At 35.8% G+C, this 72,089-nt stretch overlaps 1 protein-coding gene across 1 annotated transcript; it reads right to left on the bottom strand.

The window, feature by feature from the left end:
- Nucleotides 1–29,672: 29,672 nt before the first annotated feature.
- Nucleotides 29,673–34,399, bottom strand: LOC120165372 (RNA demethylase ALKBH10B-like). Its single transcript, XM_039174910.1, has 8 exons — nt 34,300–34,399; nt 33,682–34,209; nt 32,171–32,301; nt 31,903–32,020; nt 31,280–31,396; nt 31,082–31,197; nt 30,822–30,976; nt 29,673–30,443 (listed from the first exon to the last, which is right to left on the bottom strand). The coding sequence occupies exons 2-8, from the start codon at nt 34,205–34,207 to the stop codon at nt 29,951–29,953; spliced, it is 1,656 nt and encodes a 551-aa protein (XP_039030841.1). The 5' UTR covers nt 34,208–34,209; nt 34,300–34,399; the 3' UTR covers nt 29,673–29,950.
- Nucleotides 34,400–72,089: the final 37,690 nt, after the last annotated feature.

Below are 72,089 nucleotides of genomic sequence, written 5' to 3'. Positions count from 1 at the left end.
GGCAAGTGGTAAAATTATATCTTCAATATCCCATCCAATGCCAATTACTCGACCCTTACCAAAACCAAATCTTGACACTACATTTATCTGAGACTCTGAAGAAATGTCTCTACCTGTTTTTGAAACACCAACTCTAGATGTTTACCTTTTCGGGTAGATTTAATTGATGATACTACATTCTACCATATATACGACTTCAAAAGTCACACATTTGTCCTTCCAAACACAAAACCACCATAAACCAAATAACTTCAAAAGAACCAAACTTTCAATTATCCGTGAATCTTCCTGTAAGAGGAGACAAGATGAGGCATTATGGACCAGCTTATCGAACATAATTTCGAGTGATTGGAGCATACTCAGAGAAGAAAAAATGATTGATTGAAATAAATATATCATGCATTAATTACATTTTTCATGTAAGTAAAGTTAATCTTGAATATTCATCCCCCTGGAGATACCTCTTTTTACAAGGACTTCTATGTATGAGATGACTAAACTTCGAGCACAGATCAAGCACACCAGCTCAGTGTCATATCACCCAAAGATGAATGGGGCGTTTGCAAGAGCAAATAAGTACCTTAAGAGGATCATTACAAAGATCACTGAAGCTTACAAGGATTAGCATGAGAAGCTACCTTTTGCCTTATATGCATATCGAAATACTGTTCGAACATCATTGGGGCAACACCTTATTGTTCAGTCTTACCATTTTGAGATACCATCACTTTGTATCTTAAAGGAGCTAAAATTAGAGGAGGCTGAAGGGATCTAAGCTCGGCAGATACATTAAAAATGGATGATGAAAGATCACATCCGAGAGAGTTCCAAGAGGGTGATCTAGTGTTTAAAAAGATCTTGCCTATACATAAAGATTTTCGGGGGAAATGGATGCCTAATTGGGAAGGGTCATAAGTTGTAAAAAAGACCTTTTCCGGATAAACGTTGATCTTGGCAGAAATGGATGGGAAAGTTCTGAGAAACCAAATAAACTTAGATTCTGTCAAGAAATATTATACTTGAAGAAGGAAAAATGACAAAAAGGAAAAAGAGGTATTCAAAACAGTTGAAGTCTTATACTCATCCAGCAAAGAAAGAAAGAAAAAAAAAGAAAAAATATCCAGCAAAGAAAGAAAGAAAGAAAAAGATGAAAAAGGAAAAATGAAAGAAAAAAGAAAAAAAGGGAAAAAGAAGAAGGGGAGAAATTGAATCAAGATGGGTGACTCCAGTGAGCCTCATGTTACAAGATGGATCAAGTACAATTAATTCAGATATTCATATTCAACAAGAAGAGAAAGAAATGATGAAGATATGAAAAAATGGAAATGAATCCAAAATTTGGCAGTCTAGAGAGATCCAGATGATGGAAAAATTCCCAGCAAGGCAGATCCAAGTCAAGCAAAGCAAGATTGAAGGCATCTAAAGAGAATATCTTCAGATTTCATTCCGCCTCTCAAGATTGATTTTTATTTGCAAAAATTGGTTTTTAAAATCTTTAATGCATGATATAAAAATGATAAAAAGGGGGGTTCAAGGTGTAAATATTTAAATAACATCTTGAAACCAAAGGAGGATTCGTGTTGAAAACCTGAAAAGGCGGCTCGAATATTGAATGGTGCAATAACGACATAAGAGACGATTTTAAGCTCTTAAAAGAAGCACCGCACATCCCAAAGACGTTCCTGAGATTTTGGAAACGAGAAGCATCTTTACAAGATGAGCATAACAACCTTTTCTTCAAGTTAGTGGAAGCCAAAGCGACATACTGAACCAACTTGAAAGAACCTACTTTACCAAAATCAACCTACACCTTAAATCAGCCAATAGTTGTGACACTTGCCATAGGACTATGATTTTTGAATGATTTAAAAGTGTAGTTGATTTATTTGATATTCATTAAACTCATTGTTTATGATTTGATTATATTGTGAACCTGAAAGGGGTAATACTTTACAAAATTCTTTCATTCTTCAATAAAGAAATGAGAAAAAACATTTTCAAACAAGACAGTCTCAAATGAAGAAGGTCCTTGAAGCAATTGTTGCTTATTCTACCTCTGTTGTAGAAAAAGAATGAACGAGGCCAGAATAATGAAGCACTTCACATTTTTGAAGGCAAGTGGTCCAAGAAGCCAGAAAGTCTGGAGATTTGAACTTGTGACACTCTCCTATGACATTATTAACGGCTCATCAAGAAAGATTATCGTTTATCTCATGCTGAGGGCGATAAGCATCACCAGACATATTATTTTCCCCAACCATCAATTCATGTTCTCTAGAAGATTACATCATAAAGCCATGAACAAGTCACTACCTGCACTCTGGTTATACCGTGATGTTGGCTCAAGTCTTGATACATTATTGCTACTTCTTTTATGCTGATCAATTTCTTTGTCAAGATGATATTCATTATGTCCTTCAGAAGATTGTTGAATTTGAATTTGAGGACTTATGGCACATAATAAAACATTGGAACAGAATCTACCCTTATAGGCCTTTTATATAGGGTAACATTGGTTACAGGATTCCAAAAGTTGAAGATGACCAGTTTTACTGTCAACTAAACCATTCCATGATTCGAAAAGAGTGGGATATATTGAAGCAGAAGAAGAGACAGCTGTCGTAGCAGTCATTGCAAGAAAATGCACCAATAAAAATCTTCTAGTTAATCATGATGATGTTTATTTCTTCCAGTAAGGTTGTTACACTGGATGCTATCGACAACAAGGTCGAATTCGACAAATCTACTCATCAATTGCTCCAACCGATCATCATTTAGTTCTTGCTCATCTATTTTCAAAAGTAAGTCAAGACAGTAGAAGGCGACCTTTGCATCACTGATCCCAGAAAAAAGACAGGACATTGATACCACCATGGAACTTGTCTCTAGCAGCTCCTCATGTATAGTTTTTAGGGAAACCTAGAAGCATTTCCACCTTATCAGGTTCAAGTGGAGTAAACTTTATTCCTTCCAACCCATACCAGATTCCATTTTCAGCACACATCAAGAACATACTTCTGGACACTCGAAGGTGGCTCATCGTCATAAGCTTCAAGAGCCTTACAGATCCTTTCTGTCAATTTGGCACTTCCTGTACATTTTTGTAAACAGTTCAACTTTGTTCTTGGATCCCAGTAAGGCCATCATTTCTTTGTCAATGGAAAAATATCATGTATAGTGCGTGGAGAAAACAAGATAAGAGAAAATTTGTTCTCAAATGGCAGATTATGAATATAGCCCCTTTTCAGTGTAGCAGTATGAAAATGCTTCGAATCTACAAATTCTGGCTCTACATCGAATAAGTACTGTGATATTTCAGTCCAAACCAATTGGAGCAAGTGCCACGTTCTCTTAGTAGAAATAAGGAGACCCAATAGCATCTTCTGGAAGTGTTCTTTGAGTTATCTGATCTGATTTGGTAGGAACCCCAAAACCAATCATTGGATTTGAAAGATGAATTTGCTCATAGTAGAAATAAGGAGATCCAATAGCATCTTCTGGAAGTGTTCTTTGAGTTATCTGATCTGGTTCGGTAGGAACCCCAGAACCAATCATTGGAATTGAAAGATGAACTGCATGATCGTCTTCATTAAGAAGCTTCTTTTCAAGCTTCCTCTGCTTCTTCCTTTTTAAAAATCATAGCCCAAGTTTTGCCTTTGCTTGTAATTGGGGTCATTGTATAATGAATTCCTACCTTCTACTGGAAGAAGTACGTCAGCAGCCTTAGCCATTTGATCAGCACATATAAAATCTGTCAACTTTGTAATTGATGAATCCGGACCATATCTCTCCATGGCTATTGAAGCCTCAACTTCTGAGTACCCCATTTTTGTCAAGTATAACAGTTTATTCTCCTCATCAGAATCAGAATTCAGGATTTCCTCGGTATCAGAAAGAACTATCAATATCTGTGAAATCATCCTGAAAGATCGCTTCATAATCAGATGAGTTGTTATCAGAATCAACATGTTGCATGGGTGTGGATTTTTCAAGAGCCTGTACCACTGTATATGTAGTCTTGCTATTGCACCAGATTACTGTTCGCATAAATTGGTTTCTCTCCCACAGAAAAGTATATTTCAGAGATGGCTTTCACTGAAAGATGATAAGCCACTGTGTCAGCCTGGAATGGATTACCAAGCTATTTATATTGCTCTGTCTGACTAAATCCTTCCAGATACAGAAAATGGTCACCTCATTCAGAAGACACATATCTCAGACGTTTCTGTCAGAATGATTGAGTACTTCTTAAGTTTGTGACAACATGAAAAGAATTCCTCCAGTTACTTGACAACACTGCTGTTTAGTGACACCATAATGAGAGCATTCAAGATAAATAGATTTGGGGCACAAATAAATCCACATGTACCCATAACAATGCATTGTCAAAATTGGACCTCATAGGGATCATGAGATTCAAGTCAAACAGACGTCGAGAGTAAACCAGAAATAGAAAATTAAGGCATCTTGAAAGCCCATTTCAACCAGAAATAGAATATTGGGGCATTTTGAAGGCTCACGTCAGTATGAATATTTGGGCATTTTTGAAGGCTCATCTCAACAAGAAGTAATGTTGAGCACACTTTTAACATCTGCATCAGCCATTGTTGAGGCATTTTAAAGGTTCCTTCAGACAGATCCATGTGGGTTATTTTGAAGGCTCAGATTAACAAGAAGCAAATGTTGGGGCATGCTGAAAACCCCTTTCAAAATGAGGAATGTTGATGTATTTTGAACATTCGTATCATCAATTGTTGGGGCATGCTGAAGGCCCACATCATCATGTGTCAAGATCATTGACTTGAACAAATATTTCCAATGAGACATAAAGATATGAAGAATGAAAATGGTGAAATAGTAACAGTCGAGCTAACCATACATAATTGCTTCGTTCATCAGGCAGTTGTATTAGGGTCCTGTTGTTGAACAAATATATACTCAGCAAGTATGGTTTCAAATACCTATTCTTTTTAACCATGTGTCACATAACAGTGTGTTGTTTATTAAGCTACACCATGGTTACATGGATAAATTTGGTCCCCATGCATACCGTTCGATCCAGGGTTCAGTTCCTCAAGATCTAGACTTTGAATTTTGCATTCTGTGTGTCGGTGATGATTGGAAATATTTCTTTGAGATTCCTGGCAGTTAGTTTCAACCATAATGTTGAGATTATGAAGTTGTTTTTCACATCAGCTTTTGCTTACTTGATAACATTGAAAAGGGAGACTCGACTCTCACTTATATTACTGTTATTCCCGTTGTTATTGGGATCATCATTGCTAGCCAGGGTGAACTGAGTTTTCATCTATTTTGGTTTTATCATGGGTGTTTCATCCCCAGCGGCAAGAATTCCATGAACCTCTTTCTGTATATGGCCCCTATAGTTGATGTGTTTCTAATTCCTATAATGCTTATTACAGAAGAAAAAGTGATCAATATCACACTTGCCCTTGCCCGAGATAATATCGAGATCAGTTGGTATCTTTTATTCAACTCGACACTAGCATATATCGTGAATTTGACCAACTTTTTTGTCATACCAACATCTCACTTGTATCCCCACTGAGTTTTGTTCTCAAGTGATCTTGTGATATCATACAAAAACTTTGAACACTAGGCAAAGAGCTTCAATAATTGAGAAATCTGAGCAGAAGCCACAGAAAAGGATGAATGTGTTGTCAAATGCTTTACGAACATTTGAGCTGAAACCACATGAGATGAAGAATGTGTTGTCAATATGTTTTACGAACTAGTTATTCTGATGTTGAACCAATGTTGTGATCATATAGTTTCCATTTTTGATCCAAGATAAAGTTTGTCTTCTTCAACTTCAAGATTATAAGTTGAGATATGATGAAGATCTCTTTCCGCAGAAGGAGAGCTGAAATTTTAAAAACAAGAAACTAGTGGAGCCAACTAAGGTTGAACGACAGGTTGTTATTAAGCATCTCGGCATGATATGATCCAAGTTGCCTTGTTCAAGAACCATTTAAATGTGGGGACATGAAAGGAATTGAGATAAATTCTCCTTATGATGTGTTTCAAGAGTCAAATCAGAACAGACTCTACTCTCCTAATTAATCCCTGCTGAGTCAGGCATATCTACATCTACACTCTTCAAAGATGATAGATTCCCTTTTTAAAGATGACAAATTCTCTTTTCAAAGATGAAAGCTTTATCGGATTTCTGCACAACTCCAAGCAAAGAAAGTTGGTTTTATCCAAGACAAAATGGGGCATCAAGGTCATAGTTCTGACTACGACAAGAGTTCCACAAATGAAACAATTCTTCTGAGACTTTCATGAAGCAAAGAAGACATAAAGATACAAGTTGATCAGATGGTTCTTCAGAAATGCAAGCTTGATAGCATAAGTTGCTACACTGATATCCAGAGGTGACCCTACCAATAAATGATGAAGTGGAGAAAAACCGAGTTCACCATTTTGAAGTCAAATGAAGATTGCATCAACATTCATGCATCATATTTAGACATTTGCAAAATAGGAGCATTTTCATTCATTTTATCCATGTTAAATGTTAACAGGAATTTCAAAGATTTTAGAAAAGATTCAAATCCATCACTTGATGGATCAGTTTTTCCAGAAGAAGTTCATAATGAGAAGAACTCATCTGAAGAAGGAAGAAGAAATTCATAATGAGAAGAATTTGTTCAACTTTTGTTTGAATTCATCAATTGATGGATCAGCTTTTCCAGAGATAGTTCATAATGAGAAGAACTCATCTGAAGAAGGAAGAAGAAGTTCATAATGAGAAGAATTTGTTCAACCTTTTGTTTGAATTCATCACTTGATGGATCAGCTTTTCCAGAGATAGTTCATAATGAGAAGAACTCATCTGAAGAAGGAAGAATAAGTTCATAATGAGAAGAATTTGTTCAACCTTTTGTTTGAATTCATCATTTGATGGATCAGCATCCCCAGTGAAATAGTTCATAATAAGAAGAACTCATCTAAAGAAGGAAGAAAAAGTTCATAATGAGAAAAACTTGTTCAACCTTTTGCTCAAATCCATCACTTGATGGATCAGCTTTTCCAGAAAAAGTTCATAATGAAAAGAACTCATCTGAAGAAGGAAGAATAAATTCATAATGAGAAGAATTTGGTCAACTTTTTGTTTGAATTCATCATTTGATGGATCAGCATCCCCAGTGAAAGAGTTCATAATGAGAAGAACTCATCTGAAGAAGGAAGAAGAAGTTCATAATGAGAAGAACTTGTTCAACTTTTCGCTTGAATTCATCATTCGATGGATCAGCATTGCCAGGTCGAGTTCATAATGAGAAGAACTCATCTGAAGAAAGAAGAAGAAGTTCATAATGAGAAGAATTTGTTCAACTTTTTGCTCGAATTCATCACTCGATGGATCAACTTTTCCAGAGAGAGTTCATAATGAGAAGAACTCATCTGAAGAAGAAGTTCATAATGAGAAGAACTTGTTCAATCTTTTGCATGATTCTATCACAGAAGGAGATAGATCAGCATCAACATTTCCAGATTACATCACATAAGGAGATAAATTGTCATCCCCAGTGGAAAAGTTCATAATAAGAAGAACTAATCCCAAAGAAGAATTTGTTCAACATTCCCTTCATAATCAAGTAAAGTCAAATGAAAAAAAAACTTATAATCTTTTCGTCTTTGCTCTATTCTTATTAACACAAGAATAAACAAAGAGGGGCAACTGAAGATACTCATTTTTTTCATTTGAATATTATTTATATTATAATTATTATTATTATTATTATTATATATATATTATTATATATATTATTATTATTAAAAAAATAATTACAAGCCCAAATCCCAGGCCCAACCAGAACCGGCCCAGGCCTAAAAGGAAACCCTAAACCAATTTAGGGTTTTAGTTAGGGTTTCTAAACCCTAGCACTACTGCTGCTGCCGCCGCCTCCAGAAGTCCTCAGCCGCCGCCGTTGATTCCAGAAGGCCACACGTCCGTTGCCGACACTTCAGTACTGCCACGACGCCTCTGACGAACACTCCAGAAGCCTTGCTGCCATGACCCCGACCGTCCACGTCGCCTCTATGGTGAGTCACCAGCATAGCTTTGGTGACTCACCGAGCCTTTCATCCTTTGGACCAGTCCGAGGAGCCTCTCGACGAGGCCTATAAATGGCCATCGAATCCTGCAAAAGAAGAGACAGAGAGGAAGAGAGAAGACAGAAACCAGAAAGGTGGACCAAAAAAAAACAAAAAAAAGCGAGCAAGAACAGAGAAGGAGCAACCAACAGCAAACCCAAAGCAGAGCGAACCCACAACACATCAACCAGAAATAAAAATAAAAGAGAAGAGAGGAAAGAAACTTACCACCTCATCTAAGCCCCACGAGCAGCCGGAGATCCATACATCGAAGGTAAAAAAAACTAGATCTAGGAAAATCTAAGGGTTGTTAGGAGGAACAAAGGTTAGATTTAGGACGAGGGAGAGTCGGGCTTTAATTTGGGGTAGATATAATTTTCCGGCCACCATTGACGGTGGCCGGCGGTGGCGATCGGCGCCGGAAACGGAGGCCGATTTTCTCTTCTGACGAGAGAAAACGAGATCTTCTCTCTCTAAAGAGAGAGAAGCAAAACCAGAGAAATGAAGAGAGTGGCCCAAAAGGGCCGGCCGTTTGGGTATTTAAAACCCTCCCCAAACGACGTCGTTTTGGGGAGGGTACATGTGTAATTTCCCAAATAGATAAACTATACCCGCAATCCTGATATATATTTGTAACATTGCAATTTAGTCATTGGAACTATTTTCTGATCTTTTTAATTTAGTCTCATAATTTTATTTGATATTATTTTAATCCTTATCTGTATATATATATATATATATATTTAGGATAAATAATAGATTTAGTCCTTTAATTTTAATAATTAATATTTTAATCTAAATAACATGTTTTAATTTATTTTAATTTGACATTCGAATTTAATATAATTTTATTTTAGTCCATAAATTAATAAATGAGTAAAATAACATGTTTAATCCCTGTAATTTTAAATAATTATGAATTAGGTATTTAATTCTATTAGGTTATAATGTAGTCACTATTTTCAATTTTTATTTATTTTAAATATATAGTTTTAATTTTATTCATTGTTTAGTTATATGTTAATTTTATATGTTTACTTTTAATTATTATTACTATTATTATTTAGCCATAAATATATATATTTATAATATTTATTTTATTTATTAAAATCTTATTTAATTATTTTTAACTTATTTTAATCGTGTTTTAATATTTATTTATTTTTCAATATTAAGAAATGACAGTCTTAAAACAACTGGATGTTCATTTTCTGATATTTTTAAATAAATAAATATCCTATTTTATAAATTATATATTATTTATTTATTTATTTATTTATTTTTTGATATCGAAGAAAAGAGCTGTCTTAAGGTACCTAGAAGTCCTTTTCTGATATTTCTAAATAAATAAATATTTTATTTATAAATATATATAAATTAATATTTTTTTTCCATAATTATAATTTTGAAATAATAGGATTATAAATTAAATATACTTTTGAATTTTTAAATTTATGATAATAGAGACAATTTATAATTAATAAAGTACCAATTTTGGGCGTTGTAGGAGTGTTAATCCTTCCCTAAACGTAACCGACCACGAATCCCTTTTTATTATTAAAAAACGAATCTTTGGTTAAAACGCAGACCAGTTTATCTTTTAATCGATGTTTTCTTAAAAAACTCTTTTAAAGGATGATTTTTAGGTATTCGACCTACCTGACCCAAAAGGCCGATGGCGACTCCCAAAATATTTTAAAAACCATTTATTCACATCACTTTACCCACCAAGTAAAAAATTTGTGCCTGGACGAAAATCGGTTACGACAACTGGGTTTACTAAGAAATCTTATGTCTTGTCTCTAGAATGGTTCACCTTTTCCGTGAGTATGCTGCTCAACAGGATTTACTAAAGTGTTCCTCGACTATCTCTAGTAAAGATCCTGATAGAGAAAACACTACGATGATACCTCTCAGCGTAAACTGCAACACAATCTTATCGATTAAGTTCTACCCCTTTTAGTCATTAAAACCCTTTCATTATCTCTAAGGTGAGTTAAAGCCTTGCCATCCCAGCTTAGCTCCATTGTTCATGTCGATCTAACCTAGCTCTCTCGATACTAGGCATCAAAACTTAGAAAATGGCTAACTATCGAAAGCTCTTACAAGTCTAAGCTATTAATATTTAAACAATGAACAAAGCAAAAATTGAACATTGAAGCATAAACCATTCATTAAAAACAAAATATAATTATTCAAAGCAAACTCATACCAAATAAGGTTAGTTCATGGTGGGGTACAAATCATCCACAGTAATAACCATTTGTTCAATTACAAAAGCCAAAAATAAATATAAGTGAAAAACAAAAAAGGAGAAGAGAAATACCATGTGTTGAAACAAAAAAGGAGAAGATAACTCCCAAGTGTTGCCATGAGCTTTCTTGAACCACCATGAACCACCTTAGCAAGCTAGCTTCTCTAAAAGGCCTAGCTTGCTATCCCCTTCGAGCTTGGCTATGGAGAACACCAAAAAAAGAGGAAGAAAATAAAGAAGAAAACAATGGAGCTCTTTGTTTTGCCTCTTGTTACCAACCCCTTTCTCTTTCTCTCTTATCTTATTTAAACTTAAAAACAAAAGACTCTCCAACTTCCAAGAACTCTTAAATTCACAATAAAACACTCTAACTCCCAAAAGACTCTTAAATTCACAATAAAACACACTAACTCCCAAGAGACTCATCAATTCCCCCTTAAATATGGGATTTTAATTCCTTTTGTAAGCTAAGGAAATATTTTCTTCATATTCTTGGGCTGGGCAGCTGGCAGAGAAGGTTTGATGTGTGGTCAGCTGGCAGTGATTAAAGATATCTTCATCATTTTTGTCTTTTTATGTGCCCAAAAATGTCGTCTAAAATGGTGTAGCATTTCTTCAATTCTCTTTCAGCCCTGTTTACCTCGTCTCCTTTAGCATCAATTACTTGCACATCATCAGCAAACATGACATTTCCCCTTACACAACACCAGTTTCAACAATAAAATGTTGCAGCAAAATTAAACCACCAAATGCAACTTCATGGACCTAAATGCAACTATATTTAGTTAAATAAGCTTTTTAAACAATCAATAACCTAAGTAAAAGAACATAAAATATGACATTTTTATGAGGTTATCAGTAACCTTATTAATGAGATTGGAGAGTGCATTTTTCCATGTTTTGAAAATTGACTATCACACTGAAAGTGGAAGAAGAGGTAGATTCGGTTGCATGGTTATAAATATTGATCTCAAACGCCTGCTAGTCTTTAAACTAGTTGTTAACGACAATGTTCAAATGGTCGGATATAAATCATTACCACCATCTTCTTCCAATGTGGTCGTTATGATCATGTCAAGGATCTTTGTCCAAAAACTGAATAAGAAACCACCCTGATGAAATAGTGATTGCACCACCTGTTGACCCTGTGCCAAAGGACCCAAAAAAAAGATAATTTGTTTGGTCCTTGGATGGTTGTGGAGCACTGACAACGTAGAAATACAAAGACCAATGTGACTACTAAAATAGTTGAACATGAATCCCAAAACAATGGATTAAGATTTAATATACTAGAAGGTTCAAACGAGGAAGTTCTGCCTTCTGAGGAAAGAACATCAACGAAGATTCCTAACCCCCTGGTATCCCAGATTGCCTCAACACACTCCCCTTTTAAACAAACCACCACCAGACCCTTGGTCGGCAAAAGGAAATGCTGCCCTAGTTATGCAAAAATCTTTCACTGCCTCCAATTCCAATACATACCTATAGAAGTTGCGAGCTTATCTCTCGCCCCTGGCCAAACCAGTAATAGCTCTCGTGCTTCAAAAAGCACGCATCATGTGACCATCCTAGACCGCACCAAGAACTCATCTCTCCGAATTTCTAAGAACATCTCGTTGCCCCCACAAAGACATCAGACATTGTTTTTAACTACTCGCTGCCCCAAAAGCCTGACCTTTGACTACCCCACAGTTGTCGTCGGTGATGTCAAATGATCATGAAAATGCTAATGACCATGATCACGTGATGACCATGCTTGAATAATTTGAGTTGTTCACTTTACCTTCCTTTACATTATTTATGAACTTTAAACTATTATGTTGAAATGTTCAGGGGTGTGGACACCCAAAATTCGTTTAGACTGTTCGGTAATATCTCCATGACCACAAACCAGATGTTGTGGCTTTTCTTGAACCATGAGTCAGTGGTTATAAAGCGGATGTGGTTATCCATTCTATTGATTTTCCGTTCTCACATCGTATTGAGGTTGTAGGCTTTTCTAGAGGTATTTAGGTTTGTTGGTTCAATTCAGTTCACGTTGAAATCATCTCCAACCACTTCTAGTAAGTTCACTGTCAGATTAAATACATCAAGGATCAGAGTTCTATCCTGGCAACTATCGTCTACGCTAGTCTTAAATCCACTAAAAGAAAAAGACTTTGGCCTTATCTTCGCAATCTTACTTCTACAGTTTCTAGTACTTGGATAATTCTTAGGGATTTTAATGCTACTCATAGCCACTAAGACAGGAAAGGTGAGGCTAATAGCTCTCGACCAAGTTTTGATTTTCAGTGTTTTCTTCATGATTTTGGGCTACGTAATATGAGGTTTCAAGGTCCGGAATTCATTTGGTCTCAAGGCTTTGTTTCTGCTATACTTGACAAATTATTTACATCTCTCGTTGAGATGAATCTTTCCCTAATTCAATTGTTTTTCACCTCTTTTATATGAGATCAGATCATCAACCTTGTTATTAAGTGGTAGCAATTCCATTTCTTTGCCTCATAAATCTCAATTTTGTAATTTTTTGGGATGACTCACTCATGAGGATTTTTTTAGATGGTGAAAGATAATTGGAGTTCCTCTACTCCTTTATCCGAATCCATTTCTAAATTCACCAAAGTTGATTTGTGGGACAAGACAATATTTGGCTACCTGGGTACAAAAAAGAAAATTATTATGACTCGTCTTCATGGGGTTCATAAGGCTTTGGATTCTCGACATTCTAGTTTCCTGGTCCACCTTGAATCGGATTTATTGATAGAGCTTGAATAAGTCCTTGATCTTGAAGAACCTTTTTGGAAGTAGCGGTCTCGGGTTGAATGGGTTTTCTTTGGAGATCACAATACTAAATATTTTCACCATATGACAATGCAATGTAAGCGGCATAACAAAATCTAACTCTTAAAACTTCATATGGTAGTTGGTATCATGACAACGAGATTCTTCGTGATGAAACGGTTCATTTCTTCAATAATCTATATAAAGTCAACTACCTCGTCGCGGGATCCTTTCCTTTAACAAGTTACTTCGCCTTTGAAAGCATCTGGCCATGAAGGTCTCTATGTTGAATTTTACCAATCTCAATGGCTGATTGTGGGTACTACAGTTTGTAACATGGTTTAATCAGTGTTTGCGAGTGGTGCGGTTGAGCCTGATATTAATAAAAATTACTTATCCTTATCCCGAAAAAAGATGCCCCAGAATCTTTTATCAACTTCAAACTGATTAGCCTTTGCACTATTGTCTACAAGTTGATCACCAAATTTATTGTTCATAGGTTGAAGCACATTATTCCTCTTATCGTTGTGCCTACCCAAACAAGCTTTATCCCTCGATTTTCTATTACTTAAAATATCATCATTAATTAAGAGATCATCCACTCTATGTGGTTGAACAAGAACAAGAACAAAAATGGTTAGATGGTAGTGAAAGTCGACCTCGAAAAAGCTTTTGAATGACATTGTTGGGATTTTATCAGAGACACGCTTGTTGATGTGGGTTTTCAACTATTTTCACCTAAATGATTATGCACTGCATTACTTTCTCCTCCATGCATGTCAAATGGGATGACTCTTATTCGCAATTTCCCCCACCCCAATGCAGTGTCCACCAAAGAGATTCGCTATCATTGTATCTCTTTATCCTAATGGAGAGACTAGGTCATATCATATCAAAGACGGTTCATGAGGGACTTTGTAAACCTTTTCATTCCCACAGATAAGGCTTGCATGTATCTCATATATTTTTTGTTGACGATCTTGTTCTCTATGCGCAAGCTTATGTTCGTTAAGTCGGAGTTATTGATGATATCCTTTCAGAATTCGGTCACTACTCAGCATAAGATCAGTAAACCTAAAACACTGATCTATGTTTCTCTAAATACTAGGATTTCTTTGCAAAATACAATTGCATCCAAGCTGGGCTATCACTTTGTAGACTCTCTCGGTAAATACCTTGGTATGCCTGTTTTCCATAGGTGTCCATCTTATTCGGATTATCCCTTTATTGTGGACATGATAAACAACAAACTCTCTAGTTAGCTTGTCCAAACCCTTTTTGTGATTGGTCGTATTACTCTCACAAAATATGTCCTAAACGCAATCCTATTTTATGTAGACTATGGTCCTCCCTAAAATGATTTGTAACGACATTGAAAAATGTATTCTTTGTTTCATATGGGTTTCATCAAATGCAGGCAATAAGGTATCTCTCGTTAACTGGGAGGTGATATGTCAACCACGGGATTGAGGAGGCCTTGGCATAATCCGTACTCATGAACATAATATGACGTTCATAATGAAGATTGGCTATGCTTTTCTTACTAAAACCGGCGAGTAATGCATTCATATTTGTTAAGCATTAATATTAGAATATAGAGAGTTTGTTAAGCATTAATATTAACATAATATAGTGAGTTTGTTAAGCATTAATATTAACAGAATATAGAGAGTTGCTAGAACATTGATTTAGAAGGATCTAGAGAGTTTGTATTGTACTATATATTTGTGGTTTACAAATGGGAAAGAAGAGTGTGGCATTATGTATATTTAAAAAAACAATTGTTATTTTCTCAACATGGTAACCAGACCTTTGGAACCTGCAGGGTCTTTTCTCTTTCCTCGTTGTTCTAATAGTTCTTCTTTGTTTCTATTTTTCCATGGGTGATCAGGATGAAAAGTCAGTGGTAGTCTTTCAAAAGACGTTCACCAATAAGCGTCTTAGTGTCGTTTTAGACGAGCGTAATTACTTATTGTGGAAATAGTAGGTTATTTTGGTTGTGAGGAGCCACCACATTGAGAAGCTTATCACTGGTGATGTAACATCCCAAAAAATCGGGCTAGTGACTAAAGTGTAAGATTTTAAAATTTTATGGTCAATTTACATAAATTGAAAAGTTTAGGGATTTATTTGGAATATTTTTGTGAATGATTGTTTAGATAAGATTAAAAAAAGGAAGGGGCATTTTGGTATTTTGGATATTAATGAATTTAAAATTGGTTAGTGGTGTATTATATACCGTGGAAGGAAATGAAGATTTACAGAGAAATCTAGAATCCTTCTTCATCATTTCTTTCTTCTTCCACCGTGAGTTCCTACCTAAGGTGAGTATGTTTACTGTTGATTTTTCCTTTCATTTTTAAGTTGGTTTTGATTCTGGGAGTATTAGTAAAGCTTAAGAAAGGTTAAAGAGAATTAGAAACTAAAAAATTTACATGTTATGAAAGATTAAGTAAAAAAGGCTTTTTGAGTGAATTATTGAGAAAGAGTTAGTAAATGATTTTTAAGTGAAATTTGACTTGTCATAAGTTGAAATAATAAACCTAAAGTGTTATATATGGATTTGAGATATGATGATTATTTGGTATGATTTTAGGTTCCAAGTGTTCAAGTGAGATATTGGATGTTAAGATGTGTTAAAGTGCTATAAGTTTATTGGGATAAGTGTAGTTGAGTTTAAAGGTTTAAAAGGAGAGTAAAGTGAGGAATTTAGCAAAGTTTTGGAAAATTTTCGGGTTGAAATGAGTGAGTTATGTGCAAGGGGTATTGGTATTGGATGAACAGTACTGATACTTCAAAGCAAAAATAGGTGATATCTAGGTTTGGGTATCGATATTGGAAGAACAGTTTGGATATCATATGGTGAAATTGTATGAATCAGTAGTATAGTATCGATACTAAAGGAGCAGCATCGATACCAAAGGTATCGATACTAGTGTAAAGGTATCGGTACCATTTTCAAAGATGAAATTCCAGAATCTAGAAAATGTATCGATACTGAAGTAAAGTATCGATACCACAGTAAGGAAGTATCGGTATTTTACCTAGGGCACCGATACTAATCACAATGAAATTGTGAAATAAGTACTTCATTTAACTTATGTTATTGAGGATTGATTATAGTTATTCAAATTTCGATAAGTATACCAACTATATTATTGTTTAGATATTGAACGAAAGCCAATTCTGGACGAATCGAAGATATAAGATTGATCAAGAGAGAGATAAGAGTTATAGGTGTTGCTTTGACTAAGTAAGGCCAAGGTGAGTGCATACTACTATAATATATGGTGATATGAGAAATAAGACTTGTGATGAGTCTATTTCCAATGTTTTGATTTCATGATTTTATGAATACTAGTATGTTATTGATATGAGTTCAATGTGCACATGAATATAAGCATAGTTTGATCTATGTTTTTATGTGAACATGTATTGTTTATATTCCTTGCTATATGATATTGACCTATGTGATTACATGAGAATATGATATAAGCTATGTGGCATTGACCTAAGTGATTATATGAACATGTGATATAAACTATGTGACAAGGATATATGTGTTACATGTCATCCTACTGTTACATGATTTATGTGATTACATGAAAATGTGATATAAGCTATATGACCATGTTCTATGTGATACAAGCTATGTGAAATGTGTAAATGGTAAAGCCCATAAGTATGTGATATTAGAGTAAAAGGTATAATTGGTATGCCAAGAGTCGAGGGTTCTATGCGGTCCTTCAGGACAATTCCATGTGGTCCTTAGGGATATTTCTACGCGGTCCTTCGGGACAATACTATGTGGTCTTTTGGGATATTTCTACGCGGCACTTCGGTGCAATTTATACAAGTTGTGGTGACAGCATTTGTGCACAACCTTAATGCACTCACGTACCTGAAGTTCTCAAGAGTGTACCATGGGCTATTAAAAGAAAATATATAAATGAACAGTGAATGATAATGATAATGATAATGATGTTGAGGATGATGATATGCATATGTAGGCATATATGCTTTTGTTATATGATATGTTTCATTGTTTCTTCATATGATTTTATGAAATGAAAAGAATATGTTTAAGTGTTTTAAGATTTTATTACGCCCTTTATATGCCTCACTAAGTTAACGACTTAGCGTGTGAGTGTTTCACATGTAGGTTCAGAGAAGTAATAAGAGTAAAGCTAAGTAAGTTAGGATAGCATCTCCTTTCAGAAGATCATATCAGAAACTAATTAAGCCGTAGGTATTTTGTTAAACTGAATATGGTTGGCATGTAATTAAAGGTTTGAATCGTATATGCTCTGATTTGTTTTGTAAACAAACATTATAGTATTTATGTAAATTATGAAGTTATAATTTCAAATTAAGTTTAAACTTCCGTTAGTTACTTTTGAATAAGGATTCCACCATTTTTATATAAATAGAAGTTTAAATTTTCAACTGTCATTTAAAAGTAAACGATTTGAAAAGTCAATGTGACACCTCGAATTCGTATCCGGGTCAGATACGGGTTGGGGTATTACATTTAACGGTATCAGAGCTATTGTTTAGCCGATTCTAGGCTTAAACCAAAGTCAAGTATGTTTTGAAAAATGTATACATGCCAACAAAAAGTGAAAACTTTCTGATATGATAGTGTAAGGAGTGTGTTATCTTGCTAATAGAGTAAATGGTTATGTCTTATTAGATGGCTGACCACGTGATCTCCTGAAGTGAAGCGGGAGATGAAAGACAATAAGGTAGTAGCAATTCACCTGCCCTGGCTAAGCAATGTGAAGATCAGTCACCTCAGGGAGTGCATGTACAAGATTAAGAGGTGTTTTTCAGGACGTTGAACGTTATTCTAACACATTTCCAACATCTTGCTCCCTCAACTCCTAGAATGAATGTAGTGAAAGAGTTAAAAGAGTTAGGAGCACCCGAGTTCAAGGGTGAAGCTGAGGAATGTCTTGTTGCTGCGGACCTTTGGCTAAATGATGTGAAGATAATGTTGGAGGGTCTCTACTGCTCTGAAGTGGAGAAGTTAGATGGAGTAGTTTCGTTACTACGTGGGCAAGCTAGCGTATAGTGGACAAATGTCACCATGAGAATGTCAAGTGATCAATTGACGTGGTTGTTGTTTTTAGAAGAGTTCAAGAATAAGTACATCGGTGATTAGTTTATTAGAAAAATGAAGCAAGAATTCATGAGCTTGAAACAAGGGAATTACACCGTGTATGAGTATGAATTTGAGTTTAATAAGCTTAGAAGATTTTTTGCTGAGCTAATTCAGACTTAAAATGATGTATATGATTGGTTTGTGGAGGGCTTGCGCCCTAGATTAAAAGAGTTGATGTTAGCTTTGAATCTGTCCTCGTTTCAAAAAGTGGTTAATCATGCTAAAGCTCTAGAGATAGCTCAGAATAAGAGGTATAAAGAATAAAAAGCTTAGATGATTAAGAGAACTGGTTCTTCATTGAGTTCAGCGCCATCAAAGAGAGGTAGAGATTCTGGTTTTCAACCTCAGACTAGATCTGAGTCAGTTGCATCCTCTGTTAGAAGATCAAATCCAAGTCAATCAATTCAATGTCAGTATTGTGGAAAGAATCATACCGGAGTATGTTGAATGGTCTCCAGAGCTTACTTTAGATGTGGTGACACCGTACATTTTATTCAAGATTATCCATTGATAACTGATGAGACTGCAAAAACCGAGCGATCTACTATGGTATTTCAGAGAGGTACAGGTAGAGGCAGAGGTCAAGGAAGAAATCAGTCTGAGTCATCTACTCAACATGAGATGCGTTCAACTGCCCGGGTTTACAACATAAAGACTAATGAAGATCGTGACGATCTGAGATCATTGCAGGTACTTTTCAATTATTTTGTAAACTAGTTTTGGTTTTGATAAATCTGGAATCAACATATTTATATATTAGTAGTAAATTGGCGAGAGAATTGAAAATCCAATTAGAAGCAATAAGTAAAGAGGTAATAGTGACTAACCCACTAGGGCATAGTGCTAGGGTGAATAAGTTGTATCAAGTTTGTTCGATGTATGAGAAACTTATTCTGAAAATTAAATAAAGAGCTAGGAATGGGTAATTGATAAGAAGTTAGGTTTTAATATAAATTTTGTGAACTGGATAAGAAGATCCGTTAGAAATTGTGCGAAGTTGAAGAAGTATAATAAATAATAAAGAATAAGGTTCTGTTCAAGTAGTGTTGATTATCAAGGTTATGAAGATGTGATAAAAATTGGTGATCAAATATGAATATAAGTGATATGATGATGCTTCTTATACCTATATGAGAAGAGTAATAGAGCATGAAGAAAAAGAATATTGTTATTAACTTTAAGGTTAGTATAAGTAGAATTTGGAAAAGATTATGTGTATCTTAATTCGGATGAAAATTGTACAAGAGTAAAGGTTTGGTTTATGTTGCAAAGCAATTAGAGAATGATGAAAGAAATCAACTGACTTATGATCTTGAGTTGTCAATGATTAGGGTTATCGTGTTGATAGAACACTATTATATGCATGGTGAATAACATTATATGGATTTCTAAAGGTCAAAAGTATGTATAAAATAGGAGTAAAAAGACAGGTAATTGATTGAATTTCTTGGAGATTGAAGACAAGTTTATTAAATTCAACCACAAAAGATTAAAGTAGAAGAAACAACATAGGAATGTGAGGATGATATGCGTAGATAATTTCTCAATCTTTTTTTGCAGTGAAAATTCAAAGACGAATTTTCTTAAAGGGGACAATTGTAACATCCCAAAAATCGGGTTAGTGACTAAAGTGTAAGAGTTTAAAATTTTGTGACCAATTTAGATAAATTGAAAAGTTCAGGGATTTATTTGGAATATTTTTGTGAATGATTGTTTAGGAAATATTAAAAGAGGAAGGGGCATTTTGGTCTTTTGGAAATTAATGAATTTAAAATTGGTTAGTAGTGTATTATATACACGTGAAAGAAAAGGAAGATTTACAGAGAAATCTAGAATCCTACTTCATCATTTCTTTCTTCTTCTACCTTTGAGTTCCTACCTGAGGTGAGTATGTTTACTGTTGATTTTTCCTTTCATTTTTAAGTTGGTTTTGATTCTAGGAGTATTAGTAAAGCTTGAGAAAGCTTAAAGAGAAGTAGAAACTAAATGATTTACATGTTATGGGAGATTAAGTAAAAAGGGTTTTTTAGTGGATTGTTGAGAAAGAGATAGTAAATGATGATTATTTGAGTTATGATGATTATTTGGTATGATTTTAGGTTCTATGTGTTCTAGTGAGATATTTGATGTTAAGATGTGTTAAAGTGTTATAAGTTGATTGGAATAAATGTAGTTGAGTTTAAATGTTTAAAAGGAGTGTAAAGTGAGGAATTTAGCAAAGTTTTGGAAAATGTTTGGGTTGAAATGAGTGAGTTATGGGCAAGGGGTATTGGTACTGGATGAACAATACCAATACTTCAAAACAAAAATAGGTGATATATGGGTTTGGGTATCGATACTAGAAGAATAGTATCGATATCATATAGTGAAATTGTACGAATTAATAGTATAATATCGATACTAAATGAGTAGCATCGATACCAAAGCTATCAATACTAGTGTAAAGGTATCAGTACCATTTTCAAATATGAAATTCCAGAATCTAGAAAGGGTATCGATACTGAAGTAAAGTATCGGTACTGTACCTGGGGTACCAATACTAATCAGAATGAAATTGTGAAATAAGTGCTTCATTTAACTTATGTTATTGAGGATTGATTATAGTTATTCAAATTCTGATAAGTATACCAACCGTATTATTGTGTAGATATTGAACGAAAGCCAATTCCAGACGAATCGAAGATATAAGATTGATCAAGAGAGAGATAAGAGTTATAGGTGTTGCTTTGACTAAGTGAGGCCAAGGTGAGTGCATACTACTATAATATATGGTGATATAGGAAATAAGACTTGCGATGAGTCTATTTCGAATGTTTTGATTTCATGATTTTATGAATACTAGTATGTTGTTGATATGAGTTCTATGTGTACATGAATATAAGCATAATTTGATCTATGTTATTATGTGAACATGTATTGTTTATATTCTCTGCTATATGATATTGACCTATGTGATTACATGAGAATATGATATGAGCTATGTGGTATTGATCTAAGTGATTATATGAACATGTGATATAAACTATGTGACTAGGATATATGTGTTACATGTCATTCTACTGTTACATGATTTATGTGATTACATGAAAATGTGATACAAGCTATATGACCATGATCAATGTGATACAAGCTATGTTAAATGTGTAAATGGTAAAGCTCATAAGTATGTGATATGAGAGCTAAAGGTATAATTGGCATGCCAAGAGTCGAGGGTTATATGCGGTCCTTCAGGACAATTCTACGTGGTCCTTCGGGACATTTCTACGCGGTCCTTCGGGACAATACTATGTGGTCCTTTGAGATATTTCTACGCGGAACTTCGGTGCAATTTATACAAGTTGTGGTGATAGCATTTGTGCACAACCTTAATGCACTCACGTACCTTAACTTCTCAAGAGTGTACCATGGGCTATTAAAAGAAATGACCATCCAGCTCAGTTGGTAGAGCACAAGGTTCTTAACCTTGAGGTCGTGGGATCGAGTCCCACGGAGGGCATTTCATAATTTGGAGGTCTCTTATGGAAGCTGCTCTCAACCTGGTGTTGGGGGTAGCCTACTATCTTACCTCCCCCTTACCCCATATATATGGGAAAAAGGGACAGCCATTTTTTTTGAATGATAATGATAATGATAATGATGTTGATGATGATGATATGTATATGTATATGTATATGTATATGTAGGCATATATGCTTTTGCTATATGATGTGTTCCATTGTTTCTTAATATAATTTTATGAAATGCTTAGAATATGTTTAAGTGTTTTAAGATTTTATTATGCCCTTTATATGCCTCACTAGCAACGACTTAGATTGTGAGTGTTTCACACGTAGGTTCAGAGAAGTAAGAAGAACAAAGCTAAGCAAGTCAGGACATCATCTCCTTTTAGAAGATCAAATCAAAAATGAATTAAATTGTAGGTATTTTGTTATACTGAATATGGTTGGCATGTAATTAAAGGTTTGAATCATATATGCTCTGATTGGTTTTGTAAACAAACCTTATTGTATTTATGTAAATTATGAAGTTATAATTTCAAATTGAGTTTAAACTTCCGTTATTTACTTTTGAATAACATCGGATTTGTATCCGGTTACTACTAATGAGGTCTGCGAACTCTTTGTGGCACAATATAGTGCTTTGGCTTGGTGGCTTTTATCCACGATAACTCCTTCGATTCTTCCTTATTTAGTTGGGGGTTAATACGACGGTGCAGGTTTGGTCCACAATGACTATGTTTTTTATGAGTAAGTTAATAACGACAATGATAAACCTTTACTTTATCCTAAAGGTCATCCGTAAGGGTTAATTGAGCATGAGAAAGTACATCTCTTAGATTAAGGAAATCTGCGATGCACCCGCTTGTGGTTGTTTGATTTCTGAGTTTGAGGAAGTGACTACTATCTTGAATAGTCTCCCATCTGAATATCGGTCATTCATCATGGTGATAACTACTAGTCGTAAGCTATTTTCTATGGATGGAGTTATTTCGATTCTTTTTTATGACGAAATCTAGCAATGTGGGTTTGAAGAGGTTGATACTCTCTCAATCAGCACTAATGTTTCTCAACTTTCGGTAACTGATCACCCTGTGCATGGCAATCTTCAATCTTCTGATTTGCATCCTGATTCTTCTTTGTTGTATCAGGCAGGTCGTGGTCGTGGCAAACTAAGGATCCAATGCCGATTTTGTGGCAAAATTGGTCACTTGGTCGACAGATTTTAGCACCGATTTGATCAAAATTTTCAACTTGCTTCACCTGGTGGTCATCCTTCTTCCAATACGAATCGTGTTCCCTCTGTTCAATTGTGTTCTTTTATGCCAATTTATTCTTGTGGTTGTGGTCATTCTGGAGTATGGAGTGGAAACTCCTCTATCATGGTTGTTGAATGTTGGGTCACAGTCTTCTATGGGTACTCAAGGTGCATCACAATCAGCTGAAAAATGGTTTGTGGAATCTGAAGCCACACATCACGTAACTTCTGAAGCTTCCAATTTTTTTGGAGCTGAGGAATACACCGGAACGGATAAACTTGTTGTTGGTGATTGTAATGGTTTGCAAAATTCTAAAGTTGGTCAATCTGGTTTAATTACTTATACTCGCACTTTACACTTGAACAATCTTCTTCATATTCCACATATTTCTTGAAATTTGTTCTCAGTTTCTACTTTTGCTAAAGATAATTGTGTTTTTCTTGAATTCCATGCTCATAGATGCGTAATTCGGGATGAGGAAATGAAGGCGGTCTTACTTGAAGGTCATGAGATGGGTGGACTTTATGAGTTTGATTCTCTTTTTTTACATAATAATATACATGCTAAATGTAATGTTGCATGGGGAGTTGTTGATGTTGGCTTATGGCATAGACGTTTAGGACACCCTAGTCGTGATACTATTCTTGTTGTGTATAGAAATTGTATTGGTGATGCCACCTTAACTAATGATATCACGATTTGTTCTGCCTGCCAATGTGGGAAGAGTCATTCTTTTCATTTTTCTTCTTCTCAAACCATTTATGTCGATTCATTTCACTTAATTTTCATTGATTTATGGGGTCATCTGCATGTTCCATCCAATGGGTATTGCTATTATGTATCATTTGTTGATGCTTGCACAAGGTACTATTGGGTTTATTTGTTAAAAGACAAATTCCAAGCTATGTATGCTTTTCAATTGTTTCAGCGGATGATTCAGGTGCAATTTGGAAAGGAAATTAAGGATGTTTAAAGTGATTGGGGTGGTGAATTTCGACCTTTCACCAAGGCACTGCAAGAGAAAGGAATCTGACATCAACTCACTTGCCCTCACACTTCCCAACAAAATGGTGTTGTTGAACGTAAACACTGACATATCGTCGAAATGACACTGACATTATTAGCTCAAGCATCATTATCTTTAAAATTTAATCAATTGGATGCCTACCCGGGTTCTTCATAATTCATCTTCGTTCATGAAGTTATTTGGGAAATATCCATCCTATGAGCATTTACGAGTATTTGGATGTAAATGCTTTCCTTGTCTTCGTCCGTTTGAATCGTACAAGCTCTCGTTCCGATCACAAGCATGCACATTTCTTGGCTATAGTGTGTCGTATGAGGGATACTTGTGTATGGCGTCAAATGGTCGAATTTATATCTCTCGACATTTAAGTTTGATGAATTTGTGTTTCCATTTGCAGGGCAAAATTCAGATTTAACAGGTTCTTCTTCAGGTTGCTCTCCTCCTTGCACCTCCTTTGATGTGGTGCCTAATGTTGCATCTATTTTACGTAATCATGAGTCTTCATTACCTCCTTCGAATAATGGCGCTATCCATTTGGCATATTTTGCTTCATATTCTACTGCTCTGACTGTAATCATGGTGGGTGATATTCCTCTCACTTATTCCCCTACGCAGCCTGCTCCCACTGAGCAACCTGAAGTAACAAATGATGATGATTCACAAGAGCCAAATGATACACCTGCTACCAGTATTGTTTCTTCCTTAGATTCCAATGTTCACTCGAAGCAAAGCTGGAATCTTTAAGCCAAAAGTTTTCACTATTCAACCCTTACTAGATGGTAATGAACCCATCACGGTTCATCAAGCGTTGAACTTTCCTACTTGGAAAGTTGTTGTCTTGGAGGAGTACAATGTCATGGTTCGCAACGACACATGGAAACTTGTTCTGTTACCCTCCAGCAGAACTGCCATCAGTAGTAAGTGGTTGTTTCGTATTAAGAAAAATACAGATGGGTCGATTACTAAGCATAAAGCTTGGTTGGTGGCTTTGCCCAAGTTCTCGGCCAAGACTTTCATGAAACCTTCAGTCCGGTTGTTAAGTTATCTACTGTCAAAGTGGTTTTGTCTCTTGCAATCATGCATGGATGGAAACTATGTCAAGTCGACATCAATAATGATTTTCTTAATAGAGAACTTAGTGAGGAGGTCTTCATGGTTCAACCTCCGGGATTTGAACAACATTTTTTCGACGGTGCCCAATTGGTGTGCAAACTTGATAAAGCGTTATATGGTCTTAAACAAGCACCTCGCAGTTGGTATGCTAAATTACACTCATTTCTTATTCACATTGGATTTCGAGGGACACAAGTTGATACTTCATTATTCATTCAATGCAACGGTGATTTCTTGGTTTTGTCCTTGTATATGCGGATGATATTATTGTCACGGGGCATAATATTGATGATGTGGAACAAGTCATCTCCTTGTTGGGTCGCGAATTGGCTCTAAAAGACAAGGGAGAGTTAAACTTTTTCTTGGGTTTGGAAGTCTCTCATGATGCTAATGCTATTATTTTGCAAAATTGCAAATTTATCCTTGAATTGCTTGATAGGAAGGGCATGCTAGGTGCACATCTTGTTCCTACTCCAATGGTTGTGGATCCGAAGCTTTGCAAGGATGAAGGAAGTCTGTTTTTAAATCCTCAGTTGTATAGGAGTATTGTTGGAGCTCTTTTGTACTTGAATCATACTCTTCCTGATATTGCTTTTAGTGTCAATTAAGCCGCTCAATATATGCATGACCCACGAGAGCATCATTGGGTCACTGTGAAACGTATCTTGCGGTACTTGAGTGGTACACTTGACTTTGGCTTGGTCTTTCGAAAGTCAGCATTGGGATTAAACTTGGAAGCCTTTTGTCATCTTGATTGGGCAAGTAATATTGATGATCAACGTTCAATTTCAAGATTTTGTGTTTTTCTTGGTGGTAATCTTGTTTCATGGGGATCTAAACGCCAACGTTCGGTGTCTCACTCGACCACAGAGGTCAAATATCGTGGCATTGCTAATGTTGTTGTTGATATTACTTGGATTTAGACGTTATTAGAAGACATGGGTATGTCGTGCACCAAAAGTCCCATTGTATGGAGTGATAACACAAGCACAATTGCAATGAGTGTCAATCCGGTGTTTCACTCTCGTTCAAAACATGTTGAATTAGATCTTCATTTTGTTCAAGAAAAGGTTGGAGCTGGTACGGTTTGCATCAACTATGTTCCTGCTTATCATCAACAGGTGGATGGTCTTACCAAACCCCTTTCACGTGCTTATTTTTCCTCATTTCGCCACAAGATGAAGGTCTCAGATGGAGCTCTTGAAGTCCTGGAAAGTAGGGTGAATGTTTAGCACTAATATTAGAATATAGAGAGTTTGTTAAGCATTAATATTAACAGAATATAGAGAGTTACTATAACATTGATTTAGAAGGATGTTTATATTGTCTTATATATACGTGGTTTACAAATGGGACAGAAGAGTGTGGCATTATGTATATTTAAAAAAAACAAGTGTTATTTTCTCAACAAGATTTTACGGCACAAATATAATGTGATTGAAACTTTCCCCACTCAATTTATCATGCGACTTGTTCACCTCTGTGTCGTGGTCTCTCGAATGTGTGGAATTCATTTTGCCATGCCTTATCTGGTCTGTTGGAGACGGTACGAAGATCAGATTCTTGGATGATGTTTGGATCCCCTCCATAGTTGCTTTGCGTCCTCACACAATTAATTCTGGAATTATTGATGATAAGATCCAAGTAGCTTCCTTAACTCATCCGAATGGTTCTTGGAATGAAGAGGTCCTTTCCACATTGGTCACTCCATTTGCACTTAACCATATTCTAAGCATTAAAGCTCCGGATAACGATGACATTGATGATATTCTTGCTTGGCGCTGGTCAAACAACCATAATTTTAATCTCAAAAGTCAAAACTTCATATTCCACTATATGCGACGGGAAATGGATAGAGGTAAATATTGTTTGGAATTTCATCTATTCTCTTGCCATCACTCAACGTTTGAGGCTTTTCCTTTGGTTATGTCTTCATCGGAAGGTAATGACAAATTGTGAACATGTTGGGCACTATCTCTTAAAGGATGCCTCTTACCCATCGTGTCGTGTGGTGCAGCGCAAGAAACCATCATTCATGTGATTGTCCTAGTGTGCGCACTGCGTGGCAAAACACCTTGCCTTCATCGATGCTTCCCAACTTCTTTCAAAATGGCTTCGACTTTTGGGCTCCAACCAACCTAAAGAATACCTCTCTGATGCAAGGTTTTAATTCATCGTGGTCTACGGTCGTCGCCTCTCTTATTTGGAAAGTCTAGAAACATCGTAATGACATGCTCTTCAAAGAAGTGTCTCGGTCTTTAGACATTGTGCTTCAATGTGCTCACAGTTGGCTGAGATATATGTGTGCTCACCCTCAAAAAATTTTCTGGATATGTCACTTTTAGTTGTGATTGTATATCTCTATTATACTGAAATACTAATTCTAATTTGATATAATCCTATTCCCTATTTTCTATAATATTACTAATAGATTTAAATTAATTTATTAGTTTTAAACAAGTTTATAATATTATTAATATGTCTAAATTAATAGCATAATTAATTATTATCGGTCTTAAAATAATGATTGCATCATTTAGTATGTTACATATTTATTTACTAGCATTAGGAGGTAAATCAGTGGATTTGACCTTAAAGAGAGCCGAAGGGGTCAAAAGCAACAAGAAATTAAGAAGCGTTAATGAGAAATTGTAAAGTGTTATACATAAGTTAGTATGTTATATATATAACATTGGTTTCATTTGACGATTATTAAATAATCATTGTTTAGCAATGGATGTCGTACGTGCCTAAAAAACATCAGAGTTCCTGATGATGAAGTAATCTTTGAAGATGTCAACATACAATTCATGGTAAAAATACCCAGATGATGCATTGAAAAAAAAAGTTCTTATGCATTGCAGAAGTTTATGGTGTTCGGGAAAGATAATAGGACGAGATAACATCTTCTCGAAAGATAATACGTCTTTTCATCTCCGGCCATAATCTAGCAAGAGCGTTAACATAGGATTATCAAGAGTTAACTTGAGAACATGTCATCCTTGTTGTGTAGAAGACGTTATATAGTCTAGTCGTATCTACTGAAGACATCATGTAATTCCGGCATCTTTTCCGACGCATTGTAAACACTACTCTGAAAAATAAAATTTAATGATCATTATTTTGATGAATTTTTTTCTACTTCTTTGTCCAGTTGATGTTACCTCCAATTCATAGAAGGTGACATAACGATAGAGGTGATTAAGGAATTCTCTTTCATTAATTTCTCTTATTAGGTTTAATACTCATCGAAAAGAATGCAGAAAACATAGTTAAAGTAAAACTACTTGGGTGAAGAATTACCTACCAGACTCTTTGAATTCATATCTACAATTTCTGAAACCCTCACATTCATTGTACCTAATGAACATTGAGAGCGGTTATTATTTTTGTTAGAGCTTGATCTGAATACGAATAGACTCAAATTGACGAAAATATAAAATTAAGAGAAAATAGAGAATTTAATTGATTAAAAGTAAGAACACTATTATATTTTATGTTAGATTAAAATAAGAAACATAGTTTGAGTATACTTCTTGTTACGCAAGTTTCCTTTGTAATCAAATAATTATAAACTTGCAATCAAGTAATTATCAATATAAATAGATACAATGAATTAATATTAGAGATAAGTTGATTTATGAAAATCATCTTGTATTCTTCAATTTTCGGGAATGAATTAGTGTTACATATCCAGTTGATTTATGGAAATCATCTTGTATTCTTCTATTTTCGATATTAGTAAAAAAAATTGTGTTTTTGGTTTTTCTAAAAGAATTTTCTCGAAAGAGGTTGATGTAGACTAAGGAAAGGAAGAGATAAAATTGTGAAGAAAGGTGGTGAATTCGAAATCTAAAGGTGATTTTTAGTGGCAAAACACAAAAGGGACTAGTGGGGGCCAAGGCCCCTCTAAAATTTTTAAAAATCTTAATTTAAACTCTTAAAATTTTTAAAAATCTTAATTTGGTCGTTTCAATTTTTTTAGAATTTTAGATTAAACTTCAAAATTTTTGAATGTTTATAATTAAACCCCCTCCCATAATTTAAAAAAATTATCATTAAACCTCTCAAAATTTCAAAAATTTTACTTAAGACTCTAATTTTTTAGGGAAAACGTAAACTTAACCCTTCAAAAAATTTAATTTAAACCTCTGAATTTTTAAAAGTTTTAAGTTGCCCCAAGTTCTATCACCAAGTTCCGCAAACTCTATTACCAAATTCCGCAGTCACCAGTGATTTTCCAGTGAATAAGGAACAAGTTGAGACAGAGAAGCAAAAGAATCCTGTTAAGGCACAAGAGAAGGAAAATGCTGATGAAAGATCAAGTGGTAGCGAAGAAGATTCATGGTCGATACCAGCACTGAAAGTAGCTTCTGAAGAGCAAGGTGATCATAAAAAGCCTGATAATGGCAATGGTAAATATGCTTTTAGTGTTGATGCACTTACTAATACCATATGCAGCTAAAAGAGGATTAATATAAATAACTTGATACAAAATCCCGTTGGTAGAGCTATTTCACACTAAAGCTTAAAGCTCAACTACCTATAAAGCCCTACCATGATATTCAACAACTGTTGTGATAATGGGTAGAACCTAAAGTTGCCGAGGGAAGAAAAAAGAAAGAGTGAAACTGGAGGTAAAACAAACATTACGGCACTTGAGCCGCATTTGTACAGTATGTAAATGCTCTTTCAAAGCAAAAGGAGCGCGTCGAACAATGTCTTGGGCTGAAATTATACCAAATTCCTTTCGACATTGATGCCTGGTTCAGAGGTGGACTCTGCTACTTGAGTTTCAACAGGAGAAGGTAATGCAAGCATTCTTCCTTTCTGGGCACGCGGCGGAAGGTGCTTGCTGTGTTTCTTTGATCCTCCCATTGTCCAGGGCAAGAAGACCCCAGTGCCACCACGAGGAAGTTTTCTGGGGCTCATCACCACCGGACGCACAGGTGCCAGCATGACAACTGGAGTACGGAGGACTCCCCATTTTGGGATCGTATCCAGTGCCTCATAGCCATTAAGAGCTCCATTTGACACTGCATATGGACCGGGGACAGCTGGTTGCCATAGAGTCATGGCACCAGACTGGGGGGTAGTTGGTGGTGACTGACCTTGGTTGGTATCAGGCCGGACTCGGAAGAATGTAATGCTGACCCTCTTGTTTGGAGATGGGCACATCACATGTCTTGCCATGTCGGAACTATTTCCCCTCATAACTAAAAGAGACCTGCAGAAAATCAGTAAAAAACAGTATACATTTAGAGATGCAATTCCATTTTCTTTTAAAACAAATTTCCTGCTAAGTTTACAGCATTTACATCACAAATTCCGGCACAACTTGAAGGAGGAAGCAAAAACAAAGTCGGATGGTCGAAAAGTGGAGAAACAAGTGCAAGTGCAAGTGCAGATATCCTAAGAAGTTAAATATGGTTATTATAGATTTTATCGCAACCAAAATGCCATTTCAGTTCCGGAGAATAACATATATAAATGAGTAGCTGCAGCTGTTTAATGTTAGTTTTTCGAAGTACGATGAAAGCCACGATAAACAAACTAAACACAATGCGCCCATCACCCAAAGCATCCCTCTCATGCTATAACATACCCTTCTTTCAATGAAAGTTGGAGTGGCCCTCTATAGTTCCCTTCACTATCACTCATGAGTGTTCGCCCGAAAGCCATTGTTGATTCAGATAGGAGAAGTGTGGTGATAGGTTGCTCCAAATGTGGTGGTTTAAGAAAAGGTTGTGAATATTCACCCTGCATTAAAGAAACACACTACATCACTTCCATCCTATATGCAATATTGTACTCGAACAAATAACCTGGAAAGATGGGAACGGCAGTGCAGCAAAAAAGTATTACCTCATCGAAGAAGTTAATGATGCAGCCATTTGGTTTCTTATATTCGGGTATAAGTTGCCATTGGATCAAGTGCTCTATTACACTTTGGAGCAAAGGTGGAATCGATTCTATATTAACTGTATTTATAAGGGATCAAGAACAAATTAAGAAACTAGAGAAACCTAACATAAACATTTGATTTGTAGTGTTGAGTCTTACTCGTTTGATTGTTACTTGTAGGCTCGTCTTTAACGTGTCCAAAAATCGGAACACCAAACTGAATCAGCTCTCGCTTGTTTCCCTTAATTTGTTTGTTGAATAAAATAAAAGTCTCACCTTAACCATCCAAAAAAGTAAAAGAATCAGCAAGAAGTCCATTAAACAAAGGCTTGGCAAATTTTTTTGCAGAAGTGGGATTAAAAGAACTCATATAAAACATCAAACAAGAAAAAGAAAAGGCAACCAACCAATGCATTTGTATCTAAGAAAGTAAAAGAACTTTGTAAAATCTATATATAAACGCGTATTGTGATACCTACGGTCAATTCATGTGCTCGTAACAAACCTTCTCCTTCAAAAATTGAACTCCCAACTTATCAGCCTATACAGCCAACTAAACTGTCCTCCTTAGGTTCTTAACATAAAGTTGTCTTGGAAGTGAGTATATATCCCTAACTATTTCCCAGTATAAGTTGTGATAATCATTAAATTGATCAAGAAGAAACATGAATCGACTATACCTACCTATTCAAACAAAGCTACAACAGAAGGTATAACTATTTCAAATCTCCATCTTAATTTTCTAAAACAGGCTCAATTTCGGCTTTAAAGTGGGATGGCACCTGACAATTCCCCATTCTGGCCAGCAGATCGAAGTTCACTTGTGAAATCACTAAGCTTGGCCAGCTGCGAATCAGTGAATACATCCTCATACAACTTCAATCCTTTCACAACATTCACCTGCATTACCGTTATCAGTAAATAAGGATGCAATGTCGTTAAGACATCCAGTAAGCAGAATTCAGAACTAAAAACCACCACAACCCATCTTTCCGACCCCTGTCCGTTTGGTGCCACGAAAAGAGGAAGTAAAAGAAAGAAAGAACTCACCATGTGGCCCTTAACATGTTCCTTGGCAGAAAAACCTTTCGTCAACTTGATTTGAGAAGGTCGTGCCTCACATTCTTCATGGTTAGAACAAATATAGATGTTTCCGTCAACATGTTGAACTTCCTGAGATCCTGCATTCCGGAAAACAAAAGTTTTAAGCTGGGACTTAGTTGTTATCTTTTTAATTAAATTAATTACTTAATTAGTACACCAATTTCAAAGCTCAGCAAAAGTTGTCCAAGGTAAAGCTATGTACAATACAAGGACAATAAACTACAGCTTGTCCTACTGTCGGATGACCACAACCGGCTTTCCAAACACTACAAATTAATTTTTTTTCCTTGTCGTAGAATTCAATTCAATCTTCATTGGATCGCTCGCTCAAAAGAGAAACCGGGCTTGACCGGGGAAGGTAACCTCAGTTAAACGAGTCAACTCGGCACGACTCAGAAAGCACACGTGAGATCATCAAACGGCAGCCGTGAAGCCAAGCAATTAGATCAGACGGTTGTGATCAGACTGTAAAACTACAACAACAAACTCTATTTTCATATGCAATAAGATAAAGGAGAGGTAAGGTCTCCCAAGCCGAGAGCAGCTTCCGTGAATACCTCCCTTTAAGACTTGAAATTCTCAAAACTCCTCGCTTAAACCTCGGGAACATGCCTACAGTACTATTACACGACTGAAAAAACCCTTTTTAAAATCAATAAATAAATAAAAGAACACCTTTTTACAGAGAAAAAATGGAAATTTTAATCTCGTGAAAAAGTACCGTCTTTTTTTTTTTACCAGGAAAGCGTGAGTTTGAAGAATCATGTAGAAAAAGAGGGGGGGGGAATTTAATGAAAACCCAGCATCATCATCTAACCCCCCACGTTGAATTCAAAGTCATAGAAAAGTTTGAAAAGGAGTTGGACACGTTTGAGAACTGATCACCCGGAGAAATACATGGTTTTGTTTGGTCTAAAGGAAAATGAAGGAAAATTATTCAATCTTTTATATACAAAAAGGAAAATAAATAAAAGGGTATAGATTTTAATGCGTTTGCTTTGTTTCAAGGTAAGCTTTCACTTTCTCGCTTGACCAAAACACAGGGAAATTATGAGATTCTATGCTTCACGCCTCTCTGCGTTTCACCCTGTCATCTGAACAAACAAAAAGACGAAATTTTTCTTTTGTTTTTTATTATTGATTGACCAAGAAACATAGAAAATTTGATGAATTCAAGTAATGAAACAGAAAAAGTTTGAATACACCAACTGATCGATGGCATTAATGGGCAAAAAACAGAGTCAAGTTCAGAGGTTTGTTTTAGCAGTTAAGACGTTCGTAGGAATCCCAGTAACTGGGCTGATTTTCGTCAAAATTTCACAAGGAAACACCAATAGAAAACGAGAATTTTTTTTCCAAACAGAGGAACAAATCGTAACTGCTTTACATTTGCATATCTGTAAAAGAGAATTAAATTTTATAATCGAATATCACTTTTCTTTTAATTATGAAATTACCTGAATCAGTAATGTCACTGTCAGGGGAATCTTCTTCTTCCTCGCCACTAACTTCATCGTTCGCTTCGTTTTCCTCCTCTTTCTCGGCGATTTTCTCTTTCTCATCATCCAAACAACCTCCGTCCCCTCCGCCGCAACTACCTTTAACTTCTTCCTTGACAGTTTCCTCTCCTCCTCCGGTCTTCTTGGCAGCCACCTTTTTCAGCTCCACCATCACATCGGCAATGGAGTGATACTTCTGCATCTGCAACACCGGGATCCAATTCAGCCTCCTCCTGTGGATCGCCGCGAACACCGCTTCATACTCAGATCCTCCGCCCCCACCTCCTTGGAGCTGCACCAAATGACCGCAAAGAGCATCGATGATGGCATTGGCGGCCGCGAATTCCCCTCGAAACCAAGAAATGATCGTGTCCTTGGCTAAAACATCAGAAACCGCCGGCACAGCTTGCATGACGGGTACCACCGCTGGCCCCATAGCTTGAGCCCGTTCCGTCGGCGATGCTGCCCCCACCGCCATTGGCATCTCTGTATAAATTTACCCTTAAAACTATTCACTAATTTGACCAGAAATCAACAACCCAGAAAATCCCAACTATTGGGTAATCGGAGAATTACCTGTCGGCCGATATTTCAACTGATTTCGTTGAGAGAAAAGTGAAAGAAAAGGTTGAAGCAAATGCTGGAGAGATGGCCTTCGTATTCTTTTTGTATTCTTTTGGTGTTTTAAGGCCAAAGGGGGAGTAGAGATTATATATTTGAGAGCTTTGGATGAGTAGCATTGTCCGTACCGGTGGGGTCCACGGGAACATGCTGACATGGCGTTCTCTGATGGTGTCGTGGAATCACGATGTTAAATTAACAGAGTATTTAATTGAGTCGAGTTAAATAATTTTGAATTAGTTTAGTTGATGAATCGTATTTTATAATTTAAACTTTATTTGAATTTTTTTTAAATCAAGTTAATTTGAGTTGTTTAATTTTACATTTCAATTTAATTGTAAATATTTATAATCTTATAATAGTATTTGGTTTTATTTTAAGCAATTTTCTATAAATATATATTATATACATATATATTTCTTCATAATTTTCTTATATGATATACACATATCGTGTATAATTAGGAGACTCAACTCAAACTTAAAAATCAATCTACTAATTATTAAAAATTAAAATTAAAGAAATTATATTTTATAACTCGACTTGAATTTAAAATTTTATAAAATTACAAATTGAATAAAATAAAATTATTTTTTCACATCAAATCAAATAAAAATTTAATTTTTTCTATGATAGCCTTGAGAGTTTGACCATGTTTTTTTAGTTTAATTATTATTATTTATAAAATCATCAATAATTCAATTATTTTATATATATTTTCTTGTGGCTAACCCTACCACTTGAAACAAAAACAAAGCCAAAAATGAAGTGCCCTGGCACATGGCCATCGAACATTTCGCATGATTTCACAACCGAACAAATTGTATAAATATGTTGTTTTCATTTACCTTAATTTATTTTAAATTTATATATTTTTAAAATAATAATTTAAATTAATTTTATTATTATAGATTTAGATTGATTCGAATCGGGTATCAATTAATAGTGTTGGATTTGGAATTAATTTGAATAAATGGTAAGAGATTTGGTGAACATGGCGTGTGGTTCAAGTCAAATTTAAGGAATAATCATGTGGACCAAAAATGCATTTAATTTTAACTATTCTTTCTTTCCTTCTTTTCTCACACAGGATTTGGAAAATAACGACCATGCATTATTAATTCATATCTATCATGTAATTAAATAATAACGGCTTCTTTTAGTTACTACGAAGAAATAAAAAAAAAAAATTATAACACTCTATTAGTATTGTTGAGTATTATTAACGATAATCATCATTAATTTAATTTATAAAAAATTAAAATTCTAAAAGACTCAACTCATAATTATAAATTAGTTAAAAATATAAAGATAAATTATTTAATTATATCATTTTTAAAATCTTTTTTGGGTAAATTATACCACTAATTTATCTTTAGATTTTTAATTAATTTATAATCATATGTTGAGTATTTTAGAATTTTAAATTTTTATAAATTAAATTAATGGTGGTTAGCGGTACTCGTCGAGCGTGGTAGACTCATCATAAAAAATATAACTGAATCAATTGAGTCTCAATAATTAAAATAAATATTTTTTAAGTTTCGAGTTCAAACAATTATGTATGTATTACTGTATATGTTATCAATAATTAAAAAGATTATGAATAAATATAACCTTATAATTATCTCAAATTGTTAAAAAATATATATTTGGACGAAAAAAACACAATTGAATTTAGAATTTTCTAGCAAACCTCACAAAACTCAAATTTGATTTCTCCTGTGATTGTTTACCATATATATTTGAAACATTTATTAATTCGATGCATGGCCCTCTTAATTCAAATATCTAATGTTTTGATTTTTTTCTTTTTTTTATATCCAGCCCTGAAATTTTAAATTCGTATAATATTTTATAATGATTAATAAAAAAATAAGTGTTTAAATTATATTATTTTTTTATTTTAGATGTTTAAAGTATTTTTTGTTTAAAATAAATGTTTAACATTTTATTATTTTAAGGTTATGTTTTAAATGCATGCTTTGTCACGACTGTCGAAACGATTTTTAAACGGGTGGGGGAGCGAGATTTTAGAAACCACATCATTTTAATTAGGATTGATTTTTTAATTAAAAACAGTGCGATTTTAGAAAACCTCTCGTTTCGAAAAATTGGAAATTCCTTTACGATAAAAATATAAGGTTCGAGGAGTCGCCACCAATCTTTGATTAGGGTGTGATTGGGCACCCAAAAACATTGTCGTTTTAAATAAAAATTAATTTTAATTAAAACGGCAAATTTACGGTCTACGTTACCAAAATCCAAGTTCGGGAGTCGGTTACGCGTGGGGAAGGATTAGCACCCCCACAACGCCTTAAATCGGTACCTAGTTGATTAATTAATTTCTTTGCAACGAATTTCGCAAGTTCAAATTTAATTTGATTAATGATCCCTTTAAACAACAAAAATGCAAATTTGCAACATTCAAAGCAACAAAATAGATTTAATTTAAAATTACTAAGTCATTAGAAAAATAAAGAATATTCGATTATTTAAAAATACCGAGACCAGATCTTTAGTTCAGTTCTAACGACCTTTTCTCGAAAAGTTTAAATAGTCGAATATTTCCTTTTCTTTCGCTCCCAAATTTTACTATGATATATCCAAATTTAATTAGGCGTTACTGACGGGATACAATTTTAATTTAAAATTGTCAAAACAACTCTCTAGTAAGTTAAGAGAAGCCATTCCGACAGTTTTTAAATTAAAAATATATTACCCTTAATCCAATTATGTAACAAGAGTCGAGTCATGCACGTGAGGCTATCATGCGAATCATACAAAGTGATGTTAATGTAAAGATTAATTAAACATGCGATTAAAGTAAATGAGGCTAATCATGCTTTAAAAAGAAATACACCTAACTACGTATGGACAACATGCTCGAAATAATATACACATGCAACATACAAATAAACTACGCTTAACTCTATGCGTATGGACAAAAATGCTCGAAATAATATACGCATGCATATATTTAAAATAAATCTAAATTAGCCTATCATGCATAAAAAATTAAAAGGACTAAAACAAAAAAAATAAATAACAAGTTTTTTCATAACGTTTTCATTTTTGGGTACTGCAAACATAATACAACCAAAATACTGCAAATGACCAAATTGAAAGTTTCTCAAATTACACATCCAATGCCTAAACAACATTAAAATGGCCCTAACATGGTTCTGGACTAAGATGTAACACACTGAAAATTAAGATACAAACTTAGAATTGTAACAAAGCTCGGTTCAGGGATTGAAATGGGACAAAACAAAATTGGGATGGCCACACACACAATTACCCCCCCAGCAAAACACAGTAGACTCCAGCTTCGTGAAACGCAACCGTTTCAAACCATCAGGGAACGACGCCGTTTTGACATATGGGATAATAGGGTAAGTCTTATACCTAATTTCATTTTCTCTTCTCATCCTAAACCAAACAGAAGAGCCCCAGCCGTTTTCTCTCATCTCTCCTTCTTCAACCTTCAAACCCCAGACGAAGCATGGCCAACGCCGTGGCCACCGCCGTCTAATGGCTCCGATGAGGAGCCGAGACGTCCTCTAAACTTCCTCCGGCGACAACCCCTTCAAATACCAACCTAAACCAGCGATCTAAGCCCAAACTAAACTTGAAAACCCGACCGGCTTCACCCTCTAGTAACCTCACAACACTACGGCCACCGTGACCTTTCCCCTCTCTGGAGGACTCCGATGAGAAGTCAAACCCTCGACAACCCTAAACCCCTAGTTCAAGCCTCCTTGGTGAAAACCAGGCCCCCCAAAACCTAGATTCTAGCCGAGTTATGAACCCTAACAAACTAAACCCACAGCCATACCACACGACCACCGTGGGTTCCCCCTTTCTCACTCGTCTGTTTACTCAAAACCCAGGCCTCCACCACTTAAACACTCCGACGAGAACCCCCATATCCTGACTCAGAAACCCCAACTAGATCTAGCCTTTTAGAAACCTACGACCCACGAATAAACACGAAAACAAAACCCTACATACCCACCACTCGAAACAGGAACCAAGAGTCACGCGAATCTTACCCTTGATGACCCAACGTGGCTCGGGCTTGGGCGATGGTGACGTTCTGCTCTTCGACTAAGGAAGGTGAAGGGTTTTTTTTGTTTGCTTCGTTTTTTGTTGACTGATATGCTAATGGGTTTTTGGACTCTGGTTATGGATTTCTTCTGTTTCGTGGTCCTTTTGATGGTTGGTTCTCTGCTTCGTGATGACTGGTTCCCTCGATGATCACTGATTTGGTGATTGTGTTTTTTTTTTGGTTTTGTGCTTTTTTCCTTCGATGATAGCTGATGGGTTGAGCGTTTTTTTTTTGCTTGGATGATGACTGATAACTCCCAGAACCAAAAAAATCCCCTTCTGGTTTCGTTTTCACTGCTATTTCTAGTTGATTTTCTTTCTGTTTTTTTGTGCCTTCTGTTCTGCTTCTTGTTTCGTGTGTTTACAGGGCACAGGCGAGAGCAGATCACGGGCGGCAGCTGTGGGTAGCTGAGCCATTGCTCGGTTGGTCGTGCGCGATCTGGAAATGCGGTGGTGGCTTCACGTGAGTCTGCAGTCGGCTCGGGAATCACAGAGGGCTGGGAACCGTTGGATCGTGGAGTCAGATCCAACGGCCTTCCTGCTGCGGCGCTAGAGGCTGGTGACAAGGAAACCCTAATGGGTTAGGGTTTCTTCAGTTGGGCTGAAGAACTGGGTTGTTGGGAACTGGGCTCGTTTGGTCCAGCCTGTTGTAATCTTAGTTTAATTAGAATTTGTAAAAGACCAAAATAAAACATTAATCAGTATTTAGTTACTTACTTATTTATATATATAAATACTATAATATTTATAAGTACCCAATGTATATACTCGTATGCATCACTAATATAGAACACGTAACCACTATGAAATCCAACATATCATTAATGATAACCCTAACTAACGTGTCCTACGAACTTAGTAATAACCAGAAATTAATCATAAGGATACACATAAGACGTCCCGGACAAAATGAGCATCTACAGCTGCCCCTCTTTGTTCAATATCGTGCAACGAGAGTAGAGCAAAGATCAACAGATGGTCAAATTTGTCCGGTCATAATAACTTTGACACATTAATCCGCTCCACTTTTCCTTCAGAGTAGAGTGAGACTTGGAAAATCTTCTGCCCACGGGTTCGCTCCCTCTTTCTTTAGAGAGTATAGAACTCGGACAATCTTCAATAATCGTGTCTGCTCCCTATTTCTTCAGAGAGTATAAGACCCACAATCTTCATCAATCGCGTCTGCCCCCTATTTCTTCAGAGAGTATAAGACTCGAGCAATCTTCAACAATCGTGTCTGCCCCCTATTTCTTCAGAGAGTATAAGACTCGAGCAATCTTCAACAATCGTGTCTGCCCCCTATTTCTTTAGAGAGTATAAGACTCGAACAATCTTCAACAATCGCGTCTGTCCCCTATTTCTTCAGAGAGTATAAGACTCGAACAATCTTCAATGATCGCGTCTGCCCCCTATTTCTTCAGAGAGTATAAGACCCACAATCTTCATAAATCGCGTATGCCCCCTATTTCTTCAGAGAGTATAAGACTCGAACAATCTCCATCAAACGTGGGGAACCTGTAGATGTTTTAAATCATCATGCAATGCTATGCTCCTATTCATGCCTACGATGTATGCAATTATGCAATTTAATGCACTTTCTTCTTCAAAGGAACACTATCTCTCGATGGATCTTGGTTTTGTCTTGGGCACTGAACATTTGACCAGTTCACCCCAGTTAACAATCCCAATACCATATCTCTTGGTTTGACAGGACTTTGACTTCTTTCTTTCTTCAAACCCGCCAGTACCCATGACCAACTTCTTGAGGAATAACAGCCTCTTTGGGTCATCAATTAATGACTGGAACTTTCTATGAATCCCAAGGTTTCTGCTTCCCATAACCATACAAACATACATGCTAAAACTAATTTTAGCTTCAAAATACCTGTATTTCCAAAACCTTTTGCATAATAATACAAAATGATCTCATGTACCATGAGTTAAGCTATGCGTTTTAACTCTTTCAAAATTAGATGCTTGTAAAAGGGAAATTGAAAAGGGAAAATGTCTCTTTATTTATATAAATACAGAGAATTTTTAGGCAACTACATGGCAAACTTTTAATTGAAAAAAAAAAGATAGGCGTCTTCAAATATCAATAATACAAATGCCTTTGAACTGGCACGCCGTCAGAATGACTCGAGTGTAGCTTCTGTCAAAAGGATCTCCAAAATTATGATGACACCTAAGAGTGCGAAACCCTTTCTGGACCCCAAAATCTCCTATTATTGGATGCCATAAACCAATATTGAATCTCACGTGCATTCAATTCCTCCTCTGGTTGTCCCCATCGAGACTCATTGATCTTTGGTCTCAACCCCAATGGCCATTGTCGTTGCCCATGTCAGGAGATCTTCCTACTCCCCAAAAACAATTCAGATCCTCCACCATACACGAACTCTGAATTTAAAACTCAAATCGCCCTTTGCGGGTTTTCGACTCGACCTCCTTTGGTTTCAAGACGCCCTTTTTCGAGTTTTCATCTTGAACCCTCATTTTTTCATTCATTTTTTATTTTCACTCATTTTTTTCTTCTTCTTTTTTCTTCAAGCAAAATACTTCTTAACTGCGTCAGAATTCACTGGATGAGGTAATTCAGACCCATCCATCTCAGTTAAGACCAGAGCTCCCCCAGAGAAAGCTTTCTTGACAACATAGGGTCCTTCCCACTTGGGCATCCATTTCCCTCGGAAATCTTTTTGAATGGGCAATATCCTCCTGAGCACCAAATCTCCTTCGTGGATTTCTCGAGGGCGAACTTTCTTATCATGTGCTCGTATCATCCGCTTCTGGTATATCTGACTGTGACAAATAGCCTTCAATCTCTTTTCTTCAATCAGATTCAATTGGTCATATCTGGCCTGTACCCATTCTGCCTCATTTAGCTTCACCTCTGATAAAACCCGGAGCGAGGGAATTTCCACTTCAATAGGGAGGACAGCTTCCATCCCATAAACTAGAGAAAACGGAGTTGCCCCAGTAGACGTCCGTACAGAAGTCCGATAGGCAAACAGAGCAAATGGAAACTTCTCATGCCAATCTTTATAAGTTTCAGTCATCTTCTCTATAAGCCTCTTAATGTTCTTATTAGCCGCCTCCACTGCCCCATTCATCTTTGGGCGATAAACCGTGGAATTATGATGCTTTATTTTGAATTGCTCACATACAGATTTCATCATCTTGTTGTTTAAGTTCAACGCATTGTCAGAGATAATTCTCTCTGGTAAGCCATATCTGCAGATGATTTCTTTCTTCAAGAACCTACATATCGTTGACTGGGTAACACTTGCATAGGAAGCTGCTTCTACCCACTTGGTGAAGTAATCTATTGCTACCAGAATGAAGCGATGACCATTTGACGCTTTCGGAAAAATTTGCCCAATAACGTCCATGCCCCACATAGAAAACGGCCACGGAGCTGTCATCACATGCAACGGATGAGGAGGGGTGTGCATTCTATCCCCATAAATCTGACACTTGTGACACTTTCGGGTATAATTGATGCAATCAGTTTCCATGGTTGACCAATAATACCCAAACCTCATAATCTGTCTGGCCATTACATGCCCATTAACATGGGTGCCACATATTCCTTCATGTACTTCTTCAAGAATCATTTTCGCTTCTTTAGTGTCCACACACCTTAATAAGACCTGATCTATGCTTTTCTTATATAAGATCTCACCATTAAGCACATACCCTGCTGCCATTCTTCTAATGGTCCTTTTGTCATTCTCAGTTGCCTGTTCGGGGTAACTTTGATATCTTATATACTGGAAGATATCATAGTACCAAGGTCCTTCATCATCTTCTTCTTCAATGTTAAAGCAGTGGGCTGGATACTCATAAGCCTTCATCTCAATAGGCATCATATTTGAATGCTCGTTCATCTTAAAGGCTGCTGCCAAAGTAGCCAAGGCGTCCGCCATTTGATTTTCTTCTCTGGGGAGGTAATTGAAAGTCACTTCTTCAAATTCTTCAATAAGTCCCAGAACTAATTTACGATATTCCACAAGTTTGGGATCCTTGGTTTCCCATTCACCTCTGAGCTGGTAAATTACCAAAGCTGAATCCCCATATACCCTCAGCATTTTTGCTTTGAGTTCAATAGCTGCTCTAAGACCCATAACACAAGCCTCATATTCAGCCATATTGTTTGTACAATCAAAATTGAGCCGACTGGTAAAAGGATAATGCTCTTCACTTGGTGAGACCAAGATTGCCCCAATCTCATGCCCCAAGGCGTTTGAAGCACCATCAAAGTTCATCTTCCAGTATTTACCGGTGAGAGCAATTGTTTCTTCCTCCGAGATAGCCATTAAATCCTCATCCGGGAAATCGAAGTTCAACTGTTCATATTCTTCTGAAGCCCTACTCGCAATGAATTCTGCTATGGCGCTCCCTTTAACTGCCTTCTGGCTTACATACTGGATATCAAATTCGGACAACAGGATTTGCCAACGGGCTAACCTTCCAGACAATGCAGGTACCCCCATTAGATACTTTAAAGGGTCCAGCTTAGATATGAGCCAGGTAGTATGATACAACATATACTGTCTAAGTCTTCTGGTAGCCCACACTAAAGCGCAACACAATTTTTCAATTGGTGAGTATCTGGCCTCACACTCAGTGAACTTCTTACTGAGATAGTAGATAGCCCTCTCCCTCTTCTCAGTTTGATCATGTTGCCCCAACACACATCCCATTGAATTGTCATAAACGGACAAGTAAAGAATTAAAGGCTTTCCTGGGATAGGTGGCGCTAGGATCGGAGTATTCGAAAGATATCTCTTTACTGCCTCAAAAGCCTCTCGGCAATCTTCACTCCATTCTCCTGAATCATTCTTACGAAGAAGGCGGAATATGGGATCACATCTTTCGGTCAGCTGCGAGATAAACCGAGCGATGTAATTTAATCTCCCCAAAAATCCTCGAACCTCTTTCTGCGTTCTTGGGGCTGGCAAATCTTGTATGGCTTTTACTTTATCGGGATCTATTTCGATTCCCTTTCGGCTCACTACGAATCCCAACAGTTTTCCCGATGTCACCCCAAAAGTACACTTATTTGGGTTAAGTTTTAGTTGGCACTTCTTTAATCTTTGAAAGAGCTTCCTCAAATTCTCGATATGTTCCTCCTCTGTCTTGGCTTTGACAATCATATCATCGACATAGACTTCAATTTCTTTATGCATCATGTCATGAAACAACGTCACCATGGCCCTCTGATAGGTTGCCCCTGCATTCTTTAATCCAAACGGCATGACTTTATAGCAAAACGTCCCCCACATAGTGACAAACGTTGTTTTCTCCATATCTTCAGGGTACATTTTAATTTGATTATAGCCGGAGAAACCATCCATAAATGAGAATAAGGAATTTCCAGCAGTATTGTCCACTAACGTATCTATATGTGGCAAAGGAAAATTATCCTTTGGACTAGCTCTATTCAGATTTCTATAGTCGACACACATTCGTACCTTCTCATCCTTCTTTGGTACTGGGACAATATTTGCTACCCACTCAGGATATTTGGCCACTGTGAGAAACCCAACATCAAATTGTTTCTTCACTTCTTCTTTAATCTTGAGCAGCATCTCGGGTCTCATTCTTCTCAGTTTCTGTTGTACGGGCTTGCAATCAGGCTTTATTGGTAATTTATGGACAACCAATTCTGTATCCAGCCCTGGCATGTCCTCGTATGACCAAGCAAATACATCCTTGAATTCTTGAAGTAATTCTATCAAGCTTTGCCTTCCTTCAGCAGACAGGGTGGTACCAATCTTTATTTCCTTTCTATCCTCATCTGTACCCAGGTTCAAGATCTCTGTAAGCTCTTCGTGAGGCAGGATCTGCTCATCTTCCTGTTCCACCATCTTTAGTAATTCTGAGGGTGGTTCACATCCCTCATTATCATCACAACCTTCGATTTCCCCTTGACATATGGGCATCTCGAAATCAATCTCCGGGTCAGAGTCATTAGCATTCGTATTATTGATATCTGAGTTCCTGAAAGGATAACGAAAAAGAAGATATATATACATATATACATATATACATATGGGAGAATATTTTCCCATATAAACAAATAGAAAGAAATAATATATGCGTATATTCAAACAAAAATGCATGAGGAAATGTTTGCCATTTGGGAATTAACAAAACACATCTTTTATTGAAAGCAAGTAAAGACACACAACTAAACCCTTTACATCAAATCACCTACTGTCCCAGGGTATGAACAATAGGGAAGAGTTCTAGTGTATTACTCTGCAAAAGATTTGTAAACTACAGGCAATTCCTCCGTAGTCCAGTTGTTCAACACAAAGCCCGGTGGCGCAGGGTAGATGCCCATAGCTCTCATTCCTTTGAACTCCTCATCGGTTATGACATTAATGCCCAAGTCCTCCAAGGCATTCTCAACTATCACCTTACTGCTTTCCAAAGTCCCTTGAAACATATATCCTCCTGATACGAAAATGCTGCTCAATGGCGGGAATGTCATGGGCTCCCAGCTTGGGTCCTCACCAGTCAATCTTGCCTTTCTCAATTCCTGAATCTTCTTGATGCTTCTCAGTTTTTCTTTTAAAGTCGGCTGATACCCTAAACCGAACCTGTCTCTTTTAGTTACAGGGTAGATTGGGCCCACCAGTCCTTGCAACCGACGTCCAAACCCTTTGCTAGTATTTGCTCCTCTTCCAAGAGTCAGCTTAAGCCCCATTTTGGTGCAGTTTGACAATCTAGGTTTTGGGATCTTTTTTCCTTCTGCCACAAACATGGCATTGACATATTCCAACGATCTGAAAGAACATTCAACAGCTTGCTCTTCCACTTCAACGTATGGAGCAGTAGTAGAAACCGAAGCAATAATGTCTTCTTTAGCATGAATGCATATAAGCCTCCCATCAATTGCAAATTTTATCCTTTGGTGCAACGTTGACGGAACCGCACCGGCCTGATGAATCCAGGGCCTTCCCAATAAACAGTTGTATGTAGGCATGATGTCCATCACAAGAAACTCCACTTCGTATATCGCCGGGCCAATAGTCAAAGGGATATCAATCTTGCCTAGAACTTCTCTCTTCGTTCCATCAAAAGCTCGAACCACACTTTGACAGCTTCTCCTCAAGGTGTTGTCCACTGGCAGTTTTTTCAGGGTCACCAAGGGCATCACATTTAACGCCGAACCGTTATCTATCAGTACTCTGGATAGAACATGCCCTTTGCACCTAACTGTGATGTGTAGAGCCTTATGATTGCCAATCATCCCAGAAGGGATCTCGTCCTCAGAAAAGGATAAAAAATTATCGGCCTGGATGTTGGCAACTAGTCGGTCCAGCTTTTCTGTGGGTATCTCCTTCGGGACAAAGGTTTGGTTTAAAACTTTTAACAGGGCATTGCGATGAGCCTCTGAACTCAGAAGAAGTGATAGGACAGAAATACGGGCAGGCAGCTTGTGCAGTTGCTCAACAATACTGTATTCACTATGTTTCAAAAATCTTAAAAATTCCATCGCTTCATTCTCCGTTACTGGCTCATTGACGATGGGTTCATCTTCTTTTATCTGCACATCGATACTTTTTCCTTTCCCGACAGCAATTTTCTTCTCAGGTTCTTTGTGATAACATCTACCACTCCTGGTCATGTGTCCCACTTCATCCACCTCTTCCTGCTGCTTTGACACCTCTCCTATTTGACAAGTATATCTCCAGGGTACCTGTTTATTGTCTTTATACGGGAACGGAGAGGGAGGTGTAATAATCACCTTTGGGGCTATCTTCTCAGCCACTCGATTCTTGGGAGTAATGACGAGGGGACAACTAGCACTATAGACCCCTTTGGATGATCCCTCAGAGGCGTAAACTTCCGCTTCTTCTTTCTCAGCCCCTTCTTTGAAGAACTCGATTTCCTTACTATCCATCATCTCTTGTACCAGCCCTAAGAAATCATAACACTGCTGTATACTGTGTTTTGTGTAGTTATGGTAGTGGCACATCTCTTCATTGTTGAAATGTTCACATGGCAGATTAGTCTTTAATAGTCCTACCTTGACCATTTGGCACCACACCCAAGACATGGGTGACATCACCTCCCTAACATTTTTTACAGTCGTTCTTCCTTTCTCTTCAGCGACTGCATTAATCCCGGCTCCTGCATGGTTTGGCAATGGATTCTGGGCTATGTTTGGCTGTTCACTGTCACCAAAATTGATGACGTTTCTTCTTCTTAGAGCTTGGACGACCTTTTTGAAAGCGGGACAATTTTCAATAGAATGTCCGGAAACCCCTGCATGGTATTCGCACTTAGCACTAGCATCATACCACTTGGGATACGGGGGTTGTATAGGGTCCACATGATAAGGTGAGACTATATGTCGATCATATAATTCGTGGAATAACTCCTTATAAGTCATAGGAATCGGATCAAATTGAGGCCTCTCTCTCCTTGGATCTCTTGCCCCTTGCCTATTGTCAATTTGGGGTGATGCTACCGTTCCCTGTGGTCGGGATATTGTGATATTATGGGAATCATACTGCCTTATTTTGTTGACTTCGTTTTCCTTCTTCCTCATCGGCTGTTTCTTGCTGGAATCTCCTCCCTCAAGCTTCCCGCTTTTAATTGCCATTTCAATCATTTCTCCCGCCGTAACTATATCAGCAAAACTTCGAGAAGGATTACCAACAAAATGTGAGAAAAATGGAGCCTTCAAGGTATTAACAAAAAGTAGGTTCGTTTCCTCCTCTACCAACGGTGGGTGGACTTGTACTGCTACCTCTCTCCACCTCTGAGCATATTGCCTGAAACTTTCATTATGCTTCTTCTCCATTGCTTGCAGCACCATTCTGTTAGGTCTGACGTCCTTCACATGCTTATACTGGTCGAGAAAAGATTTGGCCAGGTCTTTCCACATCCTGACATCAACTCTCCTTAGTTGATTATACCATCGCAATGTTGAGCCTACTAAGCTTTCCTGGAAACAGTGGATCAACAGCTGGTCGTCCCCTACGTAACCAGTCATTTTCCTGCAGAACATTGTGATATGGGCAGAAGGGCATTGGGTACCGTCGTATTTCTCAAAGTCAGGGGTTTTGAACTTGGGAGGTAGGACCAGATCAGGAACTAAACTCAGTTCCTTAGCGTCGAGACCATACAAGCTGGTATCTTCTTTCATAGCTTGTACTTCATTTGCTAGCTGCTTATATTGCTCCTGCAACAACTTGTTTTCTCTCTTCTTTGCTTCTTCATCGAGGTCCGGGACCTGGTGATATGGGCTTTCTTCGGGATGCGAACAAGATCCAGGTTGCGGATTAACTGCAATGCCGTCAGGATTTATGTGTACTTTGGTATGGATAGATGTTCCTTGGATATTCGGAGACTATACCGGGGTGAACCCTGGAGGGTAAAGTGGTTCTTCACTTGTTTGCTCATGGGCCTTTCCGTGCTCTGGATTTCTCCCTCCCAGCATATTTGCCAACTTAGACAACATATCCTCTTGAGCCTTAAGCATATCTTCTTGCATTTTTCTCAGATCATCTTGCAACTGCAATTGAGTTCTTTCTATTTGAGCAATCTTATCATCCATGGCCTTCCTTGTGTTATAGTGATGCTTGAAATTTCCCAGTATTCTGTAATGTATCCCTTATTGTTAATTTTAATGCTTTGAGGATGAATGCAAATTATGTAAAGTGTGATAAAAAATGCAACACAAAACTTAAATTGCAAATAAAATGCAAATGCATACAGAAAGGCATTGATTCATAAGACGCGATCAGTCTTAGAACAACTTTCATTTAGGACAAAAGCATCATCTTTACAAGAAAATTCCATTACAGAAATGGCCTAGCTCTCATGTTCAGCTCTACTATCTGACTGACAAGCCAATCGACCCTCTCTCCTACACCTGATACTGGATTGGTATAGCTCTGGATGACTTTTACTTGGAGGTCCATCTCTCCCAACTGCCTCGCAACGCCGCTTAACTGATTCATCGTCTCTCGGATCACGTGATTCACGTTTGTCTTCCAGTCTCTAAAGTGATCGTTTAAGTTTTGCCATTGCAGTATAGTGCCTTGGACGGTGCGCTCGAGACCAGCGATTTGTGTCTGGCAGCTTCGTAAGGCAGCCTCTAAATCATGAATCTTCTTTTGCAAAGCAGCGTTCTCCTCGAGGTTAACCCTTTGATCCACTGGGCAACGCTGACTGTTTTCTGCAGATAAGGAACATTCAAGCTGCATAACGTAGGCATTGTACTCTTCATTCTTTGCCTTGGCTCGAGCTAACTCTTCCTCATGCCTTGATTCCATTTCATGCGTCTCTTGATTGAGTACCTCTATCCGTTCGTTCTTTGCTCCGCACCTTTGTATCCAGAGGAATACTTCATCCTGTTTGCCTTGGAGCACACTCTCCCGATGTTGCCTTTCTAATTTTAGCTCTTCTTTACTTTGCCTCTTCTCAGTTTCGAGCTCGTCGATTCTTTGCTTTCTAACCTCAAGTTCAAGTTGCATGTTATTTGCCTTCATTCTGAGTTCTTCAATATTAGCATGCAATTCTTCTTCTCGCTTCTTGCTCAAGGTGTACCTTTGTCTTAACTCTTTAGCCTCTGTCCTTTCGCTCTTCAGTGCCCTAACCCAGGACCTTCTCTCGGACTCAAGTTCTTGATTTCTTTTCTTCTTCTCTGTCTCTACTTCTCTGACTCGGTGCTCTCTCTCGGCTCTGACGTCTCTAACTCGACGATCCCTCTCAGCCCGGAGCTCTAACCGCCACTGCTCTGAAGTTCTCCCGAGGCCAGCAATTGCCCGTGCTCGACTCATCTTTTGGTAACCGCTCTGTAAACTAGTGAGATTGGCCTCCACTTCATCCTTTCTCTTGCGCATAAGCTCAAACTGTGTATTATAGAACCCCCTATCGATGTCCAACATGAAATTCTTTTGTCTAAGGGCCTCACACTCTGATTCCTTCCTGGCGATTTCCGCTTCGAATTCACTCTTTAGTATCTCCAACTTAGACGGTACGTATTTAAACTGTGCTTCCAAAGGAATTGTTTGGTCACGATCCGCCAACGGAAGGATATCATTCTTTCGCACCGCCCTCCATGCCACGTAATCTGGTGTCAGCATGACCTCAGCTGCTATGAAATCAGTTCTAAAGGTTGACTTCCACGCCTCTGACATTGCACGAGCAGTCTTCTTGTAGTGATCTCCACAGTACACAAATTCAGATGCCTTCAGACCGGATATAGCTGGGATGAATTGGCGTGCCCCAAATTGCCTCAGTACCATCAGTGGCGCATAACCTACTCCACCCCATAACCCTAATAGGGTTACCCAATCGGAATCCCCGCATTTGTACAACACATCCACAAAAGCTAACCAGGGGACACGCCACACTATATCATGCTCCTGTAAATTTCTGAAGAGTGAGACCTAATCCTTCCTGGTGAGATGCTCTGGCCACTCTTTAGTGAGGAAATCTTTTAAGGGTGAATAGGCCGTAGAAAACCGTCGACTATACTCTCGGTCAATTTTCCAGAAGTGACTGCGTATCCAAACAGTAAGCAACTGGACACACCCGGTGAAGCGGCTACTCTCAGCTCTTCTGCAACTGCTAAGTGCTCTGAATGTTTCAGCCAAAATGCAGGAACAGGGTTTACCTTTCTTTCCAAACGCTCGAATAAATCGACCACTGCGGCTTCCACATGATAAAGAACTTTCGGGAAAATCATCAAACCATAAATTCCCAAGGCGAACATCTCCATGCTCTTCTCGATATCGCTATGCTTGACAATGAGCTCCTTGAGGCATGACCAAGGGAAGCAATCGGACTCTCCCTTCTTTTGGATTCAATCAGCAACCCACTTCTCTCCCATCCCAGTAATCCTTGCGAGCTTGCTCTTAAAGGATTGTGTCCTTGAGGCTTTTGAGTAGATTCGGTCCAAGTGTATCGTCTCGAAATGAAACAAGGAGGTGTATTCTTCTAATGTGGGAGTCATGTCTTCCTTGTTGAAAGTGAAGCAGCTATATGCGGGATTCCAAAACTGGACGAGAGCTTTGATTAGGGGTTCGTTTACTTTTACGTACAACAGAAGGGCGATGTCACCATACTTTTGCCAGAAAGAGTATTTCACACCAGAATTCCAACTTTCCCAAATTTCGCGTAACTCTTGCAAATCGTTTTGCTTTAGACTGACCGGAGCAACCTCTGGTAGTACTGATATGTAATCTTCAGTCAAACTGTCACCTTTCTTCCTCTGATTTTCCTCGGACCACGACCTCACTTCTGCGTTATCCACTTCCTTGTTATGAAAGCTCTTGTCCATTTTATGAAAGCCTTCTGCTTTTATGACCACCTTGTGAATCAACACCTTTCTTCATGAATGATGATGCAATGCAGCAGTAATAAATAAAACACAAAACACAAACAAAAATAAAACTGTGTTAGTATATACAATGAATAGTCGAAGAATACATAAACAACATGGAGATAGAAAATATATACATCTTAAACCTTATTCACATGATATCTACCCAACATGATATCTACCCAATCATGCTTTAGTAGATCCTACCCAACATGGTATCTACTCTCAGGTTTCGTTATTCATAAAAAAATCCTAACCGCGTGGTATCTAATTCACATGCCTGATCGAAAAATAAACCTAACCACATGATCTCTAGTTCACATACTTTTTTGCAACAAATAAATTCGAGGGAAAAGTTAGAATGAGTTTCCCCTTTGTGTCTGCGGACAGAGATTCGACATAAGATGGGCAGAGTTTCAGTATTTCTAAAAGGGCCCTCGAATTGTCCTTTGCTGGTGCCCCCTTGGGCTTGCCAGACCCTCGATCCTCGCCCATTATAGGCTTAAAACGGATCAAGTTCAATTTCGAGAGGATACATTTCCCTATGTCCATGCGAGGAAACTCAATGTTTCACTCGTAAATATAAGGCATGTACCCCAGAGATTACTAGCTAAAGCCCATGCGGAGAAAAGTAATTTTCCTCTCGTAAGCGTAGCTTTCACCCCTACCTAACGGGACAGAGCACAGTTAGAGTGCTCTAAATGTTAAAGGTTTACAGCAACAGTGGGGAAACTCATAATCCTTTGCCTCGATCCAAGAGAAACAATAGACTAAAGTGAAAGTCAGAAAACTGAAAACATGTAGATCACACATTAGTACAACTATTTACTCATTAACCCAAATTACAAATTAAGATGCACACAAAATAATTCAAACAAATAAGGGATCAAAAACCAAATCAAAGCGAACTTATAACTTTCGTTTGCAAAGACAATTAATTAATCGACTATAGGCCTGACTCTCTAAAAGTTTCCCCAGCGGAGTCGCCAAGCTGTCGAAACGATTTTTAAACGGGTGGAGGAGCGAGATTTTAGAAACCGCATCATTTTAATTAGGATTGATTTTTTAATTAAAAACAGTGCGATTTTAGAAAACCTCTCGTTTCGAAAAATTGGAAATTCCTTTACGATAAAAATATAAGGTTCGAGGAGTCGCCACCAATCTTTGATTAGAGTGTGATTGGGCACCCAAAAACATTGTCGTTTTAAATAAAAATTAATTTTAATTAAAACGGAAAATTTACGGTCTACGTTACCAAAATCCAAGTTCGGGAGTCGGTTACGCGTGGGGAAGGATTAGCACCCCCACAACGCCCTAAATCGGTACCTAGTTGATTAATTAATTTCTTTGCAACGAATTTCGCAAGTTCAAATTTAATTTGATTAATGATCCCTTTAAACAACAAAAATGCAAATTTGCAACATTCAAAGCAACAAAATAGATTTAATTTAAAATTACCAAGTCATTAGAAAAATAAAGAATATTCGATTATTTAAAAATACCGAGACCAGATCTTTAGTTCAGTTCTAACGACCTTTTCTCGAAAAGTTTAAATAGTCGAATATTTCCTTTTCTTTCGCTCCCAAATTTTACTATGATATATCCAAATTTAATTAGGCGTTACTGACGGGATACAATTTTAATTTAAAATTGTCAAAACAACTCTCTAGTAAGTTAAGAGAAGCCATTCCGACAGTTTTTAAATTAAAAATATATTACCCTTAATCCAATTATGTAACAAGAGTCGAGTCATGCACGTGAGGCTATCATGCGAATCATACAAAGTGATGTTAATGTAAAGATTAATTAAACATGCGATTAAAGTAAATGAGGCTAATCATGCTTTAAAAAGAAATACACCTAACTGCGTATGGACAACATGCTCGAAATAATATACACATGCAACATACAAATAAACTACGCTTAACTCTATGCGTATGGATAAAAATGCTCGAAATAATATACGCATGCATATATTTAAAATAAATCTAAATTAGCCTATCATGCATAAAAAATTAAAAGGACTAAAACATAAAAAATAAATAACAAGTTTTTTCATAACGTTTTCATTTTTGGGTACTGCAAACATAATACAACCAAAATACTGCAAATGACCAAATTGAAAGTTTCTCAAATTACACATCCAATGCCTAAACAACATTAAAATGGCCCTAGCATGGTTCTGGACTAAGATGTAACACACTGAAAATTAAGATACAAACTTAGAATTGTAACAAAGCTCGGTTCAGGGATTGAAATGGGACAAAACAAAATTGGGATGGCCACACACACAATTACCCCCCCAGCAAAACACAGTAGACTCCAGCTTCGTGAAACGCAACCGTTTCAAACCATCAGGGAATGACGCCGTTTTGATATATGGGATAATAGGGTAAGTCTTATACCTAATTTCACTTTCTCTTCTCATCCTAAACCAAACAGAAGAGCCCCAGCCGTTTTCTCTCATCTCTCCTTCTTCAACCTTCAAACCCTAGACGAAGCATGGCCAACGCCGTGGCCACCGCCGTCTAATGGCTCCGATGAGGAGCCGAGACGTCCTCTAAACTTCCTCCGACGACAAACCCTTCAAATACCAACCTAAACCAGCGATCTAAGCCCAAACTAAACTTGAAAACCCGACCGGCTTCACCCTCTAGTAACCTCACAACACTACGGCCACCGTGACCTTTCCCCTCTCTGGAGGACTCCGATGAGAAGTCAAACCCTCGACAACCCTAAACCCCTAGTTCGAGCCTCCTTGGTGAAAACCAGGCCCCCCAAAACCTAGATTCTAGCCGAGTTATGAACCCTAACAAACTAAACCCACAGCCACACCACACAACCACCGTGGGTTCCCCCTTTCTCACTCGTCTGTTTACTCAAAACCCAGGCCTCCACCACTTAAACACTCCGACGAGAACCCCCATGTCCTGACTCAGAAACCCCAACTAGATCTAGCCTTTTAAAAACCTACGACCCACGAATAAACACGAAAACAAAACCCTACATACCCACCACTCGAAACAGGAACCAAGAGTCACGCGAATCTTACCCTTGATGACCCAACGTGGCTCGGGCTTGGGCGATGGCGACGTTCTGCTCTTCCACTAAGGAAGGTGAAGGGTTTTTTTTGTTTGCTTCGTTTTTTGTTGACTGATATGCTAATGGGTTTTTGGACTCTGGTTATGGATTTCTTCTGTTTCGTGGTCCTTTTGATGGTTGGTTCTCTGCTTCGTGATGACTGGTTCCCTCGATGATCACTGGTTTGGTGATTGTGTTTTTTTTTTTTTTGGTTTTGTGCTTTTTTCCTTCGATGATAGCTGATGGGTTGAGCGTTTTTTTTTTGCTTGGATGATGACTGATAACTCCCAGAACCAAAAAAATCCCCTTCTGGTTTCGTTTTCACTGCTATTTCTAGTTGATTTTCTTTCTGTTTTTTTGTGCCTTCTGTTCTGCTTCTTGTTTCGTGTGTTTGCAGGGCACAGGCGAGAGCAGATCACGGGCGGCAGCTGTGGGTAGCTGAGCCATTGCTCGGTTGGTCGTGCGCGATCTGGAAATGCGGTGGTGGCTTCACGTGAGTCTGCAGTCGGCTCGGGAATCACAGAGGGCTGGGAACCGTTGGATCGTGGAGCCAGATCCAACGGCCTTCCTGCTGCGGCGCTAGAGGCTGGTGACAAGGAAACCCTAATGGGTTAGGGTTTCTTCAGTTGGGCTGAAGAACTGGGTTGTTGGGAACTAGGCTCGTTTGGTCCAGCCTGTTGTAATCTTAGTTTAATTAGAATTTGTAAAAGACCAAAATAAAACATTAATCAGTAATTAGTTACTTACTTATTTATATATATATATATACTATAATATTTATAAGTACCCAATGTATATACTCGTATGCATCACTAATATAGAACACGTAACCACTATGAAATCCAACATATCATTAATGATAACCCTAACTAACGTGTCCTACGAACTTAGTAATAACCAGAAATTAATCATAAGGATACACATAAGACGTCCCGGACAAAATGAGCATCTACAACGACAATTAACAAAACCTTTATTCATTCAAAATGTGATATGTATTATGTTTATATTTTAAAAAAATTAACAAAAATTTAAAATATTATTTTTTTTAAAAAAATTCTTAAAATTTCAAATCTCTTTATATTGTTATCTCATCAGCCACCATTAATATCATCGATTGGCCAAACCCCCAACTCCGTCGACCAGTCAAAAGCCCAATACCACCGATAGTCAAAATTCTAAATCTTTTACTTTTACCACCAATCCCGAATGAAAATAACATTGGCAAAGGGAGAAATCATCCGCCATAAAACAATTAAGTGTCCGTTTGGTAATGTTTTCTAAAAGTAATTTTAGCTAAAAAGTCTATTTTAACCACAAAATCAATATCAAACGAATAAAAACTGAAAAACAATTATGGTGAAATTGATGGTTTCAAACCATCTACTCAGTTATGTATTTATATTTTTTTTAATAACTTAATACTAACTTCCTTAAAAAAGTAACTTATTACTTAATAATTTAAAGTGAATAAAATTCATAGTTTATATATTAAAATATTAATAGTGAGTTATTATAAAATATATTTTATAATAATTATATTTTTATTTGCTCTTTTTTATATTTTTAATTAACATAATGTCTATAATAGATATTTTATCTTTTCAAACTCACTTTTTAACAGCAATACTAAACAGTTAAATTTTAAAATACACTTTTAAAAGTCAATTTTCAAAATCTATATCAAACTAACACTAAATTTTAAATACCCTTAATAAAAGAAAATTAAATTCTAAAGTCCTATTTTTAAACTTTAAATTTCCCAAATTTTCTAAATCTCAAATACCCAAATTCTTAATCCTTTTATTTTGTCGTCGCCGATCATCACTATCATCGTCAAATACTCATGTATCCGTTGTCAATCTCCTACTATCATCTCTTGTCTTCGTTCAAATCATATAAACCATAAATTTAACTAGATAACAAATTAAAACAAAACATTGAGACAAAATTAGGTGCTTGCAAATGTAATTATTATTATTTATTTTGATATTATTATTTGATATTTACTTTATTTATTGATTAACGTAAATTTATATATTAAAAAAATTATTTGAAATTCAAAATTTAATTATTATTTAAAATATTTCGTATCTCACTCTATTAAAACAATTAATTAATAATATAAATAGATTAGGAAAATTCTGAACAAATATTACTCTATAATTATTCGACACTATTTAAAAACAATAATAAGTGATTGTGAGAATTATTAATTAGATTAAAAAAATCATAGAAAACACCCATCATCATAAGAAAATTGATGCCTGAGAACCTAAATGATGATTAAAAAAATCTTCCCTTTTTTTACTTTTTTGAAATTAAAATATATTAAAATTGATTAAGGTTTAAGAACTTTTATTAATCAACCACGTTTATCTTACTCCATGTTTTTTTATTTATTAAATTAATCAACTAATTAACCGATCATCTCCTTAACATGGCTATATTTACTCAACTCTAATTAAATATATCTGCATTTTATTACTAATTTTCTTAAGAATTTTGTATAATGAATTCATCAACATTAATTCAATAAAAATATATATAAAAAATCAAACATCAGAATAATTATAAACTATAAAAATATGTTATTTCTATTTTTAAAAAATTGACCCACATTGCACCGAATCATTAAATTCTAATATTATATATATAAGAAGCGTGGGAATTAAAGGTGCAATTATTCTACCAACAAATGACATGTCCAATAATGTCTAGTTTATATGTGTTTTTCTTAATCATGCATAAGATGATTTAATTTTATTAATTTTTTAGAATTTTTATATATTTAAATTATAAATAATCATATGTTTGATATTATGGTATTCTTTGAATAGGAAAATAACCAAGCAAGGGAAGCAAGTTGGCGAACAAAAATTGATCGGTAATTGACGACAAACAGAGCTGCCAAGCTGTGGTGGGACCAAAACTCCACGTTCCCATCATTTAGTGAGGCTGGTTTGGGGAGGTGGTGGGGTTCACTCCCTCCATTGTCGGCTCATATGGAATGTAAGGTGCGCCTGGACCCATCGGCAGGGAAAGAGTCAGTGAGGATCGCCTCTCGCCCGCCCTCGAGGGATTGTTGAGGACAAACCAACCATTTACTAAGAATGAACTTGTTTACTCTATTTTATATATGGAATCGGATGACCATGATCAAATAAACAGAAGACGAATTTTTGTTGAGGTTACAGATTCATCCTCTATTCGATGCTTTAAGTAATGTCGAACATCGATCTTTCAGAATCTAACAACAAATGACCACAACAGTAGTGAACAGTCGAACACAATCTTATCTTTCTGTATCACTAAAGAGAATGAATTTGAAAAGAATTTATAAGTATTTTCTTATTCCAAAATTGTAAGTCGTGTTTAAGATGTGTCTCAACTAGTCTATATATAGTGGAGAGGAAATGAAATGAAAGGTTAAGACCATTTGATGAAAAGACTTGATATTTGATGAAGAGAATTGTTGAAAAACTAATATGTTTGATTGAATGGATGCAAATTTAAAGTCAAAAATAAGTCTACTCACCAAGTGACATAATTTATGACTTATTATAAATAGCATTAATATCATTTAACTAATCTATTATTTTTCCAGCAAGAAGATTTTATTCATTACTTTATATTCGTCTAACGTGTACACTCGCACACTTATATAATACTCTAAACATGCAACACTCATGAATATCATGTTTTGTTCGATAATTGATTCTCACATGTGTTGTCATAACACTAATTAATTAGTTTTATGTTCGGTTCTTCTGGAAGGGAGATGATAAATCAGTAAAGAAAACTCGAGTTGGATGGTTTGTAATCTATCGGCTAAAGTTGGAAGGTGGACTTGGATTGAAGGACATTCAAAGTACATGGAATAAAAAGAATTTGACTTACTATTTTTTTTACAAATTTGTTTAGGTCCCGACCGAAATTTTAAATTTAAAAAGTATATGGAATTAAAAATATCAAATTGGAATACAGATATTAAATTCATAACTTTTCCATAATACAATGACTAATTGAAGAATTTTCCCAAAAACTCAACGAACGGAATAAAATCCCTTTTGAGAACGTAAGGAGAAACAGTACCCATTGAACCTAAATGAGTCATTTGAACTAAAAAGCCTAAAAATATGTCATTGTCATGGAACCTATCTCAGTTTTACTAAAATTTGGTTATGTTATTTGGTACAAATAATTGATAGCATTCAATACCGCAACTACAACTATAGCTTTCTCGTGGATAAAATATATGCTTCAAAAACTCTAGCTTTATTCAACAAGGAACAAAAGCTTTGTTGTTTGCACAACTAAGTCGATATGAGATAAACTTATGATTTTATATCAGGGTTATGAACTTATAAAATTTTAAAAGATGAAAATATATTATAAATAGAAAATATACATAAAAAAAATTTGAACAATTCAGTGGAACGACGGTCTCCGCCTGTCTCCTCGATACATCTCTACCATGACTTTAATATTTTTTTAATTAATAAAACCCATACTAGAGTGACAAAGAAGCTGTGTAGCTTTGGAATTTGAAATAGTGTCACTTTACTTTCTTTTTTTTGTAAGAATGAATAAAAGGGTGGTGATGAAAAGGTAACATTATGCTATGGAACTTCCTTTTCTTCATTAGCTAAATTGTCCTTTTCGAGACTTTATATCTTTATACGATTCTCATCTCTTTTTGTTTTTTGGAAATTTAAGAATAGAAAATATTAAAAATATGTGGCTAAATTTGCAGGCAAGATGCAAAGCCAAGTTGGGGATGGCAATAGTGCTTTATCTCGGAGGTATGCCCACCAAGCTTGGAATCTTGAGTCGGAGAGTTCAATTCTATCAAGTCCAACAGCTCGGAGTGATATCAAGGACAAGTGCTCGCTCTTTAGCTCCATAAGAATCGCTTCACCTAGCATATTTAGAGATGACATGATACGCACCTTTCAATTGAGCGAATTAGATTAGTTTCAGACCATTTCAGTTCAGATCAAATTGACTTGTTTTTTTTTTTAAGATTTAGATAAACTTTAATTTGGGTTTAAGTCATTTCAGATAATTTGTTCGGATTGTTTCGAATTAGATTCATTTAAGTTTGAATAAGCTTAAAGTTCATATCAATTTGGTCTGTCAAATCGAATTTGAATTCTGATTAATCAAATAAGACTTTCAAGTTTAGGTCAAATATAAAAAGTATACATGAAGCTCTAACTTGGATAATATAAATACTCATATCTCTTGATATCAACTTTCAACCAAGGAAAGAAATAGGGTGCCTAAGAGGTCATTCGTTTGGGCCTAATCAAGATTGCAGTCTAAGCATTCTACTCAGTGGCGGAATTAAGTGGGGACACGTGGGCCATGGTTTCCCAAAAAAAAATTAAAATTTATTTTTAGACTCTTAAAATTTTTAAAAAGAATAATTTGGATCCCACAAAATTTTTAGAAATTCATATTAAGTTTTACATTTTTTAATGTTCTTAATTAAATCCCTCCTATAATTTTTAAAAATTTTCATTAAGTCTCTCAAATTTTTAAAATTTTTAATTAGATCTCAATTTTTTGAAAAAAAAAATATAAATTGAACTCTTTAAAAGTTTTGAAAATTTTAATTTAAACATCAATTTTTTTATAGTTTTAAGTTGACCATCCAAATTCTATCACTAAGTTCTGCCACTTATTCTACTCTCATTTTGTCTCTTTTCTTGGTATCTATATCATCTTAAAAATCAATCCTTGAAATCAAACCCCAACGTTTTCTCATCTTTACATTAACAATAAAAACCTTCACTCATACATTAAAGGACATTATCAAGGGCTAATTTATCAACACAAAATGGCCATATCTAATGAAAACTAAGACCAAAAAGTGGGTTCCCATTTTTCCCACCAACAAAGGGACTGAATTCCCCATTACCTTTTTCCTAGACTAAAGTCAAGGGAGAACATGAGAGGTCCATGTTCAAAGTCATTTCAAAAGGTGGTGCTTAAGTAAAATTGGATGGACGCCATGCCATCTCTCTTTGCCTCAAAAACCTTTTCACTATTGGCAAGTCAATTGCAGCCATTACCAACATCTCCTTTTTATTCAAATTTGTTTGCAATTATAACTCTCTAACAAGCATTTTTCCACATCAATCCATATAAGTTGTATACACATATGCATTCTTCATTATTGAAACATTAATTAAATTATTACCCATTATGTCATTGATGATGCAAATCAAACATTAATCAACTTATATTCACATTTAACTTCTTAAGATAATGTTCTAGAGAGAAAAATAAAAGGGAAAGAAGATTCTAATTCTCAACTGAACCTGAAATAAGCTCGTATAAGAACGAACACATGATTTTATGTCTGAACTTATAAAATTCTAGATGACGCTCGTTATATCAACATTTCTCAGTCCATTATTGAGATCACACATGATACTACCTAGTTTTGATAATTCTCAAAATTTTAAAGTTTATTTGAACATTACATTCGAAACTTATTGACTTGACCAAAAATATTTTCATGGGTGTTTATAGATATTTATTAAAATTATTTTAATATAAAGGTTGTACACAAAAATGTGAAGGACCATCCTCTTGTATTTTCTCACTTCACACTTTTTGAAGTGCTTAGGGTTTTACTTTTTGGAGAGGAGAGAGATTAGAGAATCATGTAGACATCTACTATTATGGACCATCCAAAATACAGGAAAATGAGATTTCCTCCCACCATTGTGGCAAAAAAGAAAATCAAATATAAGATAAGTTGGCAAAAGTGCCCAAATAACACTACAGGGAGTGTTTAATTCCCAAACTAACGTGTTCATCCGATTAATTCTTCAAATGGGGTGTTTTCTACAGTAGATGTTGGATCTCTTGGCGTCTTTAAGGTTGAACTAGATTTTTTTGGGTCTTGCTTGGGATCTCCCGGCGTCTTGTTTGGGATTTCCAGCGTTTTGAGGGTGTTGGATTGTTTATGGGGATCTCTAAGCGTCTTTGAGTGAAATCAAGAAAAAAATTTAGCTTTTTTACACAAATATCACCTTAACATAAAGTAATTACTTGTTAGGCACTGTTTAAGAATATTTTACAGATCTAGCAAAATTTTAAGAATACCATTTTAAATAATATGAAAAGTTTTGATATTTTATAAATTTATTTAATTATAAAATATTTTAAAAAATATTATTTTAAAACATAACACAAGACATACACATCTTTTAGGATGGACTTATAAACTTCGATCTTACAACGTACGAGATTCATGATAAAAGACACTTTCTTTTTCATTAAATTTGTGTAAAATACACTTCTCGATATATTATATGTAAATATATGTTAACTATTTTTTATTTAATTTTAATTTAAGTTGTATATAATTTTGAGATATTTTTCCTTTTTTCTTAGACACCCATAAAATATTAGTACACAATAACGATTTAATGATTTATAAATATTAAATTAAATTGAAATTTAATATTAAGTTGTACAAAACTAAAAACTTATATATTTTATCATACATTATACTAAAGTTCCGGTATATTTTTGACCGATACGTTTTGGTGTTAAAATATTATTGTAAAAAGAAGAGAGAATGGGCTACAATGAAAACATCATTAAGTGGTGTACCACTGATATTTTGTGAATTATATACTGAGTAAACTTATATAAAATTTATAAAAAAATTATAGAAAATATTTAAAAATTTGTTAGATCCGTAAAATATTCTTAAACAATGCCTAACAAGTAATTAATTTATGTTAAGATGATATTTGTGTAAAAATGCCAATTTTTTTCTTAATAACTTAAAGACGCCTAGAGATCCCCTAAACAATCCAACACCCTCAAGACGCCGGGAGATCCCAAGCAATACGTTAAAAAAATCTGATTCAACCCTGAAGACGCCGAGAGATCCCAAATCTACTGTAGAAAATATTCCATTTGGGGAATTAATCGAATGAGCACGTTAGTTTGGGAATTAAACACTCCCTATAACGTTATCTGGGTAATTTTGCCAAGATAAGATGCCACATGGGCTTTCCTACTTTTAAAAGAACATATTCTTTTTTCTATGATTTTTTATTTTATTTTATACAAATGGAAAACCTACTTAATCGGTTTGATCAAAAGATAAGAATAACTATTTTTTATACCTATTTACGGAATTTAAAATAATTAAAATATAATACGAAAATGATAGAATTCTTAACCAATTGTACTTGTTTGCTTTACCATTTTTGGTATAGTGACTTTCTTGTGATTGCATTTAATGAAAAAGAAGGTTATCAGTGAATTGAACTCTGCCATTTATTTCCTTATATTGAATTGGTGGATATAATATATATAATATAATATAATATAATATAATATAATATAATATAATATAATATAATATAATATAATATAATATAATATAATATAATATAATAATAAAACCTAATTTGAGTTTTAAATTTGCTAGAGTTCGAATCTTATAGATAAAATTGTCCAAATAATATCTCATATAAGGTATTCAGATTTTTTTTTATATGGGATCATTACATATAATATTTTATTAAAGACATATAGGTTATCCGATGACTTCCCTAAATCATATATATATATATATATATATATATATATATATATATATATATATATATATGCGTGCCTTACAAGCAAACAATGTTGCAGTTCGAATGATATTTTTTCAAAGAATCTTAGTATCTGGATGTCTTCCGGATGTTACAATGATCTCAAATGAGAAAATAATTTCTTCTTCCTGAATATTTTTTTCATTATATTATTTAAGCAATTTTACCAATCTTATATCTATAAATTTTATATAAGTTTATTTATTTTTTAGGGAAGAGCGTGCAAGATAAGTTAGGTTTTATGGGTAGAAAAACAAGCAAGAAGCATTTGCTAATTACTTTTAGAGAAAATAACTTCAGTCACTGAAAATGCCTTATAATATACGATTTTAACCAATTTTTTTGGATTTGTTAAAATGACCAATAAATTCGTAACGCGAACTCCAATTTCGCAACTCAGTTTCCAAATTCGCAACTCGATTTCTGAATTCACAACACAAATTTTTTTGTAGCAACTCAATTTTCGAATTCGCAACACGAATTTTAATTTCGCAACAGGTTTTAGTTTCACAACACAAATGTTTTGGGTATATAACTACGCAACAGCAACAACTCATAACCTAAATCCCTAAATCGCAACTCATTCCATCTTCATCTATCACTCTTTCCGGCGACATTCGTTCCTATATCCAACGACATCCTTCCCCATCTCTAAATTTTTTTTACATAATTTTATTTCTATATAATTTTTCAATGATTTCTCTCCTAAATTATCAACTATCAACTTAATAAAGGTATGTTTTTCTCTAAGTTAGTGATGATATGTAGTTTATAGCTCGTTTGTTTAGTAAATTAATTTACAATTTGTAGAATGAAATCATCTAATGTTGATCATGTTTGGATAAATTTGTGTTTTGGAGTGTCATGAGAGAATGTTCATGGTGTTTTACAATATATGCCTTTACCCATGAATCTTCAACTAAAACTGTCATTAAAAAGTTAACTTATGAAACTCTAATGTTACGTGTTGCAAAGAAATTAAATTTAGAGCCTCTAAGTGGATTTAGGTTATCTTATCAGAGAAAATGTAAAGTTTATTTGTTAACCGACAATGAAGATGTTGAACGATTCATTGCTTATATTAGTGTTTCGCAAGAAGATGATGTTACATTGTATGTTGTTGAACCTAGAAGTAGTGAAGTTGGGTCAGTAGCGGGTAGTAATCAACTAAGTTCTTCAACCCCAGTTTATGGTGCTCACAATGTACAACGTTGTTATGAACCTCAAAATTTAATGATTCAACCACAATTTCATCACCAAGAAAATTTGTTTCACCACATTTCCAATACCAAACACAATCTCAAAACCCACAACCTTTTCCTAATCCAAATCCCAATCAACTTTTAGCACCAAATTCTGGTTTTCGTATTGACCGGTTAGACGATTATGAGCCAACAGAAAAAATTATGAGTACTACTCAGTATTCAAAATTTTATCTTGGTTAATACCTAGACTTTGATATTGGTCAATACTCGGATTTTGATGATGTTTCAGAAGAAAAAACAGACCCTACGTGTAATGATTTTGATATTGGTCAATACCCAAATTTTGATGATGAAACAGCAGTTGCCGAGGAAGATGTTGTTGATAATAATGAGGAAGAAGTTACGACTGTGAATGAACATGTTGAACATCCATTCTGTAATTCATATAACCCTGAAGAAGAAAAACAAGAAGAAGAAGTCCCCGAAGAAAAGAAAAAGAAGAAAATGCCAAGGGAGTATAACTGGAATATGCCAGAATTACTTCAGATACCGGAAGAAGAGTTGGTAAAGATAGCAATTGATTGTTACACAAAAGTTATTCGTATCAAGAAAGATGATTGTTTTGATACAAAGGAAGACTTGAAGATAGCTTTTTATACGAAATGTGTGGAAGATGGCTATCAACTAAAAGTTAACAAATCAAGCAAAGATCGTTTCGAAACAAAGTGTATGATTGAAAAAAACTGTACGTGGTGTATGATTACAAAGAGGATAAAAGATTGCGAAATGTTTCAAGTTAGGACTTTTATTGATAAATATACATATTCAAGAACCCAAGTTTTTCCTCACCATAGACAAACAAACAAAAAGGTGTTTGGTGGTTTTCAGACTGAGTTAATGTTTTTGAATGGCAGGGTATATCGGGGACATGAAATTATGACTGACATGAATACTCGGTTCAAGATTAGTATCTCATATTCTCAAGCTTGGAGAGCCAAATGTTATGCCTTGGAATTGTTGAGGGGGTCTCCAGAAGCATCGTTTTCCCAACTGCCGGCTTATTGTCACAATTTAAAGCCGAAAAATCCTGGTTCGGTAACTCATATCAAAACAGATAGAGATGGACGCTTTGAGTTGCTGTTTATCGACATTGGTGCTGCGGTTAGTAAATCAATATACTTTTGTTGACTCATTTTTGTTAGTTACATGCATTTCATATTTAAATGATTATGTATTGTGTATATTATTTTGTAGATTTGTTTGTTTATTACTTGCATGCGCCCAGTTATTATAGTTGACGGAGCACATTTGAAAGGTCGATACCATGGAGTAAACTTATTAGCAGTAGCCATGGATGCTAACAATGGGATACTGCCAATAGCTTACGGGGTTGGCAAATCTGAAACCTCTGATTCATGGACATAGTTTATGGGGCATCTTAGGGATTGCATAGGTCCTATTAACAATCTGACAATCATATCCGATAGGGCAAACTCAATTGACAACGCTGTTAGAAGATGTTTCCCAGATGCTTTTCATGGACTTTGTGGTGTTCATTTGTATAGAAATCTAAAATCAAGGTCTGTTGGTATAAAAAATCACAAATGGACATAAGCTTATCGGGAAGTGGATTTTAATAAGCATATAAATTGTTTAAGACGTGTTTTGCCTCAATGTGCTCAAACACTAGAAGATGTATGGTTTGAAAGATGGTCAATAATACATCAACTTGGAGCGAGATATGGTTTCATGACGTTTAATAGTGCAGAATCAATCAACGCTCTAAGTCGTCATTCCCGAAAATTACCCATTACTATGTTAATGAAGTTTTTTCGAGCCTCTATTCAACAGTGGTACTACAAGAAAAGAAATCTTGCAGGTATTATTTCTTTAAATTCGTAACTTATCATATATTTTACTAAGTATTATTTATTTAAATTTACAGGAACATTGGAACGTCGTGTTACACCATGGACTGAAAAAAAGATAACGAAACGTGTTGTGAAGTCAACGTCATGGAGAGTTGAACCATGTTCAAACACTTTGTTTGAAGTATTTGATAATAACTTAAATGACCTTGTCGATCTAAATGCAAAGACGTGTAGTTGTATGAAATGGCAAACATCTAGTTATCCGTGTGGCCATGTTATAAAAGTTGCTCTTCATCTAAACCAAGATGATTCAAGCGCATACGCTATGGATTGCTACACTAAAGAAGTATATTGACAGACTTATGCCGAGATTGTCTACCCTATTCCACATCCTTCTGAGTGGGACATACCAGATGACTTACAAATAGTTTTGCCACCAGTCATGGACAGCAAGCTACCTGGCCGACAAAAAAATCACGATCGTATACCGTCTAAGGGTGAAGAGAAGAAGATATCGACATGTAATCGGTGCAAGGAAAGTGGTCATACAAGGTTGACCTGTGGATCACCAGTGCCATCACAATCATCTTTTCCTCTACCAAAATATGGATCCTCATCAAAATCCAAAGCTCATATGGTGCCAAGAAAAAGGAAATCAAAATCGCAATCAAAATCAAAATCCCAATCACAACCGGCTTCACCTTTTGGGACTTATTAACTTAGGTGATTTTTAAATGGAAACGTTGTATTATGTGTATTTTATGTGTGAATGCATACATTTCAGTTAGACATTCATTAGTAACTTGAGTTTGAACATTGCTATGTTCTGTTAAGTTGTTATCACTTATCAGATTTTTTGTTGCGATTATTGCAAAATTCAAATTCGAAACGCGAAATCGCAATGCGAAGTTGACTTTCGCAACCATCGCAACGCGAATTTGACTTTCGCGTTGCGAAAGTGTACCTTCAACAGGTATTTTTTGCCTTCAACATAATGTAGATTGAAATTTAAAACAACAAATCAATTAAACATGCAAAAAATAAGAATTATTTACACATCAATTAAACAAATCAACTTTTACAAATAAATTAAACAAGCAAAAAATAATTCTTATTTCCTCATCAATTAAACAAATCAACTTTTTACAAATACATCAATTTCACGCAGACAGTTGTTTATGCACAAATACATCAATTTCACACAGCTCACTTCAGGATCAGGATTAACCTGTAGAAACCAAACATTTGCTCAAACAACACTTTCTACACATCTAAAACCAACAAACAGCAAATTATCTAGGTACTTAACCAAACAATTTCAAACCAACAAAGATTATATATGTTAACAACACTTGCTCAAACTTACCAATTTGTGTTGTTTATGCACACTTTCAGCACGCGGATGCAGGTAGGCAGCGTCTCGCATATATCGCTCTAGCAATAAAATACCGAAACCACAAGCCTACTGCATCTCTATCTCTATCTGTGGGAGGTAGAAACTGTTTACTTCCTGTCATCAAACGTTCCAAGCACATGCATACGAGAGGACCACAATCCCCTCTGGCTCCCTGCGTTTATTGTGGCGTGGTCTCGTCTCTGATCATTGTAACTTTGAACTTCTTTGGCTTCTTGTTTCCAGAATTAGTCCAATAATCAATCGCATCCAAGTATTTAGCCAAATGAGCGCTCCATTCCTTACAAATAATATCTCTCAAATAAGATAATGGTATGCAATTCAACATGCTGTCATATACCATTGTCTTCAGGGATGGGAGCTGAAGCTTGACGAGAAGCCAATGACGACGTTCTAAAACAGAGATAAACACCTACAATCATAAATAATAATTCAATTACGCACATCAAATTTTTATTTATGAACACCTTTAAAATATTAAAAAATAAATACTAACCTTATCGACCTCCCACCACGCATGATAAAGTTTAGCTTTTTCATTACCCAACACATATGAAGTGTCTCTCTGATCCTTCAAGTGAGCTACGTGAAAAGAAGTTGGCATAATAGTCCATCACGTATTTTTTATTTTCTTCAATTTCCTTATTATCAAAAGACGTGACACCCATGCATCAATATGTTGTTTTATAAAAAAATACATATATTAGTGAATTTCATAAATTTAAAAAAAATTAATTAAAATGCAATATAAGAAGAATATAAGACTTACCCCCGTCAAAATGGCCATTGTCTTCAACCCCTAATAACACACCCCACCAAGACCGATCAAGAAACAAATGCATATCATCGTCGAGTTTGCATATGTCAGCGTAACACCCCTGGCTCCGCTCATGTAGATAAAAATCAACTGCGGTTTTAGCCCAAAGGGTATTATCCAGAATTATGTTCGGTAGTGTTCTCATCTCCACTTCAGATACCGGAATGGTACTGACCGGTAACTCATACGAAAGCCAACTCTCATCCATTATGTCGGGCATGTGAGGGGGTTTATCAATATGTCGACATATTATGCCATGTGAATCGGGCTCTCGAACGATGAGAGGGACCTCTTGAACGATGACAGGGGCCTCTTGAATGGTGGGAGTGGCCTCTTGAAGGATGATAGGGGCCTCTTGAACGATAGGAGAGGCCTCTTAAACGATGACAAGTGCTTCGGGTTTCTTCTTACGGAGTCTTGGCACTATTGGGGTGAACGGAGATGTAATGGCACGTGCACGACGTTTGATGCGTGAATCCCGTCGTGTAAGAAAAACCCGACGTAAAGCATCTACCTTATCGGGATGCTAAAAATAAATTAATACATAAATCAGTAAATAAACAAATAAATAATGCCGAAAAAGGTTATTTGCATTTTTAGTATAGTATTAAACAAACTTACCTCATTGCGTAGAGTATGAACATCATTCTACAACGATGTAACAATCTCACGTAGAGCGGCTACCTCATTACGTAAAGTAGATACCTCACCACGTAAAGCACCATTGTCATCGCGTAAAACCTCTACCTCACCACGTAAAGACCGTACCTCATCACGCCATGCACCATTGTCTTCACGTAAAGTACCGACCTCCTCATGCAAAGCATTGACCTCATCACGTAACTCCCCTAACTTATCCTGTGAAGGTGGAGAACAGGGAGATAAATGTCGTGGCATATTTTTCGGTCGCCTATCATGAGGTGATGGTGGAGAAGAGGCTTGATGATGTGATTGAATAGGTGATGGCTCTCGTTGTGGAGGTGTATAATCGGCTCGATCAGGTGATGGCTCTGGGTGAGGTGATGGCTCTGGGTGAGGTGATGGCTCTCAAAGTGGGGGCTGCTCATCATCCGTGCCATAAAAAAACGCTTACTAGCTTGCCACCAATCAGTGGAAAGCTCAGCCTCTGTGGGTGTCAGCCTCTGTAATGGATAGTTGGCCTCCTAACAATATAAAAGCTCAAACAAAGTTAAAAGTCTACTAGTAATAACTTGTTTATATATGGTAGTATTTGTGTTAACTTACATCATTCATCGTCGTATATGGTAGTAACTCTTCCTAATCCAATAGTCGGATCCTCATCCAGAAAATAGCCCTAGGAATATCATTTGAATTTTTGATTGCATATGTCTGCATACTGGGAAAAGCCTCAAATATCCAAATCTACAAACAATATAATACACAAACATTAGTAATTGTTAAATAATTAATTATAATTTTGGAAACATTATATAGAAATTCTTACCTTAAAGGCCCAAATAAAGCCTGTCAAAGTGTATTTGGAACCATGGCCACGCAAACTTTTTCAGTCCTCAAAGGAAGACGACAACTTTTTCCAGGTAGCTTTCCACAGATATGAACCCCACGAAAACATGTTTCATGCATTTAGGTCCTCTACCAATAATATTAGGTCCTCAGAAATAGGTTGTCTGGCCTCTTTGCCTAAAAAGTCGGCATGCAAAAGTAATAAATGGCATACTCGGACAACATCGAGGTCATCCATCCGAGTAAAACCATCTTTAACAAATAATCTCTTCAAGTCGTCGACGTGTAAACTCGGCTTCGCCTTTGCCAGCTCAGGAAAAACCCGAGATAACCATGATGGGCGGGCGATATGACTAGTGTACCGACCTACATCATCGCGTCCGAAGAGTAGACCAGTGATTAAGCAAAACTCCTCCCGCCCAAAACAAGTATACGCCGGAGGAAAATGAAACCATATCTCTTCATCACCACGTTGTATCCTCTCAGGTAGATCGTTAGTCATAGTCTGAAGAAACAAATGGGTCAACATAGCATCTCCACCCAGATGTTGTACTTTCAGCCTTGGCCCAAAGCAAGTATCCTCAAACAATTTTCTTTGTACAGGTGTAAGCGTCGACGCAATTGTAGTGGCCAGGCTTAATGTATTCCTTAAGGTCAATGAAGCCGAAAAAAAATTCTACAAAAACAATAAACATACCAAGTTAGATATACCAAAAACTACAAATTATACACTATAAACATACATGATATTAAACAGTGAAAACAAAGCCAAATATGTTTTAAACTTGCACGGTATTCACCCAAGTCATTATTCTATCATTGTTCACAAAATGCATCAGATAACATTGTGAAGTTAGTATTTGTCTTTGTTTTTTGGTTGAAGTAATACAATTCATTCAAGTTTCAATTTGCAGAAGAAGAATAGTTTCAGAAACTATTCTTCTTCTGCAAATTGAAACTTGAATAAATTTCATTACTTCAACCAAAAGACAAAACAAAGACAATTACTAACTTCACAGGGTTAAAGACTAAACAATTTAATTGGCAGCAACCGAATGAATTTACTAATCAATCTAAGTGAAATGATTAATTTATTACTGAAATTACCAGTAAATTTATCATCAATTTAAATATGAAAAATCTAATAATAATACAAAAATTTCAAAAAAATAATAATTAAAAAACTAACCCTCGGTGGTTGATTTTCCATTTCTGACCATGAATGGTTGTGAGGGTGGCTCTGAGAGATAGAGATAGACGGATTTCGCCAGAGATGGGGACATATTTCGTCGAAGATGGGGACGGATGTCGTCGTAGAGAGTGAGAGATGGAGATGAGATTGAGTTGTGATTTAAGGTTTTAGGTTATGATTTGCGATTATACTGTTTACATTTGTGTTGCGAAATAAATATTGTGTTTCGAATTCGAAAATAAAATTCGCGTTGCGAAAATAAACGCTCTTTGCGAATTTGATTTATGTGTTGCGAATTACAAATTCGTGTTACGATTTACATATTCGCGTTGCGAATTTGAAAACTGAGTTGCAAAATTGGAGTTCGCGTTACGAATTTATTGATCATTTTTATAAATTCAAAAAAATAGTTAAAATCATATATTATAAAATCTTTTCGGTTACTGAAATTATTTTCACTTACTCACTTTTTGCTCACTTTTATTTATTAGTGTATATAACAATATCATGCATTGGGGTTCACAATTAGCAAAATCTCGTGTTTTTTCCATTATTTAAAAACAAGTGTCCTTTTGGGTAGATTTGTTCTCTCCCTCTCTCTCTCTATATATATTCTAAATCTAATCGTAATTTATTTAGAGGAAATGAAAAAGAGGCTTTTACGTTGCATCAATTGCATTTGAATAAGCATCATAGTTGAACTTCCTTTCATGGCTCATATCTTTATTTAATTATTTAGTATCCGAATTTATCATTTTATAAATATAATATTTTAAAAAAAGTAATTTAATATTTATATTTTCCAAATGTTATATATATGTGATATCTGAATTTGTTATTTTTATAAATATAATGTATATATTTTTAAATCAAATTGATACCTATATTTGCTTGCAATTAAACATTCGTGTTATTTAATATGGACTATTCTGTATACTGTTGCTCAAATATAAATTTAACATTAACTAAAAAATAAATATTATATTTGTAAAATACCAAATTTAAATATCAAATAGTCTACAGAAATTTTACTTCATGTTGATTGGGAGATGTGTTATTTTCTGTTTTTTATTTTAATTTTTTATTAATATGATATTGGAAAAAAAGATTCAAGGGGTCCAAAGACACCAATTATATTGCACAAAAAATTAAAATATATTTGTTATAAATGTTTTGACTTTAATATTCAATTAGAAAAAAATATAATTAAAAAACATTGATGTAACATCAAATAACATATTTACATTAAAATAAGTAAATAAATAAATAAATAAATTTAAGTCATTGTGTATGTAAAAAATCTCGGTTGAGAGACTTACCTATTAAAATTAGGTGTGTGACCCGGATCAGTTCAAATTAATCAAAATAAAACCTTGAAAATTAAAAGGGCAACCAAAAAATAAATAATAAATAAATAAAACAGAGAAAACACCTGTAATTGTGCTGTGACGAGGCAGGCAACGTCCACCTCTTTAGTTAAAGTCTTGTTGTTGCTGATAATATCAAGAAAGTGATAGTTTTTTTACAACTATTAATTCCCTAAGCCACCACCTTCATTATTTTAATTTGTTTAATT

The sequence above is a fragment of the Hibiscus syriacus genome, unplaced genomic scaffold, assembly GCF_006381635.1.
Source record: "Hibiscus syriacus cultivar Baekdansim isolate YM2019G1 unplaced genomic scaffold, ASM638163v2 tig00111582_pilon, whole genome shotgun sequence".
NCBI classification, from domain to species: domain Eukaryota; kingdom Viridiplantae; phylum Streptophyta; class Magnoliopsida; order Malvales; family Malvaceae; genus Hibiscus; species Hibiscus syriacus.
The sequence above is the reverse complement of the archived record's forward strand: the minus strand, read 5'-3'. Positions and strand labels throughout refer to the sequence as shown.

Coding starts and splice junctions, on each gene's coding strand:
- LOC120165372 (XM_039174910.1), bottom strand. CDS start 34,207: ATGCCAATGGCGGTGGGGGCAGCATCGCCGACGGAACGGGCTCAAGCT. Junction 32,021..32,170: donor AACATGTTAAGGGCCACATG/GTGAGTTCTTTC, acceptor ACGGTAATGCAG/GTGAATGTTGTGAAAGGATT. Junction 30,444..30,821: donor CAACTTTCATTGAAAGAAGG/GTATGTTATAGC, acceptor GATTTTCTGCAG/GTCTCTTTTAGTTATGAGGG.